The sequence below is a fragment of the Mus caroli genome, unplaced genomic scaffold (assembly GCF_978045245.1).
Source record: "Mus caroli unplaced genomic scaffold, Mus_caroli_1 scaffold_10, whole genome shotgun sequence".
NCBI lineage: Eukaryota > Metazoa > Chordata > Mammalia > Rodentia > Muridae > Mus > Mus caroli.
Window position 1 is genome coordinate 103,039,521 of NW_028227265.1, and position 70,299 is coordinate 103,109,819.

General features: G+C 47.3%; 2 protein-coding genes across 8 annotated transcripts; both read right to left on the reverse strand.

Annotated features, from left to right (window-relative positions):
* Window positions 1-446: 446 nt before the first annotated feature.
* On the reverse strand, window positions 447-36,261 carry Erlin2 (ER lipid raft associated 2). Of its 6 annotated transcripts, XM_085844048.1 has the most exons (15): window positions 35,993-36,261; window positions 29,603-29,725; window positions 28,709-28,824; window positions 15,939-16,133; window positions 14,411-14,532; window positions 12,365-12,446; window positions 10,535-10,581; window positions 10,079-10,140; window positions 9,810-9,935; window positions 7,689-7,762; window positions 7,475-7,533; window positions 7,137-7,228; window positions 5,981-6,070; window positions 3,522-3,601; window positions 447-3,177 (listed from the first exon to the last, which is right to left on the reverse strand). In XM_085844048.1, the coding sequence occupies exons 5-15, from the start codon at window positions 14,515-14,517 to the stop codon at window positions 2,974-2,976; spliced, it is 1,023 nt and encodes a 340-aa protein (XP_085700174.1). In that variant the 5' UTR covers window positions 14,518-14,532; window positions 15,939-16,133; window positions 28,709-28,824; window positions 29,603-29,725; window positions 35,993-36,261; the 3' UTR covers window positions 447-2,973. The 6 variants fall into 6 exon arrangements, with proteins under 6 accessions (XP_085700174.1, XP_029336304.1, XP_085700173.1 ...); XM_029480444.2 differs by lacking the exon at window positions 15,939-16,133; XM_085844047.1 differs by lacking the exons at window positions 15,939-16,133; window positions 28,709-28,824; window positions 29,603-29,725; window positions 35,993-36,261 and adding exons at window positions 14,662-14,755; window positions 15,665-15,740.
* Window positions 36,262-60,900: 24,639 nt separating this feature from the next.
* Window positions 60,901-65,306, reverse strand: Znf703 (zinc finger protein 703). 2 transcript variants are annotated; one of them, XM_021170193.3, is made up of 2 exons: window positions 64,772-65,234; window positions 60,901-63,806 (listed from the first exon to the last, which is right to left on the reverse strand). In XM_021170193.3, exons 1-2 carry the CDS (start codon window positions 65,021-65,023, stop codon window positions 62,268-62,270), a joined length of 1,791 nt encoding a protein of 596 aa, XP_021025852.1. In that variant the 5' UTR covers window positions 65,024-65,234; the 3' UTR covers window positions 60,901-62,267. The 2 variants fall into 2 exon arrangements, with proteins under 2 accessions (XP_021025852.1, XP_021025853.1); XM_021170194.3 differs by lacking the exon at window positions 60,901-63,806 and adding an exon at window positions 63,855-64,112 and having other exon boundaries at window positions 64,772-65,306.
* Between the last annotated feature and the right edge of the window lie 4,993 nt (window positions 65,307-70,299).

Consider the following 70,299-nt stretch of genomic DNA (forward strand, 5'->3'; position numbering starts at 1 on the left):
ATGGTCTCACTATGCAGATCAGGCTGGGCTCAAACAGATTCTTCTCCTCGGGTGCTGGAGCTAAAGGCATGTACCAGCATGCTGGTAAGAATCTATATTACCAGGAAGTTTGATTTCTATCACCTGTCCTCCAATCTACTGGTAAATTTTACTTTAATCGAAAAAGACAAAAACATTTTATTTAGCAAGACTGAAATTAAATCCAAAATGTTAAGTATATTCACATTGAGACCTTTTTTGTTGTCTGAAACAAATCCTGGAGCTATTAGCCCAAGGTAATTTATCTAGTAGTATCATTTATGGAATACTTACTATAACAAGAATCATTTCTCAGTTATAAAGGCTCATTAATGCCCTTGGGGCACACTGAAAAAACTGCTTTAACTATTCAATCACCAGTTTACACAGAAGTAGAGATAAAAAGGAATGGAAGTACAAACACATGATTGCCCATTCCAGCTTTTATAAGGAAACAAACAGTGGCTAGAAGCCCGCTAAGGACAACGAAGTAGGTGAAGTTCACAGACAGAGGAGCTATTGTCCAGGTACAGTTTATCGAGGTCCAGCTGACGACAGCCCAGGTCAGTAAGCTCGGCTATCTCACTTTCACGAGATACACAGCCCCACAGATCGTGTATGAAACACCGCCCTTTTCAGAGCACTTCATTCCTCCTCAGTACCCACACTGAGTCCTCCACACCTATTTTTAGTTATATAAAAATTATTAAACTTAGGCTTCCTTACAAACATTCTAACCATATATTGAAAAGTGATTAAAAACCTATATGGAATATAAATTGCTTCTGCAACATTTAGTGAGTGAGAAGCATTCTGTCAAGGTGGCTGGGCCTTGGGAAAGTCCTACAAAAACTGAATTTTACAAACAGTTAACGCATTTTGATAGAAGTTCTACTTAAAAATAGCAGCCATGAATTCACTGCCTACAAAACTGCAGGCTTATCACATTTTATATGTTTAGAATTCAAATGCTTTAAATCAGATTTTATAGTATTACAAAAAACAAGGTCATAAAGACAGATGGGCTAGGTATCTATCCCATGCTAAAAAGACATCTGAGTTCCATGATTTTACTGCTGTGACAGATACCAATAGCTACTGAATTTATGCTATGACATGGGGACATTTATGTTTTGTTAAAGAAGTGACATTAAAGGGGCAGGGAAGGAGCAGCTGCAGCAGGACTCTATTGTGGCTCTTTGTGAAGGAGGGATGAGCTCTCAAAATGCTAGTTACAGAGCCTCTCGGGCTAGGAGGGTGCTGGATGGCGGGATACCCTCCCTCCTGCACCGACTCCACTGAAGTAGTGTTTTCTGAGGTGCATGTGCGAGAGAGGATGCTGGGCATAGCATGTTGCTCTCAACAAGTGATTAGCAGCAACAAATGGGAAGAAGATGAGTTGGTCTTGGGGGAAAAAACCCACTTTTGCAAGAGCTTTTGAGCACATTAAAATGTCCTTTTCAGGAACATTTTGTAGTTTGTACACAGTGTGGCCAGGGTCAGTGGCCTGAGAAATCTCCGTCTGAGGAGTCTGGACCGAGAAGGGAACATCTGAAGTAAGCACAATGAACTCTGCCTCTTTTTGGGCCGGCTGAATGCTTCCCAAATACCTGACAAGTCTGGTGCCACTTAGGAGCAAACTGGCCCGACTTACAAAACCAAAACTGAGGTGGGAATTGATGCCAGAAAATATCATTTATAGTAGTCACCTAAGAGAGAACAGTAGGTGCTTTGTGTGTGTGGGGAGGATGAGGTAGGGGACCAGCTAACAAGGCCAAGTCTTAAGCTAGAGCCAGTCATGGTTGCACAGGGTACTGCCATGTCTGCCGATTAACTGCAGAGCTGCCCTCCACAGAGGCATTCTGTGTGCACTCACAGGCCATGGTGGAGTCCCGCCCCCAGCGCAATTTCAGGATAAGAAATCCCTTTCTTTCATATCTGTTCTTCCCATTCTCAGTTTCCTAGGGTGACTCACTGGAGCCGACTCTCAAGTGGCTGCCTGCTCTCTTCATCAGTGTGTCAGACAAACCCCCAGCACAGGCCACAGGCACTACTACTTGGGTGTCATCTGGCTGGGCCCTTCTCCACAGTGTTAAGAGCTCTTCAATGAAGAATCTCCATAATGATAAAGATGTTTGGTCTCAAAAGTATACGCATAATTAGCCACACAGCACTACAGTGCTAACGGGTGGGTATAAGGAGCTACGTCATCAGCTAACAGTGCTTGTTTGTTCCCATCTTAACGCTGAGTGCAACTAATGAATAGATTATTCAAGAAGAAATGAAATCACAGATCAGGTCAAAGTATGGAAAAGGAGTGTGTGGTGTGACCAAGCCCTGCTGCGGTGAGATGTAGCCAACAAACACTAGGGCAGAGTACAGTGTGTAGAAAACCTTGCAAAACCTAGCACCAAGTTCTTCCTAAAAAGGGCTCAAGACAGCTTAACTCTCGAGTAATCCACTCAGTCAAAAAGCCCAGCAGGCCAACGCTCTCTGCAGCTCATGTTCCGCAGCAGACGGCCTTGTGTCATGAGCCTCACACGCAGACACTGCCTACACTAGAGGCAAGGGAGAGAACTGTGGAGTACATTTTTCCCTGAAGGAATTCAAGCACGAGGAGGCAGCACACACTCCCTCTTCATACTGACAGTAGCCCCACTTAAACCAGCTTCAAAGTGACAATGTTGGTGTCTGCAGGTCAGAGGTCAAATCTACGGTGTATACACCTTCTCAGAAGTCATACAACTTACTTACCTGAATGAAAAATAAACCCAAAAAACAACTCTCCATCTGCTCTCCCTTCCCAGAAGGGGGTAAGTTTGTGCCCATTCTTCCTTTTTAACCACAGTAAGAAGAGTCAAGGAAGGTAGTGTGGAAAGGAGGAGCGCTCTGTCTCATCTTAAAGAACACAGCTCTCTCTAAGCTGCCCGAGCAGAGCTTGCAGACAGCGTTTCCTCAGTTCTCCTTTGTGGGTGCCTCGAGGGGCTCATCTTCTAGGCCAAAGCCCAGCTTGTCGTCGCTCAGCCCCTCAAACTGCTTGCCCAGCCCCCCTGCCGAATCCATAAACATGTTGGGGATGTCTTTGCCGAAGTAAATCTTGCTGTTGGAAGCAATGGCCTTGTACTTCATCAGCTGCAGGTATTCTGGAGTCAGCTTGAGCTGTGATGGAAAAGTGAAGAGAGCTTAGGGAGAGGACACCAGAGAGGAATTTCATCTGGGGAGGGCATCTGTCAAGCAGACATGCGTTTGCACTTCTCATGGCCTCCCTGCTACCCAGAAACCATTTTTTTTTTCTGAGAGAAAATAATCTAAGGTCTATGACAGAGTAGCAACAGTTTCCAGAGTTTTCCTGTTCAACACAAAACGAAGCTTCTCTCCAGGCTTCCCACACAAGAGAAGCCCGTCGAACCCAGCAGAGGGTCCGCAGTTCTGTTGTAAGGGCTCTGGGGAGCGAGCGGCAAAGGCAAGCACCTCCTCAGGATGGTGGGTCAGGCAGCCTTTACCTTATTTGCTTCTGCGATCTTAAGCGCTGTGTAGCACTCAGCATCAGCCTTCGCCTTCTCCCGGGCCAGGAACGCAGCATCTAAGGGGTGAAGGGTGCAGGGAACTGGATCAAGTACAAAACCATGGGAGGTACAGTCTGGGGGCTGGCAATTATAGCTCAGTGGTATAGACAGCACTTGTCCAGCACACATAAAGTCCAGGTTCCATTCCTGGCACTGCAGAAAACAAAAACCCAACAAAGACACTTTCTGGTCTCCATGGCCTTGGAGAGATTGGTGTGTGTGTGTGTGTGTGTGTATTTTGTGTTTGAAATGGTCTCACCTTATAGCTAGGCTAGCATTGGACTATGCAGACTTCCTGTTAGTACAGAGAAACCAATTCTCTAAAAGAAAGTAACATGAGATCTTCCCAACATCGCAGCAAGAGCTTTGGTTTACTGCAGAAGGACACCTCCATCTGGCTTCATCATACATGATGTACACTATGCATATCATATGGTGTCACCCTGACCCTGCCTTTCCAGTGCTGGGATTACAAACATGCACTGCCATGCCTGTCACGGGTCTACCTAAGATCAATACCACAGATGACCCTTTCCAACTCCATCTCCCCAAAGTTTCTAACAGTGATGAGGTTGGCTAACTCTAGATTCGTGCATGCTGGTCCAGAGGAGCGCTGTCTGGTTCAGACCTGCTTCAGCACTTCATGTAGCAGCAATCCTCCAGCTCAGTGGTGATGCCCAGCTCAGCTTTGAGCCCCGTGGCCCGGGGATGCGCCAGCTGCACTCCAGGCACATTCACAAGGAAATATTCAGGGGCAATAATTAATTGGGGATGCTGGTTTATGGTTGTTTTTGTTTACTTTTCACCATTTTAAAAAATTAAAACCTTTTCATTATTACAGTGTTTATTTACTGAGAGGGGTGGAGCACGGACAGCATGGCACATGTGTGGAGGTAAGAGGACAACTTAGGGAACTCAGGTCTCTTCTCTGCCATGATCAGGCTTGGCAGTGAGTGCTTCCGCTGCTGGTGTTTTTAAGACAGCTTTTCTATGTTACCCAGTAATCCCAGTAAGTAAAATGATCCATCTTATAAAAGTTTATTTTTGAGTATGTGTATCTGTGTGTGATTATGTGCTTATAAGTGCAGATGTCTACAGAACCAAGAGGGTCAAATCCTTCTGGAGTGGGATTTATAGGTGGTTGTGACCTGCACAATGTGTGTACTGGTACTGGATGCTAAACTCAGGTCCTCTGGAAGAGCAATAAAACTCTCTTAGCAGCTGTGCCTCTCTCAGCCCCATGACAACCATTTATAGGAAATGAAAGCACTGCTTTACCAAGAGATCCCTGATGAGAGCCCACGATCTGTGACATCCTAATCAGCTGCTCGGTAGGTCCCTGCAAAGCCTGCAGGCTCCACAGTGAGTGTATAATTACACAGAACACTGTGGCCTGAAGCTTCCTTGAGGATCCCTTTGTCCTGGAAATCACTGACAGAACACTACATGAAGCAAGGTGAGGGCAGTGGGGAAGTGAGGGCCCGGGAGGGGACTGTAGTGAGCGATGGCTGGAAGCGAGTGACCAACACTTCTCAGCTCCAGAGCTGCACATGCTGAAAAGGGTCGTCACCAAGGCTAATCTAATGTCTGTGTGGGCCTGGATAGCAAATAAGATTAAAGTATGCAACCAACTGCCTCCTATCCCCTAACAGGATCTTGCTATGGATGACAGTGTATATCAACATGCCTGGCTCTAGAGAGAGCAAAGGCAGGAAGAGCTGCTGCTTGGGTCCAATGTCAGAGTGCTCAGAGACACTTGTCAGACTGAGCTCAGCTCAACAGGGGCTGTGAGATCTCTTTGCTTCTCTTCCTTTTCTTGTCTCTTTTCTTTTCTGAGCCAGGCTCCTGCTCTGTAGCTCAGAATGTCCTATGACCCACCACCCTGTTCTGCCTTTACCCTAGGTGCTGAGACTATAGGACTATGCTACCACACCTGGACTGACACCCTTGCTTCCAGCACTGTTTAGTTAGTTACTTACAAACATTTATGTATGTGTATGTATGTATGGGCGCATGTGCAAGCATGCCCGGGGGAGTGCTCGGGCTCAGATGGCAGCTCTCAGGAGTTGGCTCTCTCTTCCCACCCTTAGGCTTGTTGGTATAAATTCAGGGCCTCGGGTTTGACAGCAAGCACTTCCACCCACTGGATGACTTTATCAGCCCTTCATTTCTCTTCTCACTCTCAAGAAAATGCCCCATGCACAATCTACACAAGCAACACTTGCTGAGCCGGTATTCCTGCCTCCTGTCAACGCTGGCTCCAAGTTCTGACCCTAAGTCTAAGTGGAGGAGAACTAGTGTTTCAGAGACATCACGACACCTGAAACAGAGACTAAAGAGCTCAGGAAATAACTCAGCACCCACGCTCCATCAGGAACAACATCATGAGTGCTTACCTTCAATTTCTGAGATCTTCTTCTCTGTCTCCTTCTCCATCACCTTTTGCCCATAGGTGATTTCTGCAACCTGTGCCACTTTTTCTGCCTCTAAGAGAATAAAGCGGAGAAATGATTTACTGCTGATATGTCAAAAGCTTGGCTAGGGAGGTGACATGGCTCAGTGGGTAAAGGTGCCTGCTGATGCAAGTTCCACCCCAGGCCCCAAATGGTGGAAGGAGAACTGGCTCCCACAGGTGGTCAGGCTGTCTGCTAGCTTCCACATAGCACCATGGCATGCATGTGCCCACACTTACACAAATAATGTCAAAACAAAAGACCTTGATTGACTGTACCTGTCCCCTGATCTGAGCGCCCTAATACCTGACTGGGTTTGCTCAGATAGAGCCAAGTCCACAGCGGGCAGCTGCCATGGGCACACCTGAGCAAAGACAATTGTCCCCGTGAGCACAGGAGCACAGCGTCAGCATCAAACAGTAACTGAGGGAGCTGACCCAGGAGAAAGCATGTTTAGGGGAAGTCAGCCTTTTAAAGTCACCCTGACATTTCACTTTAGGAAATAGCTCGGGTTGATCGGAGCTCCAGTACTTTCTCTTATTTGCCACATGGCCTTGGACACATGTACAGATCTCAGTGAAACAAACAAGGACCTCAAGATGCTGAGTGGGTACAAGTGCTTGCCGGGCAGTCTGCGACGTCAGTACACAGTGGGAGGAGCATCCTGGAAGCTCTCTGACCCCCACAATTGTGCCATGGCATATCAGCTCCTACATACAGGCATAGCTCCCAACTCCCACCTCACCCCACAGAATAATAAATAAAATAATATTTAAGAAATCAAATGAACAAGAAATCCAAGCAAATTACTGCACTTTCCTCTGGAGGTGATATGACAATTGAATTGTTTCACATATCAAGTTCTCAGTGAATGGCAGTCATTCCTATTAAGAAAAAGCCCTTTCACTTCAGAGACTCAACACTCACTCACTATCTGTGCCCATGATCTGATAATTTCCACTTAGCTCCTGGGGATATGAACACCACCCCAGCACACCAGAAGCATTTGAGGGAATTAACCATGCTTTAGCCTTCCTTACATCATCCTACCATCCCCAACCCTTATTCCCTGAAAGGGGATTAGAGAACCAACACAGACCAATGAGGGCCTTCTTCCTCTCTGTTTCTGCCTCCTTTTCCACCACCTTCTGCTTCTGGGCTGCAATGAGAAGCTTCGTCTTCTCGCTTTCCCTGGAAACAGAAACAAACAAGTTTAATAAAGCAGACCTGCCAGTAACCTTCCTTGTCTGTCCCTGTATCTCCACTGCTAGGACTCTCTCACCGTTTAAAAGCACCACTGCTCTCCAGGGCTCCTCTGCAGCCCTGAGTGCTGACATGCCCCCAAGCTTACAGTACAGCAGACTAACATGCTAAGGGAAGGGGGAATCAGAGCTTGTGGCTCTGGGCTGGGGTCAGCTTAGGCCAGGGCATACTCACATCAGCTCATAGTTTCTGCGGATTGCCTCAGGTATATTGGGCTTTGTCACTCGTACAGCCTGGAGAAGGGCACAAATAACAACTGATGGGAAGGAAGATGACAGTGGTCAGGGACATCAGCTCTGACGGGCTCTGGATGTCGGTGTGCTAACAGAACATCCCTCGAGAAGGCACATTGTCAAATACAGGCACTCCCCGCTCAGGCAATGCTTACTTGGATAACCAGCCCAGGGGCCATGGAAGTCAGGTCCTGCTGCAAAGCCAACTTGAGGTTTTCATCAATTTGATCTGGAATCCAAAAGACACAAATGGAGCTGTTTAACTGTCTAGGTGGGGAGAGAAGAGTGTGGAGAAAGCACCAGCAAACCCACTGTAGTCTTTCCAACACAGTGTATATACCTAAGCCAGAAACCTAAGGTGAGACCTTAGAACATTCTTCCATGGAAGTGAAATACAGAAGTAATCCGTTACTCTGGCCTCAACGTAAATCCCCTTCATTGTTTAAAGCATCAACCATACCTCTCAGGGTGCCTAAGCTTAAGAAACAAAAAACAATTATAAGCATTCCTTGACTAGCTTTTGTCACCTGCCATAACTGACCTCCTCTGAACAGCAACACTAAAGCTGCCTCTCTGGGCTGTGCCTCCTTTCCTGCCTTCTACCACTGAGATCTCACGGAGGTGCTGGAAAAAGTCAACAGAAGCAGGCTGGGATATCTGAGTAGAATCACACGACTATTGTCAGCTGCCTTATACTTTAAGCCAGCTGTGCCCCAGCCGTAGCTTGTGAGAACAGCGAGTCTCCTTCCTTTTATGGATTTCAAACTGAGGACAATGGAAGCTAGCTAGCAACCAAAACATGAGCCTTTGGTTTGGGGGTGGGGCAGGGAGTGGCACAGCGGCAGAGCACTTGCTGGACATGCAGAACTCTAGCCCTGGATGAGTCTATCTAGCAAAACACACACACACACACACACACACACACACACACACACACACAGAGAGAGAGAGAGAGAGAGAGAGAGAGAGAGAGAGAGAGAGAGAGAGAGAGAGCGAGCTGCTTAATACTATGTTTTTATTGTTACAGTGTTAAAAGTATTCTCAAGGGCCCTATGGTAGGCCAGGGTTTGTTATGTGTCTACATGTGAATATGTTCTCACAAGCCTCTTAGTATTGAGGGAGAGAAAGCATAAAACTATTTGATATGGGTTTAAGAGTACAAGAAGAAATAGATACCATGCTTGTTTATTTTTGTCAACATAACACACACCAGACACAACTGGGAAAAGGGAACGTCCACTGAAGATCTGCTTCTGCCAGATTAACCCGACGGGCATGTGATAGAGGCATCTGCTTGATTACGACAGACGTGGGAGGATGCTATGAAAATGCACGCACAGTTAAGTGTGAAAGGCCAGCAGTAGGCAGTACTCTCCACGTCTCTACTTCAGTTTCTGCCTCCAGGTTCCTGCTCTGACTTCCCTAACGATAGACCTTGATGCGGAAGTATAAAAACCTACACTTCTTTCTTTACCTCTAGAATTAAGCAGGGACCTACCATTCTCACACACACAATGTTTCCCTGCACTCAGTGGGAGGACCACTCAAGTGACGGGGAGGAGGGGTCTGGTTGCAGCTTTGGCATCTACTTGCAACAAGTCATTTTCTTGCTCTTGGCCCCATGAGGGTTTGTGCCTTGTCTTGGTGTGCCAAGCTTAGCTGATGTCCCTGGGAGGCCTACTCTTCTCTCTGGGGAGACGGGATCTAGGGGAGAGGGGAAGAAGGGATGGGGACTGGGAGGCGTGGAGGAAGTGGAAGCTATGGATGGAATGTATTGTATGAGAGAAGAAAATTTTAAAAAGAATACATTAGGCTACATGCCTTGTAAGATTCCTCTCACTGCGTTCTCATTATAGAATATTCGGGGTAGTGAGGACACTTCTGTTCCAGTCTGCTGTTCAGGCCAGCAGTGGCTGCTCTAGCCACTCTTACTGCAATGCCTATGCCCGACTACTCCAAGGAGCTTCCAATGTTCTTAACTTTTCTTTCTTTTTTTTTTTTTTTTGGTGGGTGTGGGTATTTATTTAGAAAAAGTCTTACTTTGTAGCCCACGCTGGCATTGAACTTGTTTTCTTACTGCCTCAGCCTCCTGAATGCTAGGGTTACAGGTATAGACAACTCTGCTGGCTGTTCTTGATATTATCTGGAACCCTCTTTGTGACTGGCTGCTGTGTAGTCCCCATTCTGTGGTGTGGTGGCTCAGAAGCAGACAGAGAGAGGGTTGCTGGAGCCTGCCTGGCCTCAGGGAGAAGGGTGGAGTGGCACCATGTTCTTACCAAACAGCTCGATATAGACTTCCTGAAGTGTATGAACGCTGCAGAACTGGTTAAGCTCATGATGGATCTTGTTGAAGATGAGGGCCTTGTCATAGTCTGCAGTATAGTTCTTCACTATATCATACACTGTGGGGAAGGAGAGGGCTCAGCATAAGAAAAGCCAAGACTTCAAACTTCTCAACAGGATCTCAGCACCTGTACTTCTCAGTTCTTGTGGGGTTCAGACAAACGGTGTGTGCACGAGTGTATGAACAAGCTACAAGTCATACCTGCATTTGGGACCAGGAAGTTCACCACTTCAATTCTGTCAAAGTAGATCATCACACCACCACTATTGGAGAGAGAAATGGTAATGACGTTACCAGAGAGCTCTGGAATCTGGTGAAATCTCCTAAGGAGATGACTTGAGACACATGAGTGAACAGGAGGAGGATAATGTTTGTGCAATGTGAGGCAGCTCACACCTCTCAGCAGGAGGTGTGCAGAGCTTCTGACCTGCACAAGGAAGCAGTGAGACCTCTGCAGTGTCAGGAAAGAACGGGCAGTTCCTATCTTCTGAGTCACTAGTGTCTTCTGACAGAGCAAATGACCAGGTGTGCAGTTTGCCTCTCATTCCGGCTTCACTTCGGTCGGCACTGCCTGTCCCTCACAGCATCTCTCACTGCGGCCTCCCGCCTCTCCTCGCTTACTTGCTGGGTTCACCAGCCTTATTCTGGGTTCCTTACCTGGTTCCACATGGTACGTTCTTCACTTCATCAGTTTGGAGAGTGGTCTGGAGACAGAGGAAACATCAATTAATGTAAAACGGGCAGTGACAAAGAGGCCCACCTACTATTTGGAAGGCCCAAAGCCTTTGTCTTCGTAACTGATGGCTCGATTGGATTGAGCTTTGCTCTTGCTGCTAAACATGACTGTCCCATCTAGCATAGTGTACAGGCTGTAACTTGAAACTAATCATAGGTGCCTACTCTTGTGTGACACAAGAGAACAAGAAGAACATATGGACGGGTAGGATCATTTAAAAAAAAAAAAAAAAGACAGTTTGGAGCCTGCATGGTGTATTTTCCTAGTGCTGAAGCAGCAGACTCCTTTCCAACCTGTTTCAGAATATAGTATCTGCTCAGCATCACTGTGAGACTCAGGTAAGAAAAAACTACCCAAAGCACTGTGAAGGCCACACAGCAAGGCAGAGGAAAGATGGGTGTTCTGCTGGGTTAATTTAATTTTCTCTCTTTCAATCTTTTGTGGTAGGAATTGAGTTCAGGGCCTGGTGTAAGCTAGCCTCTATCTCTGTGTGACACCCCCAGTCCCTTGCTGAGTTGGCTTTAAAAGTTATTCTCGGGAGGCAGAGGCAGGCGGATTTCTGAGTTTGAGGCCAGCCTGGGCTACAGAGTGAGTTCCAGGACAGCCACGACTACACAGAGAAACCCTGTCTCAAAAAACCGAAAAAAAAAAAAATTATTCTTGAAGTCTGAGTTTTCTTAGTTGGATATACTTTTTAAAATATATAATTTATTTTTATTTACACTGCTGTTTTGTCTGCATGAGTAAGAGATTAAGATCAGCTGGAACAGGAGTTACAGACATTTTTGAGTTGTGAGCTGCCTTGTGGGTACTGGGAATTGAACCAGGCTCCTCTGGAAGAGTAGCCAGTATTCTCTTTTTTTTTTTTTAAGGCATTTTTTTTATTAGATATTTTCTTCATTTACATTTCAAATGCTAACCCCAAAGCCCCCTATACCCTCCCCCAGCCCTGCTCCCCAACCCACCCACTCCCACTTCTTGGCCCTGGCATTCCCCTGTACTGAGGCATATAAAGTTTGCAATACCAAGGGCCTCTCCTCCCATTGATGGCCGACTAGGCCATCCTCTGCTACATATGCAGCTAGAGACACGAGCTCTGGGGGTACTGGTTAGTTCATATTGCTGTTCCTCCCCTTTAGCAGTAGCCAGTATTCTTAACCGCTCAGCTATCGCTCTGGCCCTGTCTTGGTTGGATATACTTTTAGAGATGCTTAGTCTACCTCAGTCGGGAGGAGGTCAGCTACAGTTTACCTTACTCTGATTTTACATGGCATTGGCCCTTACCCAACCAAACCTTCCTCCCCATGAAATTATATTTATAGTTTTGAATTTCAAACAAGGACAAGCAAAATTCCATGTTTTATTTCCAGCTGTCATGGTAACCTATGATTTAATATGCACACATACTTGACTTTTCTTCTAAACATTCATTAAAAAAAATTCTTCTTTAGCTCTTCCCCAAAAGTGAGGAAATAATCTCCACCTGGGGCTGATAGGCCAAAGCCAGTCAATGGCTTCATTCAGCTATTTCAGTGATCAAGTGATATTACAGAAGAGCCTCTGACTGTGTGTATGTGTGTGTGTGTGTGTGTGTGAGAGAGAGAGAGAGAGAGAGAGAGAGAGAGAGAGAGAGAATCCTTAAGTCTGTCAATGAAAAGGTGTTCATCTAATCTCTAAATATCTTCAAATTGTGTATTAGTCAACAACCCAAATTTGAAATGATCCAGCCATCCCACACGAGCCACGTATACCTGTACAGACTTATAGGATGTGATGAACGGGAGCATGAGATGGAAACCCGGGCCACTGGTGGAGGTCAGCAGGGCACCACCTCTATAGAGGAGGAGAGAGCAGATTCAGTATCCCAAGAGAGGGTTCTTAGAGCAGTGCTTCAACCCATGGGTCCCAATCCCTTTGGGGTCAAACAACTCTTTCACAAGGGTCACTTAAGACACAGACATTTACATTACAGTTCACAACAGTAGCAAGATTACAGATATAAAGAGCAATGAGCATAACTGTGTGGATGGGGTCACCACACCATGGGTGCCTCCATTAAAGGGTCACAGCATTAGGAAGGTTGTGAACCTTAGATCAAGACTTAAGGGCACCCATCTCTGTATTCCTATAGAAACTGAATGGAGAGTGACACGGCTACTCCTTCTCCCTTTCTTCTATCTCAACATTCTAGGAAGCCTGATGGAAAACGTCAGACCATTAGTCAGACCTTTTCCACCAGAGAAGTAAGGATGGAGCCTAAGGAAACCAAAGGCAGCAGAGTCCCTGGCTACACCTGGGTCCAGAGAGAAGTCTGCCAGGGCGGCTGTGCCTGTGGTCATCACCAGAGCGTTCCACCCAGTTTCAACGAGCAGCATTACTGTTGGAGTCCAGTGACATAGACAATTAAAAGAATATTCTTGGGGGCAGTGCTCAGGTTGAACCAGGGCATCACACATTCTAGTATTTACCATTATGAGCTACACTTTGCTCACTCCTTACATAACTTTAGACTCCATGATAGAAGAGGCAAGTGGAATTTAATTAAGGGAGAAAGATCTGCTTTCTCTCACCAAGTTCCAGAATCCTCTGGGGACTGGCATACGATATCTCACCGTTTCTGAGACAGATCTTGCTACATAGCCCTGGTTTGCCTAGCACCTGCTATGTAGCCCAGGCTGACCTAAAACTCATAGTAATCTTCTTGCCTTAGCCCTAACCCAAGTGGTGGAATTATTGGTGTTGAGCCACTATACTTGGTTCAAAAATAATTTTAAAGTCATTTCAATACATATAAAATATAATATATATTTGACATATAGTCCTAATCAAGTTGTACATGACTGACAAAATTCAAAGCTTTGGGGGACATGAAAGCAGAATGGTGGGGATAAATTACCAAAGACAGGAAACTCAATAAAAGTTTCCATTTCTTTTTTTAATGTATGTTCTTAAACGCCGGGTCTTGAGTATGTTAGTCAGAAGCTTTTCCACAGAGCTACAGCTCTCATTTAATGATCATTTAGAGCTTGCTACGGGCAGTCCACAAGTAAGTATTACAGGGCTCATCTACGAGGAGGGGTCAAGATGAACATATTGACACACCCATTTAATCCTAACACCTCAGAAGCAGAGGCAGGAAGATCCGAGTTCAAGTCAGTTTGGTCTACGTAGAGCATTCCAGGCAAGCCAGAGCTACATAGCGAGAGCCTGTCTCAGAGGGGGTGGGGTGGTGTCATATAGGCTTACAGCAAGGGCTGGGGGTATATTTAGTGGTAGGGCAATTACCCAGCATGCATTAGTCTGTGACTCTGATCCTCAGCACCACAAACCAAACAATTAGTCATGCAAATCCCCCTTCTAAAACCTACAATGAAAACCTTGGTCACAAAAGCCACTGGAAAGAAAGTAATTCGAGATCATTTAGGAGTCATTCCCCGAAAGCTGCCTTGATACAAATCATCCTTCGAGCCTTTACATTTTTTGAAACATTCACTTTAAAACAGTCTCTCAAGTTAGCAGAGTACACTTCTCAAGTTGCCATCAAGCACTGGGACTGTGCCAACTTTTGGAGAAGCAGCCTTGCAGGGTGGAGACAAGATTCTTCAGGGGATGCAAGAGAAAACTATGTCAAGAGATGATCTTGGAAGAGCAATGGTTCCTTCAGATTTTGCTTTTAAACCCACAAATCCATATCAGCAGCACCTTAAAATACTAAAGACAGTTTTAAGTTTATAGACTTAAATAAAGACACGCGTGCACCTCATAAGCGATGAGGGAGGCACCAGTCTCTGCCTTACCTGTAATATACTCCAATATGTCCCTCTTCTATCTTGTGCACAGCTGAGAAGAGAGATGCGCAAAAGAAACTGGAAGCCACGGCCACAACAGCTCCCAACTGAGCCATCAGTGAACCTGTATCCTAGAGAGAAGATATGGGACAATGTGTAGCCTGATGTACAGGAGAGCCACCAAGCTGAAGCTCACGTAAAGTGATTCTGGGGCAGCCTGCTGTAATACACACACACTACTAGCCAGATCTACAACTCACTGTGTCCTTGTTCTCAGCCAACATTCCGTTCCTTAACTGTGGAAGTATAATTCCCATTGAAGCAAGGGGGCATTAGCTCCAGAAACAGCTATACCTAAGAGAGATTCGGTGCCAATTGGGCAGGGTTCAAAACACAGCCTTCTCTCCCTTTCACGTTAACGTGTTGTCAACAGAGCCACTTATACTTGTAAGGAACAGAGGCAGCTGCAGGGTGCTGGCCCAAATTACAGAGGATGTCAAATGACAGGCAGCTGTGGCTATGTATTTCTGGTCAGAGCCTCCTACTTCTAATTGCCTGCCATTTCGAAGGAAACCACCAGTCATTCCCTTGAGACCCTGTGGGGGGGGGGGGGAAGCGTGAGAGCGCCAGCAACTGAGTTCCGACGTAGGATTCTCTCTCTGGCCTGTCCTCCACCTTCTCTGTTGTTCCTTTGACTTAAACGGGACAGATCTCTAAGTAAAACTGAAACACATTCTCCCATATCCTTTGCCCCCGCAAGCCCCATGGTTATAGGAAACTGGAAATGTCTCAGGCTGGAAACTCTGGACGACTCCGAGGCGAGGATGGGGTAGGGTGGGGTGGGATGTCCCCAAATGTCCAGGGACCCAGATGCCACAGAGTTACATGTAGAAACTCATTTCCTGAACCCTGAAGGAGCTGGAAAAAACTACAGTGACGGACCGGCACACCGGGCACGGAGTCCACCTCTCAGGTCTGACTTATTTACTTATTTATTTTTTTACCGTAGCGGCCTTCAGCTACCGAGCAGCAGGAGTGTCCTCTCTGCAAATGTCCTCACTACCACCCCAAAGCCACCTCTTGCCCTTTCCCCGCCCTCCTCCGCGAGGCAGACACGGCCGGGAGCTTCCGCTCGGACCCGTGGGCAGGGGACTGGACTCCCGGGTGGGCGAGCTGAGGGGGCTCAGGACGTCAGCTCCAGCCGCCCCCACCCCCCGAGCCTCAGCGATGCCGAGCGTGCACGGAGGGGCGGCGGCCGCGTACCAGGCTGTCCCTCCAGGCGCTCCGTACACGGCTGAACCCCCGTGCAACCGTAGAAACCGCCACACCCCTCAGCACGCTACTTCCTTCCGGGCCAGTCGCTTCGATGACGCCATCAGTGCGCGCGCGCAAAAAATAAATAAAATAAATAAAAAGAAGACCCCGCCCCCACCACACCCCTGGGCTCGTCCGGCCGCTCCGCCCCCTCGCGCTGCGAGCCGCAGTGTTCGGCGGTGGCGCCAGGGGACGCTCGCGAGCCGACACGCTGGCTGCGCACCTGGGCTTGCGGGTTTTAGGATGCCCAGGGCTGGCAGAGCGGGCTCGGGACACCAAGGCTCTGATATCGCCTTCCGAGGCGCTGGCTTCGGAGGTTGCTAGAGATTCTCCTTCGCTTCAAGTTGGAGCCGGGATCAATGCGGTGCAGCGTTCTTGTCCTGCTCGCTTCTTTTCCTGCTGCACTAGCTGAAGGAAACTTTCAAAGGTGCAGATTATGACGTCGCCAGTCAACAGTCCTACTCTGAATTGCCCTTTATACTTTTCTGAGAGCTTTGTTTGGCCTTGAGGTCCCCACAGCAACATAAAGTAATTAACAAGGAATTATTGTCCCGATTTTTAATGAACGGATTCTGAAGTCTGTGAGTGCTGAGGTCAACAGCAGTTGTTGAAAACTTAGCATTTCCTTAATAGTTCCGGCTTCCTATCTTGCTTAACACATGCCACGGTGAGCTTTTGTCTGTCATCTGCACCAACCCCCCACCCCCACCCCCTGGGGGTATAGCAGACCAGGAAGAAAACGTTTTTCCTAGCCTAAAGCCCTCACATGACCTCACCTTGCCATAGCGTTACATTGGGACAGTCATACTGGGTCTTTTCTCCGTTTTGTCCTGGGGATGGAACTAAGGGCTTTGTGGTTGTCCTCTATCCCCAATCTGCTTCTTTAGCAGGAAATTTCTAAACCGGCCACTGCAGTCATTTTGTTTGCAGGCCAGGAAGTGCCCACTTTAACTCCCGCTTTTAGTAAATGAAAAGGCTTTTCCGTACAGTAGATGGCCAGTGGTCAATGTCCGACGATTTTAGGACTCAGGAAAAGGAGAGTAAAGGAACCCCTTTGTCTTCTCCCAAAAGCCAAGGCACTGAAACTGAATTCAAAGTTCCGGGAAGCCAGATGTTTGGTGACAGCAGAAGAAAAGCAGCTGCCCCCAATCCCAGACACCCAGTGGCTGCAGAAGACAACAGACCAAGTAGTTTCAAAACAGCTTGTCTAAGGGACCCGGCAAACTCCCCATTCTGCCCTTAAAGAACCCCCTTCCACTTCCCGATTCTTAGCTACAAAACCTGAGGCTTGAAGCATGTGACTTACCTTCTCCTGGACTCTGGTTCCTGAGTGACTGGGTCCTGTGCCCTGGTCAGAGTGTGGTCCAAACTAGAGAATCTACCTCTCAGACAATAAATAAAGCCCCCTACAGCTGTTTGAGGTCATTTGGAGTCTCAGTGTTTGTTTCTCCTTACAAACAACTCTTACATATTCTTACATGTTGGTACCAGAGCCCTTTCTTTACCTCTCTCCTATCCCCAAACTCCAGCCTCTCAACTTTCTTTCCCTCCCAAGCACCGCTCTGTCCTTTATTGATCACTAAGGTGAAACAGCAAACAGGTCAGGTCCTTTACTGGAGACATCACCCAGTCTGGGAGCCACAGTTCCTAACAGCCTCATTGATATGTGAGGGGAACAGAGGTTTTAGTCTGGAGTCCTCATTTGCCGAACTGGTAAGCTTTCTTGCTCTTACCCTCTGATGAGACCTCCAGTACCCGAGAGGCTAGTCTTTGCTATTTCTGGAGCTACACCCAACTTCGGCCATTTCTCTGCTTGACAGGCATGTGATGTGGGTAAAGGGCCCGTTTGTTTGTAGCAGTGTCCTGGGAATTTGACTCAGCTTCAGGAGTCTTTTATTCTTCTCTCTGGAAACGCTTGGGAATTTAATTCCAGTGAAACTTGGGTCTCTGGAGGCCATTCCAGAGCAGGAAACTGGCCTTGGCCCATTTTTAGACCAACGAACATGGGCAATAGTGCCTCTGTTCCCAAAGGCAGTCTTGGCTTACTTAAAAAAAATTTTTTTTCCAGACAATTGGACCTCAAGTTAGATGTTGATCTGGTCCTAATATCCCCTTGACAACCAAAACTGCTGGCCTGAACTTGCCATGTTCCAATCAAACATCTTGCAAGATCTTGACAAAATACTTGCGATGGGATGACAAATGGCCAGAGGTTCCCCATTCCCTCTCTTTCCACCATAGGTTCAGGGGGTCAAACTCAGGTTGTCAGGTTTATATAGCAAGTCCCCCACCAAGCCCTTGCCCCTTGGTCTGAAAAAAGATTTAAAAAAAAAATTTCTTTCTCTTCTTCTTCTTCTTCTTCTTCTTCTTCTTCTTCTTCTTCTTCTTCTTCTTCTTCTTCTTCTTCTTCTCCTTCTCCTCCTCCTCCTCCTCCTCTTCTTCTTCCTCTCCTTCTAAGATTTATTTATTTATTTTATGTACACCATTGCTCTCTTCAGACACACCAGAAGAGAGCATCAGACTCCATTGCAGATGATTGTGAGCCACCATGTGGTTGCTGGGAATTGAACTCAGGACCTCTGGAAGAGCAGTCAGTGCTCTTAACCACTGAGCCATCTCTCTAACCCTGAAAAAGATTTTATGTGAGCTACATTTTATGGAAGGAAAAATGTACTTGATGTTTAGAAAGCTCACTTGGTTTGGAAAAAGATACTCTGATTGGAGAGAGAACATTTCCGATGGGATGGTGTCTGGAGAAGAAGTTAATGAACTATGGAAGGATATTTTGACAGAAAAAGTTACCTAACTCTTTCCTTTGAGGACAGGCTTGCTTTGGAAAGTTCCTAAACCTTCCTCTCACATTACTCATTTCCCCAGTAAGATATGATTTCTGAAGAAAGGTGATTTGACCGATTTAAAAACATCAACTAGCAGCACTAGCTGCTCTTACAGAGGACCCTGGTTTGATTCCCAGCACCCCCAGGGCAGGTCACCAACACCTGTAATTCCAGTTTCAGGAGCTTTGATGCCCTCTGCTGGCTATCACAGGCACTGCACACACATGGTGCACAGACATGTATAGGACTTGCTTTGTGCTTTAGTTCTTTCCATAGCCCAGCTAGCTCCTCCTCTTTCAGTTCTTCCCCCATTGCCGGTCTTCCCACAAATACTGCATATTCTGCACTTCCATTTCAGCTGTTTTTTTTTTTTTTTTTTTGAACTTCTGCTGTTCCTTGGCTCTCTTCTCTATGGACAGCTGAAAAGCTTCTGCACAGCATCTGATTTTTTTTTCTCTCTCTCTTTCTAGTGAACAAAGGTCTCCTAGAAAGGGATGATGGTGAGCCTCGAGGCAAACTTCTCTTTTCTGCAGTTTCAGTTCTCCCATTGGCCAGTGTGTCATCATCTTCTCTGGCGAGCATGCTGTTTTGGTGCAAAAGCAGGTGACTTACGGTGACGGTGACGGTGAATCGAGGAACCTTCTTTAATGGAACACTTACAACATCTTCCAAGATCTTAGTAGGGCAAGATCTGGAATGAAATTCCAAGCGTTTATCCTCTTCTTTGGCTCTGACTCCTTCATTCATTTATCAATTTCTAAATCAACACCAACAGGCTGACGAGATGGTGTCCCAGGCAGGAAGGGCACAGGTTTAAGAAGCCTGGGATCAAGTCCTGGTGCTTTGAGCTTGTTTCGTTACAGTTCCTCGGCTTTCTTCTTTGCAGCATTTCTGCACGCCACAAGCCTTGAGCCTGCTGTTTGGTTTGCAGTACGGGAGTCTGGGGATCTCATTCCTGAAACAGCTACTTAGTTCTTCTTGTCCCCGCTAATTCCATCAAATTCTCATCTATGCATGCTGAGGAAGATACTGAAAATCTTGGCGCACAGGCAGGCCAAGGGCAGACATATTGCGCCCTGTGCATCACCTGCAAGGCCGCCATTTCTGGAAAAGCAATTAGGAGCAAGAGTTGGAGCAGAGGATGAAGGCTAGTCAGGGTGGAGTGGGGGCAGGGCGGAGAATGAGCGGCTTCAGAAATGTTCTCTTCCAAGGAGTGACAACCTGGGAAGAAGTCAGTGAGCCATACCACCAGGGTAGCTGCCCTTCATCCCCCTATGGACGGACGAGTGACTGTAACAACATCCTGAGAACCAGGAGAAAGATAAGGAGAACAACTTCACGTCTGAACTGTGAACACACCCCCCATCTCCTGGCTGAGCAACTAAGGGATGGTTGTAATTAAACCTTTCAACCTGTCTGAAGCGGAGAAAAGAACACTTGAAGAACTGGCTTCTGCATGCATGCCCCTCACACAGCAGGTCAGAGCCTTCTGCAAAAGAACCACGGATAGATGCCATCTGAGCAATAAGAAGGAAGAGGTGACCCTGTTATCATCAAGATCTTCGAGGACCAAGATCTCCATCAGATCCAACAGATAAAGAGTCATTTGGACCACTCCATCCAGCGTAAAAGGAGGACAGATGCTTCAGTGGACAGATGCGTCTAGTGGTCGCTGGGCTCCTCACTGACTGGCCTGTCCAATATAACCTGCTGGCTTCAGTTATATTAAAAATGGCCTTTCTGACTTAGATGATGTTGGTAAGTTGCCATATACTGTAAAAAAGCTCACTCTGGAGATGGGGTTGACCCACACACCTCAGATAAAAACATGTCTGCCTCCAAGTTTCTTCACAGACTAAGTGGTTTTTTTTTTTGTGTGTGTGTGTTGTAGTTCCCTATAGAACTTAGACCCAGCTTTCCTTTAATAAGATGATGTCACACTTCTCTATGGTTTGTAATGTATAGTTTAAAGTTTATTTGGGTACTAATTCAAAGAATGTTATTAATTTTTCTATGCATGGGTGTTTTGTCTGTATGAATGTCTATGTGAGGCAGTCGGATGGATCCTCCAGAGATTGACTTACAGACAGTTGTGAGCCGTGTGTGCTGGTCATCGAACCTGGTTCTCTGGAAGAGCAGTGTTATTAACCACGAAGGCATCTCTCCAGCGCAAAAGAATGTTATCTGTCAGGGCTCTAAAGTTTTCAAGAGATAAATTACTTTAACTGATCAAATACCAGTTTTATGGGAGTTTAAAATAAGACAATTGAGAATAAGACAGTTTGGATTTACACTGTCTACACTCTAAGAGTGATTGTTGATATACTCACATGGCAGGACATCTCCAGACTCAGGAATTACCCTTTCTCTTGGATGGGTCACAGACCACATCAGAGTAAGTTGCATGCTAACCTCAATGCAGGAAAAGGGTGCATGGGAAATGAGACTTGCTAGAGTCTGTTCCTATTCCCAGTTGTGTGGGCGGGACCAGTGAAACTTCCTCCTTGTCTACAGGGAAGATGAATTGCCTGTTTCACATGACAGGGGGGTGGATTCTCTTGCACAGTGGAGGCTCTTGGAGTCTGTACCCACATTCTAAATGACTCAAGGGACAGATAAGCAAATGACAATTAGTCGGCACTCCCAAACTGACATATGATGATGGTGTGAACAGAGGAACCTTGTATCAAAGCCTGGCTTGGGACTGGCATGCTGGTTCAGTTGGTCGTGCCTTTATCCTCCAGTCTTGTATGTTCACAGTGTGTGTGTATGTGCGCGTGTGTGCGCCATAGTGCATGTGTGGCGGTCAGAAGACAACTTTGTGGAGTCACTTCTCCCCTTCCACCTTTACATTGGTGCCAGGGTTTGGCCTTATGTCACCAGGCTAACACAGCAAGTACCCTTACCCACTGAGCCATCCTGCCAGCCTCTTTTGCTTTTCTTTCTTTCTTTCTTTCTTTCTTTCTTTCTTTCTTTCTTTCTTCCTTCCTTCCTTCCTTCCTTCCTTCCTTCCTTCCTTCCTTCCTTCCTTCCTCCCTCCCTCTCTTTCTTCCTTCCTTCCTCCCTTCCTTCCTTCCTTTCTTCTTCCTTCCTTCCTTCCTTCCTTCCTTCCTTCCTTCCTTTCTTCTTCCTTCCTTTCTTTCTTTCTTTCTTTCTTTCTTTCTTCCTTCCTTTCTTTCTTCCTTTCCTTTCCTTTCCTTTCCTTTCCTTTCCTTTCCTTTCCTTTCCTTTCCTTTCCTTTCCTTTCCTTTCCTTCCTTCCTTCCTTCCTTCCTTCTTTCTTCCTAGTAAACTAGATGGAAAATGTTTGAGCTTATAACATTCACATACATACGTATATACACTCAGGTGCACACACTGGTTATTTCACATGCAGCCTTTCAGGAATGTAGATGGTGATCAGAAATTTGGTATGTTTATTTTGGACACTGCAAGCATTATTTTTTGAAGCCCATGAATGAGTGACATGGTGGTGTTCATCTTGTCCTTGTAGATTGCTGTTAGTGTGTCCATTCTTCCTCCCTGTAACAAAACCCCTGAGATCATCAACCTAAGGGGTTTACTCTGACTTATAGTTTCTGTTCCTGGTCACTGGCTTTGTGGCTTTGGGATTGTTCTAGGCTAGGATAGCATGGGGAAAGTGTGGTGGGTGAGTCGTCAAGGTGTTGGCCTGTCTCTTTCAAGGCCATGTCTCCAACAACCTAACTTCCTTTGACTAGGCTTCGCCAATGAAGTTTCCACCATTTTCTGATAATACCACAGGTTGAAGGCCAGGCCTTTAACCTACCATCCTTTGGAGGACACTCAAGGTCAAACAGGAACAGACAGGGTAAGAGTGTAGTGCTGTTCCCAGCAGCCTCCATCTCCCCACCTCTAGGGTGTTGTCTGGTTGGATCACTTATTGCACTGTGTACTCGTGCGCATACCCCTCCTAAGAGGGGGCCAGCCTCTTCTTGCACAACCAGAGCTCATCTTAAAAATGAGTGACCAGCTGAACCACAAAGGACAAGGCAATCCTTACAGCCTTTGCTTCCATTCTTTGACATCACAAACAGTGGAAGTTGCTAAGGAAAGCTTTTTATCTGATTTAGGTATTTCTTTCTGTAAGCTCTGAAAGAGAGAGTAGATGAACATTTGATCTCAGACCAAGAGTTGGGTGAACATTGCTGACAATCTGGATGCCTGAGGACAGGTGTTTTATGCTAAGTGTGCTGAGACCCTGGGTTCCCTCCCAGCACTGCAAAAAACGCTACTCTTAATTACAAAGGGGCTTTCTCTGACTGTGTCATTCTTCCCATATTTTGCCAGAAAACCCTTGATGGGTGTGTTCTAAGAACAAACAGATGTTCGCACGGGACTGTAACTTTTCTTGAAGTTACGTGTGGAAAAGTATCACGGTAAAAATGATAAAAGATCACTAAAGATCCAGAGATTAACTCTGTGATACATTTTTTACAGCCTTGTTGGGGTATAGCTTACACACAAGAAGCTGCCCATAAACTGTGTCATTTCAGTTGTGGCATGTGACTGTCTGTGGAACAGCACCATGATCAAGATAAGAAAACAAACATGGTGCCTGAAGTTCTTCAAGCCCTCTCTCAGTCTCCCCATCCCCCACCAGTTCCCTCTGTGGCAGCTCTGTTTTCCTCCCAGATACACACAGATTTTCTTACATCATCCTTGGTTTGTATTTTTATTTTCTAGAGTTTTATAGAAATGGATGTATACAGTGTGCACTCTTTTCTTGCATGAGTGTGTCTTCCTCTGATCTACAATAATCATTTTGAGAGACATCCATGTTCTGTCTGTGGACAGCACTGCTGGGTGGAATTTCATCTAGGGTTAGAGGCTGTTACCATGATGCCCATTTAGTCCATTGATTTTATTCAGGGAAGATCAGATGGACAAGGGAAAAATATCTAGAAAGCAGGCATATCCAGGGTCTATAATGTAGTTTGAAGATGGTCAGAAACAATATCCCTTTAGCCTGAAATGTTTTGCTAATTGGCCTGGACACTTGCAGTTTGGCTTGGCCTTTGACATTTCTGGTCATCCTGACTTCCAACTCTGAATTTATGGGGATGTTAGAAAAATGGGTGGTGGTAGGCATTAAATATAGGGCCTTACCCCAGTGAATACTGATACCCATGAGGTGTCGATTAGGATACCAACTAGGATCTTTGGATGTTGGGTAGAAATGAACAAATCCTATCTAAAACTTAAATTTGTTTTCCTCTTTCCATGAAAGACATCACTGTTCATTCAACCATTTACGGTCCATTCATCCTTCATTTTATTTTATTATGTTTTTTTTTTTCCTGTGGTGCTGGAGTTTGAACCCAGAGCTACATGGATGGCAAACACTCTGCCTGCCATTGAGCCACATCCCAAATCTATCAGCTTCTCTCCTGCTCTGCTCTGTCTAGTTAGTCACAGAGTTATAATTACGTTCTATTCTATTTAGCCCATGGCTTTGTCACTTGGATTATTGTAATCACCTGCACTAACAGAGTTCTTGGATCCACTTATCTTTCAGTCCGCACTTCCTAAATACTGCGCCTCATGCTGTTTTCTGTAGGGCCTGTAATCCAACTTGGGGCTTTGCATATGCTAGGCATATGCTTTCCCATTTAGCTACACCCCCAGACCAGACACTTAACTAAACTTTCTTGTTTGTTTTTTCTTTTTCGAGACAGGGTTTCTCTGTGTAGCCCTTGCTGTCCTGGAACTCACTCTGTAGACCAGGCTGGAGCTCAACTAATCTTTTATTTATTTATTTATTTATTTATTTATTTAAGCTTAGTGTCAAGATTAAAAAAATGATTTTATTTATTTTATGTATATGAGCACACTGTAGTTGTCCTCAGAAACACTGAAAGAGGTCATCAGACCCCATTACAGATGTTTATAAGCCACCATGTGGTTGCCGGGAATTGAACTCAGGACCTCTGGAAGAGCAGTCAGGGCTCTTAACCACTGAGCCATCTCTCCAGCCCCTTAACTAATCTTTGACTGTATGTTTTTTTTTTTTTTTTTTTTTACTTAAACATGCAGTAATAGATTCTCCATGCCAACAACTCCAAACCTCTTATCTCATCATATAGACTTTTTCATGCGATCCCTTACCTACACCCTCAGCTTTCTCAATATATTGGGTATGCGTAACGTGTGCATGTGCATGTGATACTAACTCTTATTTGTCTTCCATGGCTCTCCCTAACATTCCTCTGTGCCCAGAGCATCTTAGGTGTACTTGAGAGTTTTCAGCAGAATCATCTGATTCTAAATTCAATGCTTTCACCTGTACACTTCTAGCTTGGGAGCAAGTCCCAGTATCGGGATAGAAATCTGGTCTAATTCAAGCGACATTCATTGAAACAAGCACTAGCTTTAAGCCACAATTTGACTCTGACACCAGACCGAACCTGGAAACTATTGATGGCCTGCTGTTGTGTCAGTTATACTGCTTGCTGGAAAAAGTTAAAGCCAGTGCTAACAGCTACATATTCCCATCAATGACCTCTGAGTTATCACATACGCCAACTGCCCAGGTGAAACCAGATCACTTTCATCTGACTTAGGTGCTCTGCCAATGCTGCACACAGTCTTGTGCTCATTGCAGTTAAAACTATAGCTATACAAAACACAGCCCCTGGTATAACAGATTTGACCATGCCCAGAATTGGGGGAAAAAAGAAGTGGTTCCCTGATCCCTGGGAAACTTTCTCCATGAAAATTTCTAAGAACAACATGGGTGCTACACCCCTCACTTCCTACTCGTAGCAAAAATCCCATTCTAGACTCTGAGGGAGGTTGTGTTTAGAGTCTGAGTCCTTCTCTATCCATTGATCATTGGATAAAATTTCCAGGCTACTTCAGAACTGTCTGGTGATTCCTATACAATGGTATTGTGTAGGAAAAGAGACTGTAGGTTCTGAGACACGTCACAAAAGCACATTAAGAATGAAGGGCCCCTCGTACTTGCGTCTAGGCTTTGACTTTTTAACCCCCCCAAGTTTATGTGTCTAGAAGTGGGGGCCTTTGGGAAGTGAATGGATCCTGTAAGCTCCGATACAATCAATGGCTCAGCCAGATGTTAACAGCCACATGCTCCCAGCAGTGAGCACAAGTCACCACATACTCCAACTGGGTTCATAGATGCATGGGTTTTCGAGGAGGGACTGTGCTACAAGCACTAGTTGCTTCCAGACCACCGTGATGAGCTGAGAAGGTACTTGCTCCCCTGCCAGAAAGCTTTGTGTTCTTAGAGGCTCAGAATCCATGGAATGGAAACCTCTTGAGACCGTGAGTCCAAACAAAGAACTCAGTCTTCCTTCTGAACTGATCATCTCAGGTGTTTCTGTAATGGCAACGGAAAACTTATGAACACACCTGCAACGATGCTATGGCAGAGTTCTTCAGCCACCACACTGTTGGGTGGCTTAGGTTGGGTACTTCTTATTCTCCCCTCCCCGAATCCTGACAAGTATGGAGGAGGAAGCTATCTATCTTGTGCAGTGTAAGATGTGATCAGTAGCTCTGGTGTCTATCCCTAGGGGCCCAGTAGCACTCTGCCTCACCCAGGTGTGACAACAAACACGTCCCAGGTGTTGCCAAATGTCCATCCCTCCCTGTCTCCTCGTGTATTGTCACAAAAAAGTCCCAGTTAAGAAACAACGTGATGGGGCTTTAAAAGTGAGGCACTAAGAACTGGAAGGCAGTCTCTTGCAGGTTTCCCAAGTGTGGTGTGCTGTAACGTGCTGTACTGATGTGGCTGTGTCATAAGGGTTGAGAAGGGTTGTGATGTAGGCATGCGCTCACAGAAGGCACGTGTTAGCTTTCCACCACTGTGATAAAAACACCTTAGACACAGAACCCACAAGAGTTATGGCAGGGCAGTGGTGGCACATGCCTTTAATCCCAGCACATGGGAGGCAGAGGCAAGTGGATTTCTGAGTTTGAGGCCAGTCTGGTCTACAGAGTGAGTTCTAGGACAACAGGGGCTATACAGAGAAACCTTGTCTCAAAAACAAGCAAACAAACAAAGAATAAGGATTTTGTTGGTTCATGGTGTCAGAAGTTTCAGTCTATGGTTTCTAGGATGCATTGCTTTTGGTCTGGTAGGTACAGTATGTCCTGGCGGGATGTGTGATAGGAGGACATCATTGTACCTCATGCTGGCTGGGAAGGAGACAGAGAGGAGAGAGGAGAGGAAGAGACCAGAGCTCTAGGACCCACTCTAAGAGTACTTTTCTAGTGACCTAATTCTACAAAGCCCCATGCCCTAAAGGTTTCCCCACTTCCCATAACCCCACAAGCTGGTGACGGGCTTTTGGGGCGTGTTGAAGATCCAAATCCACAGAGTTCATGAGGAAGTCTTGAGGAAGATGGCTTATTGGGAGGGTGGCTTTGTATAGAACCCACAAGAACAGAACCCAGTCTATGGTAGTGGTTCTCAACCCATGGGTCTCGACCCCTGGCGGGGGATGTGGGTGGGTAAACCAAAAATATTTACATTACAATTCACAACAGTGGCAAAATTACAGTTATGAAGTAGAAGCAAAATAATTTTATAGTTGGGGCTCACTATAACACGAGGAACTGTATTAAAGGGTCTCAGCATCAGATTGAGAACCACTGGACGAGGGGATGGGCGAGATGGAACGTTAGTGCAAGGTAGGACTAACGTATCTCAGCCAGTCCTACTGAACAAAATTCCAAAGAGAGGAATCACTTGTTCCTGGGGGAAGATCAAGCTTGGGGAGAGGCTGGGCTGTAAATCCTGGGAGGGAAGACTTTAATGCACTTCGAAATCAGGCCTGAAATACCCATAATGTTTGTCAGTTGGCATTTCAGTGTTCTTGAGTCAGCGCACAGGGCGTGGGGAATGAAGTATGGCAGGTATTTGATTTAAAAAGCCGGCACAGATTTAATGTCCTGATAAAACGTATTAAATCTTTTAAGGTTTTAATGAATCTAGTATGTGTTTCATAAATCAAGAACTCCGGCTAAACCGTCTCCAGGTTTAATAAGAGCAAACTAGGAAATTGCTCTAAGCAGAAGCAAAATGCATTTGTATCACACTGAAAAGTAATAGATTTTTTAAGCTGAGGGGGTCTTTCTGGGCCTTTTAAACTGTTTGCTTATTACATTGCTCCAACTCCTTCAAATATTAAACCACAGGCAAGCATGTGCTTAACCATATCAAGATGTGGACCGGTACAAAGGTAAATAGTATTTGTAAGAGGGAAGAAAACAAGGCTGGCATTTTCGTTAATGTCTTAACCCTCAGTCAAGGGCCATCTTGATTTCTGAACTTAAACCTGGCTTTGTGCATCCTAGATTAAGGTGAAGGTTAAAATAGCTCTGCCCCTACCTTTTCTGTTCTTGGGGTGGCAGCCAAGGACTTGTTCATGTTACTAAACCAGTGCCCAACTACTGCTCCCGGCTTCCAGCGTCAGAAATCTTTATTAATGGTCTTAAGCCTTCTTTCTCCACTCAGATTGCTTCTACATCCTTACCCCCTCTTAACACATTGCAGACTGACATGGTGAATATGCCAAGTCAGCCTTGAGATTTCCAGCTGTCTGGGGGTGGTTGTCAAGGGTGATGGACCCAGATGCAGCTGTCTAGAGCAAGCCTTCCGACCTCCATCCCCTAGACAACGATGTTTGTTTATCTCTATTCCTCTTCCTTCTTCTGGTCTGATGGCTGAAGCTCCAGGGTGGGTGGGAACTGCCTTAGGGGACTTAGGTGTCACAGATGGGTATCTCCAGCAGGGCAAGCCAGTGCCCCACCACCCGGTTTCCTTTGTGGATGGTGAGGATCTGGGTGAGATGGTAGTTGGGGGAGTTGGGGGGAGGTGGTGTTGAAGGAATGAAGAGTGGGGGGGTAGGGCTTGAACATTCCTCTGCACAAAAGCTGGCAAGGCTTGTGAGCTCTGCAGGGGAGGGAGCAGGCTCCATAAAGCTCAGTGTGGAGAAGCCTGTCCAACCTCATTAGCTGTCACGGGCAACAATACTGATCTGGCAATAAAAGGCGATTCCAAACCTGTTGGTCATTAATCACCCGCCTGACAGTTTCAAATGGAAGTGGAAAAACTTCACCCCCCTCCTTCCCTGACCCCCCTCCCATGGCCCACTGGAGTTTAGAGTTACCTCTGAGTAGATGTGTGGGTTCCCTGTGGCACCCTGGTCTCTTCTCCTGTGGTGATTTTTCAGGTCCCTTCTCAGTGTAGAGAGGACGGTTGGAGCCTGGCAGCCTGGCAGTGAGGCTGTGTGTGGGAAAGTTGAAAAGAGCTGGCCTCCAGAGACTGCCTTGTGCCCTGTGGGACACAGGGCTTGGCCTTGGCAGCCGTGAGGTCTGGGTTTGTCTCATCTCTCTAGGCCACCTTTCCACACCCTCCCCTGGTTCCCTGGCACATCATCTCCTCCTCCCCAGTCACAGAATGCCAGCATGCGCACATTGGTGTCCCTTTCTTTGCTCCTACCCTCTGCTCCTGAATAGACAGAGTTTGTTCTCAGGAAAACATTTTGTCTCCGTCTTTCTGTTGAATCCTTCCCATTCCCAGAGGCCCTTTTGTTCCCATCCTTCCTAGTAGGGGCATATGGTGAGGAGTGATATCTGGTGTGTAAGAAGGAAAGTGGAGGTGATGGAGGTGTGTAAGAGCCCCTTAGCTCTGTCCCTCTGGGTTATATGCACAGAGGAGGAGAGCAGAGAGCCGAGAATCCCCCCAGGTCACCTAGGAGACCAGACTATTCTTAAAGTCGCTTGACAATGCTTCAGAGCACCTGGGCCAAGTTGCCACTTGAAGGGAGGACATTGGACTTCTGCTAAGTAGCATAGCAGAGGCAAGAGACCAGTGAGGATTAGCCAAGGCGTTCTAAGCAGTGGCCTCATACAACTACCAAGCTCTGGATCTGTCAGCGGGCATTGGCAAGTAAGATGACCGCTGTTGCCAGGGAGAAGAGAGGTTGCAACACAGTTTCCAGTGGCTGGAAATAGCCCTCCACTCTTTCACACCTTCCTGTGTCCCGGAGGTTCACACTGACCTGGGCCTTGGCTGTGTCAGCTCCCTTCCCAAACAGACTTCTTGCTATTCCTCAGAGCTTAGGAAGACGATAGTAACTTCTGATCGCAGTCGATCCATAGAACATCCTCTGGCAAGAATTAAACTGGAGAGGAAGGCAAGGCAGACTATAGTAGTTAGGCCCATTTCCCAGTACCTTGAACATTTTCATTTCTCTAATTGTCCCTTGTTTTCTCTAATCCTGTGGTCATTCTTAACCCCAGGTACACATCACAATCACTTTGGGGGGACTTTGAAAATATACTAATGCCTGGGCCATATTTCCAGTCGCACACGCATGCATGCATGCATACATACATACATACATACTTACTTCAATCCTCTTTTGTCCCTCACCTCTCCTGCTTTCCCTCTCTCTCATGCTAATGATCACCTCACCTGAAATATCTCTTTTTCTTTGCCTGTTAACTCACTGATGCCATCACCTACAGCTTGTTTCTCTTTACATAAGAGAAGAAACAAAATGCGTGGTTGTTACTGGGGGAGTTAACACACGTATACACCTTAGAGAGATCGACTTATTATTTTTAATAATGTCTGTGTGTGGCAGGTCTGTGAGTGGGATTGTGTGCATGAGGGCCAATGGCTGCAGAGACCTGAGGTGTCAAATCCCTTTGGAGCTGGAGATGCTGATAGCAGGGAGCTATCTCTTGGGAGTACTGGGATTAGAACTCAAGTCCCCTGAAAGAGTGATCTGGGCTCTTAATTTCTGAGCCACCTCTCCAGCCCCATATATTCCTTCTCCCCCGCCTCCATGTGTTTTTACTTTAAGGCTTGGTTTGAAATGGTGTAGGTTCTACAAAGCTGAGAGGGGAAAGAAGCTGTAAGCAAGCCAGGACTACTGCATAGAGGAAGGGGCTGAGGTTGAGCACTGTGGGTTGAGAGGTGGAGTTAGGATAAGGAGACATGTGGCCTCCCTTCCCCCAGCCTGGAGCCTGCCTGCTCTAGGGTGGAGCTATCGGCTCATTCGTCCTGCCACGCCCACTGCTGGAACCTGACTCTGCTGCCTGGAGGCACACACGTGTTCGTCCTGCTACTGGACCCTGAGTTACTCGGCGGGAAATTGGGTTCCCTCCTCCTCCCTTTATAAACTGAGTGTTTGGAAATATTAAATTGAGTCTTGATCAGAATCTGTTTGTCTTGACTCCATTGTTTCTTCCGCCCTATCTAGTTACCTCTCTTTGCAGGGAACTGCCATTCTCAGTGAACCGTTCGTGTTGTGGACCGCGGGCGGGCCGCAACAGTTGGCGCCAGAACTGGGACCTGAAGGATGGCAGAGAGATGCTAAGAGAAACGATTGCTGTGTGGAGCTCCACAAGAAAGGAAAGAATCTTCGTATCGAAGGAGGAGCATCGGAGCAACGGACAGGTACACATGCTAGCGCTAGCCCAAAAAAAAAATTTCAGTTTTGAAAGTGTTGCGGGGATGCAGTAGGATACGAAGCAAGTTTGAAGCAGTGCTAACCCAACACTGGTTCTACTTGGGTCAGCAGTTCGTAAATCGGAACTAGATACGGAGACAGGCGGTGTGCCGCAGTTTTTTTTAGAAAAAACTGCTTAGGTGGAGGAAAGAAGGGTTCAAAATCATGATTAGGCCGTTGTGTTTAGTTTTCAGGAGTTGCTTAAGGATAAAGGAAATTAATACAGGCGGATTGCCCCAGTTATAAAAACTGCATCATGAGGGAGGAAATTGTCTCAAATAGCAGGAGTACTCTGCCCCATTTTGTGTCTTGTTTATGTCTGGTGCACCAATCTGTTCTCGTGTTCAATTCATGTATGTTCGTGTCCAGTCTGTATGAATGAATGTTCTATGTTTTATGTTGGATAATAAAAATGGTATAAAAAACTTTATCTGCAAGGCCGAGAGCTGCCACGTGTTTCAGCCAAAAACCAGACACGTGGCAGGAGGGCCCCTGATGGAAAAAATGTTCATTTTAAGAAAAAGCAGCGAGTACACAGCCTCTTAGTTTCAAATCTGATAAATGGTTCATAATTAATGTGTTTGACAATGGTAAAGTGCTTTTTTATTCTATGATTGTAGCTACAAAGATTAATATTCTCTGATTGGTCTAAAATTAACTGCTTCATTTGGTTCTTTATTAAAAATGTGCTCTGCATGTTTTCGCATTCAGCTCATAAGTTGTTGGTTAAAATTAATAATTGTTACATTGCTACAGATGGTTAATGTTAAATTTGATAACTCAAGTTTAGAGTCCTTCCGACACGTGGCCTAAGGCAGCCCTAGAGGCTGAGTCTCTTAAGATATTTCTAGTTTAGATAATAATTAATGTGGTTCCTATCCTAAATAGTAAAATTTAAGATAAGATATAAAGCAATGCCTCTTTATTAAAGCGTTAAAGCTTGCTTTAATAGGTATTCATAGGTATTAATTGATATCCAAACTTCGTAATATGATAGTAATGCTTCTAATATTGATTTTAACAGTGATAAATTGTTTTAAACATAGGTTTTGCTTTCCCAAAGTTGTAGGTATTATCCTAACCTTGCACAAAAACTTAAAAATTATGGTTAAAACTGCCATTGTTCCATTGACTGCAGCTTGCAGTTTGATTGCAAATTTAAGATTAATGCTCAAATTAAAAAGTATTTTACCTTTGAGTCAATACAGGGCTCTGAGCAGTCCCAGAGCGGCTTGTGGCCTTTTCTTTTGTTTTGCAAACAATGCCTAAAAAGGTTTTTCCCTGTGTTCAAGAAAATTTCTTTTTAACAGTGTTACAGATCTATTCAAATGTTTAAAATAATGCTTAAATTCAAAGATTTTTGCTTCTAGTAAACTGGTAATCACTAGAAAATTTTGCCTCTATGTATGGCTAATATAGCTTTACATTATGTAAGAAAAATGTTTATTGTTTCTGCTTCTTTACGAGAAGCCAAAAGTTTTAATCTTTCAGTATATATTGTTTCCTAAGTGGAAAGTATTTTATTAACTAATGCTTCTCAAGGGAAGTTTACCTTAAATCCTTGCTCTCACCCAAAAGATTCAGAGACAGTATCCTTTTGTTATTTGGTGTTTTGGTTTGCTGCAAGGGGTTTTTGCAGGAAATAAAGAAAGCTTTTATAATTGTTGTTAATTGGTAATTAAAAATTAGTTGTGCCCAAGACAATTCTTTGGCCAGAAAAAACATTATTGTAAAGTCATTTTTCTCATCCTCCCAGCCAATCGTTAGCCCACGTGGGCCCAACTAGCTGCTGTGGAGCGGAGTCTTAAGACACACAGTTGCCCCTATTCCAGCACAAATAATCTAGTTGTGTGCTGTAGATGGTGTTTTAAAATGCTGAACAATCAAACCTTAATTTATATATTGATAGTCAATGCTATATCTCTGGGCTCATAATTACCTAAAATTGTTCGTCCCTCAGATACTATTAATTCTCAAATTTACAATTGCTTATACATATTTTTAGTTAATAAATAAATAAATTATGCACGTGTGACTCTTAATAACTTTTCTAGCCTTCTAGTTACAACCGTTCCTTAAGAAAAATAATTGAAAGTGCAATTAGTCACTGCCCCTTTACAGCCAAATATTTAAAATGTTTTGTCCAAAAAGTTATTAATTCAAAAGGTTAGATATTGTAAAATTTTAAACTTTAACCTCTTAAAAGACAAAAGAGAGAAATTGTATCCCCATATATACTATTTAGTGCATTTCCATGCACACTATTTAAAACATACCTTTATTTTCAAAATTTGAAATTAATATGTCAAATTTAATAAATGCCTTTTAGTATCTTAAAAGGATCTACTTATTGGCTTATAAATTGATCCTAAAACAGCTACCTTATTAGAAAAGGGAAAAACAGGTTCTCTCCACAGAACTCTACAGAAGCATATTAGTAATTCGTGTGCTGAGCTGACAGGTAAGTTAACTCAGTGTCCTGATTAAAAGGACTAAAAGATTAAATTCATGTTTTAGATCCATCCTTGCTTGTCATTTTTCCAGTTTAAACTAGCTTCTAGCCTTTTAACTTTATGGCAATAGTACATCAGAGACTGTATATTCAAACTTAGTAAAATTAGTTATTTAATAGAGTCATAATGATTTTTCACTCTTCTTCAGTGTGACCAGCCATTCTAACTCAATCTTAGACTGGTCTAATATTCAGTTCAATTATTAGAGATTCCTATATTCTAAATTACCTAGCAAAGTTAATTCAGAGCAAAGGCTCATCTTGCCTTTACCTTATTTGTCCTAAACTTTTTGCAAACTGACATTAAAGGTCAGTCTGCAGCGGAACGTCACTGGCACCCAGTTACTTCTAATTCTTATGCATTGGCAAAATGGAAGGACCCCTTGACTAATAAATGGAAGGGTCCAGATCCAGTCCTAATTTGGGGAAGAGGGTCGGTTTGTGTTTTTTCACGAGATGAAGATGAAGCACGGTGGCTACCAGAGAGATTAATTCGTCAGGTAAACACAGATTCTGTCTCTCCTCGTAAGTATTCACCTTGAGGACTAAAATTTCCTCTTGAGCTGGGAGTGGAAGCTCTCAAAAAACACTGTTTCCTCTGAGCCAATTCCCCTACAAAAGGCCGGAGACAAACTTTAGCTTTACAATTTGCATCTAAATAAAGTACCTTGACTTCTCCAAACAGAAAATTTACATTACTACACTCTAACTGTTTAGTATTCTTCCTTCTCTCAAGCAGGTCAATCTACATTCTCCGGTTCTCCGCCCCGCCCCTAAGAGCAAACAGGTGGTTCTGCTAATCTCAGCATGTGGCCTTTCAGTCTAAGATAAGATTTAGATTTACCAGGAGAGCTAGGGAAGTAGAAATTTCATATATATTTACAAAGATTAGTTCTTATTTTGATAGATATAGGCTTAGTCCCTTAACTGGCCTCTGGCTTTTCACCCTTGCTGTTACTGCAAGGTGTCCTTAGTTCCTCAGGCTACTGGGAATAACAGAGATGAAGAGAAAAGACTTTTAGCTCCTAGTTTAACCAAAATTAACGGTGTTAATAGTGACATAATTCTTGTCTAGGCCTTGCTAAATCTGAGGTTGACAAGTCTCACATAGAGGCCTCGCAATAACTCAGAATTGCGATACTAATTCATAATCATATGAATACGGTATGGGTACCGCTTGGCGCAGGAGATCACTGCGGAGGGAAGGTCCAGCTTGACCGTTTCTGAGTTCCCTGTGCGACACACCTGATTTAAAAAGAGGTTGGTATCTGACTCCAGATAAAAACTAAAAATACTTACGGCTCTGCCTCCCCTCCCCAAAAGATACCAAGAGCCACAGATGTGAGTTGTTACTCACGGGAGGAATCAGGTTAATGTCCACCCAAGTCAAGGTTAAGGCCCACTCATCTACGGATGAGAAAATCATTTGATCACCTCTGTTAAGCATTGCCTATTTAAACTTAATTAACAGGGGGGAGAGAGATTGGAGACCTTGCTGTCGTAAGAGCAGGCCCTTCACTGCCTCCCACCCAAAAAATAAAAAAGCCAATTGGCCTTGTACTAGGAGCCAGCCAGTCTTAATCGCTTCTCACTGTTTCCCCTGCCTGTCACCCAAAATTGTGGTTAATTATCAGTTCAGTGTTATTCTAAAATTGTTTAGCTAAACTCAGCCAGGGTTCCAACGCCCTACTTAAAAGGCAAACAGGTAGCTACCTATTCAGCACTAATTAGCATTATAAAGTCAGAGCCTACAGTCTCAGCCAGATACAGTTTACCATTAGAATAGTTAAGAAATCCCACGGAAATAGGTTTTTTCTTTAGCCCTAGGAACTTAGGCAGAACTATTGAACATAGATAACCTTTCTGCCACAGGCCACCCCTTTTTTATTTTTATTTTTGTTATCTAATGGGGGGAAATGTGGCCTCCCTTCCCCCAGCCTGGAGCCTGCCTGCTCTAGGGTGGAGCTATCGGCTCATTCGTCCTGCCACGCCCACTGCTGGAACCTGACTCTGCTGCCTGGAGGCACACACGTGTTCGTCCTGCTACTGGACCCTGAGTTACTCGGCGGGAAATTGGGTTCCCTCCTCCTCCCTTTATAAACTGAGTGTTTGGAAATATTAAATTGAGTCTTGATCAGAATCTGTTTGTCTTGACTCCATTGTTTCTTCCGCCCTATCTAGTTACCTCTCTTTGCAGGGAACTGCCATTCTCAGTGAACCGTTCGTGTTGTGGACCGCGGGCGGGCCGCAACAGAGACAAAACCAGGCAAGGGTGCCACAGCCATGAAACAGCAATAGTAAGTGAGCAGGCGCTGGAACATTTGGGTGTGTGCTAGAATACAGAATAATTGATGAGATAGAGGCTAGCTTATGTCCTTTTCTCCTCCTCAACCCTGAACCAGTTCCTCTTGGGTACCCACCGTGGCACTGTGCATCTCTCTAGCCAAGTGTTGTAGTCAATCCAGGAGACACCTCGGTGCTCGAAGCCAGTGGCTTGTCTCTTAATCAGCAGCGTAAAAATGGAAAAGCAGCGGTTGTACACTGTGTTACTCAATTCAACACAACGCAAGTCAATCTGATTTAATCCAATCCAGTCTGATTCGGCATAAATTTACCAAGTGCCAGTTCCAGGTGGTTGTGAGTCTACTAAGCGAAGGAAGATCCCAGCCCTTCTGAGCATAGGTTCTTACTGGGAGTCCCAGGCAATGGTAACACAGTGGCTAAGAGACAAACTATGTCGTGTCTGTGAGCACAGAGGTGAGGGCGTGGGTGAGTGCCTGTGTCCTACTTAATGGAATGCATGAAGTAAGAAGGAGCCGTTCCTGGAGGTAATAAACAGGAGGTCAGACTAGGTCTCGCTGAGAGGAAAGACTTGAAGGAAATACAGGCATTGTTAAGTGGCTACTCAAGAGACGTTTCCCCGAGTGAAGGCCTCAAGTCTGAGCATGCCTAACATGTCTAAGGAACAGCAAGGAGACCATGGGGGCTGGCAGCCAAGCCAATGAAGGAGACCACAGTGGGAGAAATTACAGGAGGGACAGGGTGTGGGGTCAGGTGTGGCCTCAGAAGCCACTTTGGTAACTTTGGCCTTCACTTGAGGTTTCTAACCAGTGAGTGGTATGATCTAACTTGTGGTATTCAACGATCTCTTTGGCTGTTAAACTGGGGATAAGTTTAGGGGAGGGGGGGTTGTAGGTATAGAAGAAGAACAGGACAAGAAGCTGATTTCTTTCTTTCTTTCTTTCTTTCTTTCTTTCTTTCTTTCTTTCTTTCTTTCTTTCTTTTTTTTCAAACATTCAGAACTTAGGCAACCCAATGAAATCTGACTTTTGGAGAAGTCCCTCCCTCCCTCCCTCCCTCCCTCCCTCCCTCCCTCCCTCCCTCCCTCCCTCCCTCCCTCCCTCCCTCTCTCTCTCTTTCTTTCTTTCTTTCTTTCTTTCTTCTTTAAGGTGTGGTTTTACTTTGTAACTCAGGCTTACCTGGAGCTCATTGGGTAGCACAGGCTTGCCTGGAACTCTTGGGAATGCTCCTGCCTCAGCCTCCTCAGTACCGATGTTACAGATGTGAAGTCCATGTTCGTCAGTGCTTCACTCTAAGATACCTATCACTTATATTTTTAAAGGTTTATGATATGGGCATATGTGTGTGTGGACACCTCTGTGACCGTATCTGCACTGTGTATATGCAGGTAACCAGTAGAGTCTGGGAGAGGGTGTTGAATCCCATGTACCTGGAGTGACAGGCAGTTGTAAGCTGCCTGACACACAGTGCCTGTAACCACCAAGCCCCGCTCTCGGGCCCTTCATTTAGATTTTTTGGGCCTGACTAGATAAATCTCCATGTCCAGGGTTGGTTTCAGCAGGTCCTCTCCTTTGCTACACTTTGGGCCTGACATGTTCCCTTAAGGTCCACATGTTGAGGGCTTGGGGTGGGGCTACTCGGGGTGGTGGTAGTGGTGGCTGAAACATTATGAGGTGGAACCTAGTAGGAAGAACTTAGGTCACTGATGGTATGCCCGCTGAGGGGAGGCCGAGAAGCTAACCACTCTCTGTTTTCCAGCTGCCCTGAGGTAAACAGGCTGCCTCTGTCATGCGTTCCTGCCATGATACACTATGCACCTACAGGCCCAAGCAACAGGCCCAAGGGGCCATGGACTAAACCCTCTGAAACTAGGAGCCAAAGTGAAACTTTCTTCTTCATAAGCTAACTGATGTCAGGTATTTTATCACAGTGATTGAAAACCGACTAACTTCCTGCCCACACCAGTGCATAAAGCGTTCATTGTCAGTACAGAAAGCCACAGGCTTTTTAAGGTGGCTTGGACCGAAAAGAACACAACCTTCAAAGTGGCCATTTTGAATGGGCAGTGTTTATTTTGATATCTAAGTCCTGCTGTGCACACAAGTGACGGGAGCCCTTGGGAGGCAGAAGAAGGGAGATAGAGAGTTCAAGGCCTGCCTCAGCTAGGTGAATACATTGGAGTCCAGACTGGACTCTAGAGTGAGGCCTTGTCTGAAACAAACTGCCACGTGACATCATTGCTTCTGTATGTCCCTGATGGCTGAGCCAGCACTTGGCCCATGGCACACTTAGTAAGAGCCTGGGGAGTGGAGTTAAACTGTGGGCATGCTAGTGTGGTGTTAATTGGCAAGGCACTATTAGAAATTCCATTTGGATGTCTTAATAAAGCTTTAAAATCGTTTCTGTGTGCCAAAATATTTCTAATCTCTTTTATTTATTACCTTGCAATCTTGTACTTGTATAAAACATATTTTGGTTATATTCAACCCCTAACTTTTCTCTCCCAACTCCCCTTCAGGAACCTCCTAACACATCCCTCTCCCGTGTGCTCCCCTGTTTTCTTTGTAACTCTCTTGAGTCCAGCTGATTCTCAATGTTGACTGATTGTTGGCTTGACCCTGTGCAGATAACTATACCGCAGTGAGTTCATAAGGTCACATCATGTCTAGAAGACAGCATTTCATAGCAGCCCTTCATTCACCTATGATGTTCTCCGAGCCTTTCAGGGGTTGGTAGATACCCTCTTTAGTGGGGAGGACTCAATGGCCACTGATTCTCAGCAACTGTAGAAAGACACTTCTCTGGCCAAGGGCGAGAATAGTAACAATCTATGGGTTCGAAAGATAATTAAAAAAAAAAAAACGGTTTCTAATGTATTGAATGTGTGTGTGTATTGTGTATGTGTGAGTGTGTGATGTGTGTGTGTTGTATCTATATGTGTGTGGTGTGTGTGTGTAGTGTATGTGTGTGAGTTGTGTATGTGTGGTGTGTGTGTGTGGGGTGTATGTGTGTGTGATGTGTATGTGTGTGAGTGGTGTGTACATGTATGTGGTGTATGTGTATATTGTGTGTGGTGTGTGTGATGTGTGTGAGTGGTGTGTACATGTGTGTGGTGTATGTGTATATTGGGTGTGGTGTGTGTGATGTGTGTGAGTGTATGTAGTGTGTATTTGTGTGTGTGTGGTGTGGTGTATGTATGTGTGTGTGGTGTGTATATGTGTGAGGTGTATATGTGTGTGGTGTATGTGTGTGTGTGTGTGCTGTATAGGTCAGAGGACAGCTTGGTGGAGTTCGTTTCTTCCTTTCACCTTTCTAGGTGGGAATCAAACATACCATGCCAGTTCATGGCAGGCAAGCACCTTTAGCTCCTGAGCCACTCATTGTGTAGTCCTTTTTAAAGGACAAGATCTCATTACGTACTCCTGCTGGTTTTGCGCTTGTACTTGCCCAGCACCAGTCCCAAAGTGCTCTGATCACCAGCATGCACACACACCAGCTTGTTACACACATTAGCTTGGCACACACAGGCCAGCTGAACTAATTTAGTCACCTCTCGTACATACATGCATATGTGCATACATAAATACATACGTACATGTATACACACATGTATACATGCATATATGCATACATACATACATACATATGAGTGTTTTCACTTTGCTCTTTTTTTCCCCACCTCTCTTTTTAGTGTTTTTTGAGACAGGGTTTCTCTGTGTAACCCTGGCTGTCCCAGAACTCACTCTACATGCCTGGCTGGCCTTGTACTCACTGACTAACTATTTTCCTTTCTTAAGAAGCAGAGATGACCACTTGTCTGCTAAGCATCTAACAATTCTACATAAGCTAACAAGCATCTGGGCGAGCAATCAGTCTGCCTCCTGCAAACAATGTCCGTGAGTGGCCACTGTGGGTGTCAGTCCCCGAGAGGGGCATAAGGTCGTAGAAACTTCCATCTCTGCCCTTATGTCCCTTCCCATATGGTGAGGAACATGGAAAATATAAAGAATAGGTTTCTTGCAGCCACATGCTGGAGGGGACTCCAGTGAGGGAGACAGTGAGTCTCCTCAGGTCCAGTGCTAATATTCTTTAAAGATGCGTTCGTGGGGGTCGGCCGGAGAGATGGTTCAGCAGTTAAGAGTACCCAGAAGATCTGAGTGTGATTCCCAGCACCCACACGGTAACTCACAACTGTTGTAACTCCAGTTCCGGGGGATCTCTCTCTCTCTCTCTCTCACACACACACACACACACATACACACGGGCAAAACACGAGTGCGCATTAAAAAAATAAGTAAAAAGATGCTTTAGTGAATTTTTTTTTTTTTTTCGAGACAGGGTTTCTCTGTGTAGCCCTGGCTGTCCTGGCACTCACTTTGTAGACCAGGCTGGCCTTGAACTCAGAAATCCGCCTGCCTCTGCCTCCCGAGTGCTGGGATTAAGGGCGTGCGCCACCACGCCCGGCTGCTTTAGTGAATTTTAACATCCCTCATTTCAGTATGCCTCAAACCCATTCTTTAATAAAATCAGAGTGCTGATTTTATAGTTGAAGGCTACTGCAAACCAACCATCCCCGTTCGATCCCTACAGTGCATCCACGAAATCAGAACTGGTTGCTTTTGTATAGCTGTCACCCAAACACCTGATGGAGATGACCTAAGGAAATCAAATCTTATTCTGGTTTAAGATTTCAGTCCATATTGGCAGGAATTGTGGCAGGAGCGTATTGCCAAACTGTTCACATGATATCTGACCAGGAAACAGAGCTGGTGGCCCGGGCTATAACTTTCAGAGGCCTGCTTCTCGTGATCTCCTAAAGTCCACTTCATAAAGGGTCTGGTAGTCTTCCCAAATCCTGTCACCAGGACCATGAGTCTGTGGGGATACATTTTAATCAAATCGTAACATTCTACAAGGAGGACGATAAAGGCAGTAATGGGGGTATGAACACTTGGAATGCAGAACTAGAACTAGAACCAAGGCTCTGGATTTCAGTCTGCTTTCCAGAAAGGGGCGTGGCAGTAGAATGGGAGTCACAGGAGCATCGCGCATCAGTGGGAGACAAGCGGTGCCAAGTGGGTAGAGTCCCTAACTGCACATGTGCAGTGGTTTCCGAACAAGGAGAGGCTGAATCACAACAGGAGCGCACCCAGGCAAGTCACAGTTGGAAAATGCTAACTGTTAATTCTTGTTTTCTGAGGCCCACTGGCCCCACCACAGGAGGGGCTGGAGCAGGGCAATCAGGGAGGCTAGGAATGCCTAAAGGGCTGAACATTAGCTGGCGGTAATTACACCAGGCCTCAGTAATGAGCTGAATCCCCCAGCATGGGGTCCTTAGGTTCCCACCACTGGACTGGAACAAAGGCCAGAGCTGGGACACCCACAGGAGAAAGTCTCCTGCCCCTGCCCCTGATCTGAGCCCTTCAGCGCTAAGGGTAACTGTCTCACAGAGCCACTTAGTGGACTCTCATTGTAGCCTGAGAACAGGACTAAGTTTTCTCTTCAACACTTGGGCTCACTGTCCCTTCCCTCTGCTCCGTTTTCTTCTTCATCCCCCTTTCCTTTCTCATTCCTTCCCTTTCCCTTAGCATATGCTGCCCTTGAACTGGTATTCTGTTTGCCTCAGCCTCCCAAGGCTGGGATTACAGGCAAGCACCAGCACATCTGGTCTACAGAGCTGTGCGATATATATATATATATATATATATATATATATATATATATATACACACACATATACATATATACACACATATACATACACACACACACATACATATATACACACATGGGCCCCTATTGCATCACGTCTTGGACCTCGCTTGCTTTTCCATATAGCTTCTTGGCTAGCGCTCTGAGAAGTTCTCCTCTCACCTACGATCGACAGTGTACACACCATTACTCAGGGGGCTGACGTGAAATTACAGGCATGGAATTGCCGATCTAGTGTAGTATTCTAGAGTCCGCATTACAACAGGCTCCCTGGCCAAATGGATACTGCAGCTTTTCTATAGCTGGGGGCACAAGCCTTTAAGGTAGCTAGCAGGGATTAACTAATGGGGATTAATGAATGGGGACTAATGGTCCTACATCATCACTAGGATGACAGCCTTCTCAGAGCTCCCTAGTGCCTCCACCTCTCCGGTCCCGGTATGCCTGTTTTTTATTTTCCCCGGCCCTAGCTGCTGGCCTCTCTAAGCATCCTTATGGCACTTACCATCTTTCCCGACATGTTCTCCTTAGCACTCATTGTCTGGGCTGTCCCACATGTCCATCTGCTATCCCCCCACAGCTAGATGGCTAGCTCCCTGCATGCCATTCCCTTCCATCTGTCCTTGTAAGACACGAGACTGGAGGGAGAGCTGGTACTCTGTAGGCGTTGGTTCCTGGAATTGATCTGCCCTTCAGAGCCAACGTCTTCTCTCTGAAGCCCCATGTCACCTTGCTCAATTGGCCCAAAGAATCTCTGCCAGGCCCATCTCTCAGCCCTGATTGCCTGGGATGTTGTTGTTTCTAGAACAATCATATGGATTCAGTCCATCTCCCGAGAAAGCCCCTGAGTTCCGGAATGGGGGTGTGTGACAGAGTTTTCGTTTGGCAAAGGAGGAGCCGCCCAGTGAGGCAGGCCAAGGCGCCATTGATCTGTGTCCAGTGAAAAGTAGCTACTCGGGAGCCCTGGATCCTGGCCCACTTCAAGACAACTTCTTCTTTCAACCTCCTTTCATGTCTTTTAACTTCACAAACATGCCAGCTCCCAGCTGCCCCCTCAGAGACACTGGCAGGGAGAGCGGTGGGGAGGAGCCCACAGCCGGTCACTGATGCTGTTGGGTAGGCAGGTTTCATCACATGAGGGGCAGAGGTTAGAGTGTGTAGGTGGGCAGATTCAATGCTGTGGCCCTCATACCAACCCTCACAGTGATAACCCAGCCCTGCACACTGAAATAGAGATCCACGCTGCCCACTGAAGGCAAATTCACCCTTGGACAGCTTGCATACCCTGCATGTACACGAATACAGATACACACACACACACACACACACACACACAAATACTTAACCAATTAAGTCCGTCGAGCACTATTTGCAGATGACGGTGTGGAATTGTGCTGGAGTTGTGTCCGGCCTCATTAAATGTCAGGCTTAACAATACGGCACTTGGCAATCAAGGCTGCTCCATGGCTGTTAGTCATTAATCACCGCCTGACAGTCCTGAATTGGAAACGAGGCGCTCTGCTCACACGTGCTCCCAGTACCTAGTTCCCTTCTTGGTAATCAGCCTCAGGGAAGGGTTTTTTTTTTTTTTTTGTTTTTTGTTTTTTTGTTTTTTTGGACCTCCTGCCTATGAGGGACTTTGGTCTGGCAAGGGTCAGAGGGCAAGGGCCAAATTAGGCTTGACTTGCCTCCCCCTCTCCCCCCACACAGGCAAAAGAAGCCGAGGTCCTGGGTTGGTGGTGGTGGTGGTGGTGGAAGCATACAGGAGAAGTGAACATACTGTTTTTGGCCTACTCTTTCTCTCATAGGCATGTGTTATATAGTCTTGTTTTTCTATTCTGGCCTCAAGGTGAGGAAAATTACTATTTTTTTCCCCCGAAGAGATTCTGAAAGACAGGAGGGTGCTTGGTTCTGTTCTAGCGACCGTTGGAGAACATCTGTGAAGTGTAGCCTTCTCAAGCTGCGGGCATGGACCTGGTTTGCTGGAAGATGGGTGCTACTTGTCCCGGTATTGTTCAGTGGTCAGTCTGCACTTCGTGTGCCTTCCAGGTCCCTCTGCAGAATCCAAAGGGCAAGGACTAGTTTTGTTTTGTTTTTAAGCACATTTTCAGTCTCATTCGTTCACTTACAGATTTAGGGAAAAAAAACAATTTGTACTCAAGAAATATCTACAGGCCAGTGAGAGGGCTCAGTGGTAAAAGGGGCCACCAAGCCTGAGGACCTGAGTTTGGTACACTGGACTCATGTGGTAGAAGGAGAGAACCAAACCCCTCATATTGTCTACAGACCTCTTCATGGGCATTGTGCTTGTGCGCGTGCACGTTTGTGTGCTTGTGTGCACATGCATGCACACCCCACACGCACACATTAAATAAAATTAAGAAAACTGAAAAGGAAGTATCTGTCCCCTACCCCCAGGGCACTGATTGTGGAACTGCTTTTCTTGGGGACGTGTTTGTGACCTGGCACTGCCTCACCCTTCAGTGGTCTCATGTCCCCTTTGACCTCAGACCCCAATTCTGTTTACCTAGGTGTGATGTTTGTCCTGTTTAGTGGACACAGTACATCGGCAGGACTTCTTCACACCCTCTACGCTTTAGGTACATTTCTATTATCTGTTTATTTTGCAGAAACAGAATTTCACTATGTAAGCCGGGTGGGCACTGAACTTTGTATGTATCCCAGGCTGGCCTGGAAGCTCTGGATTACCTTCCTCAGCCTGCTGAGGGCTGGGATTACAGACAGGTATCATCCTGTTTGGCCTCTGTGGTGCTTTTCTTATGATCTCCTTCTTTCTCCAAGCAGGGACTCGAAGAGAACATTTTAGCCGTTAGTGCATGTTGGTAGAGGAAGGGAGTCTCTTGCTCTTCTGTTTAGCTCGTTTCCCCTGCATTCTGCTGAAGCTGTGGCCCTCAGAGCGACCACCTGCTTGGTCCAGACAAGGGAGACTGACTAGAGAAAGGAGTCCTTCTGGAATAACCAATCACTGGGTCCTGGTGGCACCCTGCACTAGTTCTCTCCTCTCTCATCGGTGCTGCTCCTGCATCTCCTTTGCGTTTCATCCCGGGGCTCCTCCCATGTCCACTTAATGACTCAGTTCAAAGACACCGACAAATGTTTATCCCTGTGGTGATAAACTAATGGGACTCAGAAAGTACTTATCGATTACCTACCAGGTGCTGGGCACTGTCCTAGGCGGAGGGGACATGAAGATGAATAGAATACCTTTAAGCAGTTTCTGGTCCAGTTCAGGAAGACAGGAGGGACATACATGCAAATTACAGGGGAGATAAAGAGATGAGAACGTTTTCAGCCTCCATTCCCCCCGCACCCCAAAAGTCATAAGGGCTCTGGGAAGAACTGACAGGGGAATGGGGGTCTTAGAAGAAGGCCCAAGTCTCTGAAGAACTTGGTGTACAGGAAGCATCTAGTTGTCCCATTGGTTCTGATGAAGGATGCTGATAGGGATGTAGCTCACTGGAGATGTGAGGACATCCATGCTAAAGTTAAGGTTTGGCTTTATTAGACAAAAGTCCTGCTCAGTAGTTTGGCTGTGAAACTTCTCTCAAAGGTATTAAAGGTTTGCTCTCCATCTTGGTAATACTGGGAGCTGGTGTAACCTTAAGGGGTGGGCCCAGCGGCTGGTTTAAGGTCACTGCAAACATAGCTCCTTTTGTCTCCTGATCATGAATTGAATGCTTTTCTTTACTCCATGTCCCCTCTATGATATGCCGCTTCACCACAGGCCCCGAAGGGAGAGGGCACATGGTAGGCACTGAAACTGTGAGCCAAAGTGAGCCTTTCGTCTTAGGTTGGTCATTTCTCTTTTGAGATAAAGTCTCACTCTGTAGCCAGGGATGTCCAGGACTTACTGTGTTTGACATCCTCAACTGGCAGGAGCCTTTTGGCCTCAGCTTCGTGAGTGCTTCAACTATAGATCCAAGCCACCAAAACCCACTTAACATTTCTTTTTTGAATGCCTTTAAAATTTTACTTATCGTATTTTGTGTGCCTTTTGCCTGCCCTGTGTGTACCTGGTGCCTGTGGAGGTCAGAAGGAGGTGTCGGATGCCCTGGAACTGGAGTCCCAGATGGTTGTGAGTCACTGTGTGGGTGCTGGGAACTGAACCTGGGTCCTCTGCAATTGCTGCAAATTCCCTTAATTCCAGCGACATCTCTTTAGCCCTGAAACCTACATTAAAAATCAAAAAATCGACAATCCCAGGTATGCGAGAAAACCAACTTACCATTAGATCCTAGGAGTTTTCCAAAAGTAAGAAACGCAATCTTCTATAATTCCTTTAAAAAATATCTTCTGGAAGAGAGAAGACTAACTCCTCCTCAAGCCACACCCTTCTGTTTTGATGTGCACAGGGTTTCTGGTTGATTGTTGTCGTCCTCGGTAGCTTTCGATGTACAGTTAGCTCCAGGATCAAGAAGGCTGCCTAGCGCCTCCACGTGGGTCCTGTGACACGCCCAGAGGCAGCGTCTTTACCGTCTTATTTACCCATCTAAGTGCAGAGGTCCCACCTTGCTCGGGCTGTTGTGGTCAGCAACTCCCTCTGAATTCTGGACTTCCTTTCTCTCCCAAGCTCACCCATTGCTCCAGTGGTTCTGCCAAGGCTTGGATGGGTTCCTAAGTTTCTGCCTTCCATAAAGTCCTGGCTGAAGAGGACAGCACCCTGGTGACAAAAGGAAGTTAGCTGACAGCCACTCATGCCTTTCTCCAGCCCAACACATTTTGTACCTGGATAAGCCCACTTAGCCACTGGATCTTAAGTTTCAGGATCATGTTCCAGTGAGGCCTTCTCGGACCTTGGATCTAAAGGATTCCTCATCAAGCCCCCTGTATGCCCTACCCAACACAACACTCCACCTCTTGCTTACCACTACCCAACAATTCACACCTGTACGTTGACTCCTGTGGATGTCTCCTTACCTGTCAGCTGCATGAAGGGGATCTACAGGCTTATTTAGCTGCATGCTTTGACTGACATCTCCTCAGAGCCAATCCACTGCTTGGCAGTGAAAAGGGGCTTTGTAAATAGTAGATGGTGCTGATGGTCTCAGATTCGAGTTTGGACCGGGGGGGGGGGTAATCTCAAAGTTGGCTAGGCAGTTACCCCATGGCCTGGGGGTATTCTGGAGATCCTTTATCTCTTCTCAGAGAAAGGGAAGTGGAGGTAAGGGGGGACCCTCTGGTTATAGACATGGTTTCTTCCCTGGACCTCAAACCTAGTTTGAAAGGGAAATCTATGAGTGCTTTAAAAAAAAGAGAGAGAAAGAGAGACAGAATGAATTTTATTGGTTAACTCAGTCATGAGGCTGGCCTCTGAACAACACAGCTAGGGTCTGTCTCAGAGGGACAAGAAGTCATGTGTGAGTGGTGACACAGACCTGTATTCCTGGCACTTGGGAAACGGGGGTGGGGTGGGGGTGGGATTGCAAGTTTGAAGTAACCATGCCTTATATAGGGGGATCATGTAAAAAACAAAAGAAAAACAAACAAACAAGCAAACAAACAAAGAAAACCTAAACCCAAACCCAAACCCAACCAACCAACCAACCAAAACAGGAGGTTAGCAAGAAAGGGCAAGACAAATTTCTAATCCCAACTACCTGTAGCCTGTTTGTTCCTGAAGGGTTCTGAGTTTGAAAGTCCCTAAAGAACATCTAGCAGGATTGGGTTGGAGGGACTGGCAAAGGAAGAAGGAAGGGAAGGAGGGAGGAGAGAGAGAGAGAGAGAGAGAGAGAGAGAGAGAGAGAGAGAGAGAGAGAGAGAGAGAGAGAGAGAGAGAGAGAGAGAGAACCTTGCAGTTGCCAGGGATGGGTGGGGAGGGCAGGGTTTGAAGGATTCATGTGTTCATGGAAGCTCACACTGAGCCTGGCTCTTTAGGTACTTGGGCCAGAAGAGCTTTCTGCTGTGTGGTGGTCCCTGGCCCCTGGCTTAGCTGGCGGTGCCCCTGGGGGCATTAGAAGTCGTGAGAAGCACTTTTAATAATCCCCCTGGACTTGTGGATAGAGGAGCCTTGAGACCAAGATACTAAACCTTCTACCCTCCACAGGGGCCTTCCTGACTTGCATGGCAGTAGTAGTCCCATCTGAGAAGCACCCACAGGTGACAAAAATAAAGAACTTGACGTTTTATCTTTTGGGACCTTTTGTCCCCTGAGATCCTTGAGGAGAAAGCAGAAAGGCTCACGGTACCCATGTGGGGCACAGAATACACACAAGGAGTCCATGGGTCACAAGTCCTCCACAGTCCCAGCCCAGCTGACCCTCAGCCACCCCCACTCCTCCAGGAGGCCCCTGCTCCCTCCAGTTGGCCCCTCAGCTGGGAGGCTAACTTCTTCCATGTGTGGGGGCGGCTCCGGGTAGAACGTGAGGAGCGCGGCAGAGACCGTGGCTGGTGGAAGGATTGAGAGTTGGAGGAAGCGTTCTAAGGGCTGATGGGAAGGGACTTTTGGGGGTAAATGTCTGTGGGGAAAATACTGGGGGAGTCCGAGGCAACATGTTCTGGCCTGTTGGGAGGACGGCTGTTGGCACCAGGAGAAATCCGTCCAGTGAAGCCAACGCTCATTAATCATCCGGGCGGCGGAACTGCCAGCTCCTTTCAAGACCTTTCAAGAAGGGTTTTCACCCAAAATAGAGTTGAAAATGTGCTGGGCCCTACTCAGAATCTCATCAGTCTGGGCATTATGGGAAGTGTCAGGCAGGCTGTGACAGACAAGGCCCACTCTGTTCAAGGGGTCCTGACTCCCACAGCCTGTCATATCAAGCGCCTGATCAAATTTGACAGCTTCATTTGTACCTACAGAATAGATAAAAGGGGCTGTTCATTGAAACAAATGGAGGGGAAGGGTTGGGGGGGGGGGAGGCGAGGGTGCGAGGGAGCATGCATGTGAGTATGTCTCCGGGGAGGAATGGCTCAGGGGGAGGGGCACAAGGGGGACAGTTACAGCGAGGTCCAAGGGTACAAAGGAATATGCTAAGGACTCCCCAATATTAGGGAAGGGAGGAACTGAGTCTGAGGTGGGAAGCAGGTGACTATGGGGGGGTTATGTGGGGAGAAGTCTCATCTTGTGGGTGTGGCCCTGGAAAGGCTTCTGAGAACCCACTGTGCGGTCATCCCTGATGCTCTAACATAGCCAGGGAGGTGGTCCCTATGAGGATGAGAGTCCAGAGTGGGCAGCTGGGATTTTGAAAATTGGCTGAGCAAGTGCAGTCCTCATTTCAAATCCAAACCCCAAAGCAAGGAGCTCCCTTCCCTTCTGCTGAAGCAAGCTGGCCAGACTACTTCCCTGCTCTGAGCCTCTGGCCCTCTCTTGTCCACCTGCGGGGTGGCTGCACCTCTTCAGGTGGCCCAGAAACAAAACCAACTGGCTGGCTTTAGGTGGCTTTCTGCTCTTCATACAAGCTAGCCCATCAGAGCATCTAGGCCGGGCATCCCCAGTATCCCTGCACAGTCCTGTTTGGGTCTTGCTCAGGCTGTCTTGTTAGCAAGCTCTCTTCTTTCTCTTCTGGGGATATCTAGGGGTGTTCTGAAGGTCTTGTACTTTTGGGGGGGAATCTTCTTTGTTTGCCATTATCATTTGCACTATTTGTGTGAGTTTATGTTGTTTTTTCCCCACTGGATCATAGACACTTTGGTGCATGGAACATGTCCAGTAGTATTTAACACACACTGTAGGTTCTCCAGGAATGAGACAAAAAACAAACAAAAAAATTTTTCTTTTGAGTTTTATACTAAGGTGTCCAGGCAGGCCTTAAACTTGGAATCCTCAAGCCTCCACTTCCTGAAGACTGGGCTTTGGTGTGTTGGGCACTGGGCTCCAGAAGTCTTTTGTAGCTGGTGATCAGCATAACACAAGTCTACATTTGGTGTCAGACTTCAGGAGGGGAACCTGTGACCAGGGGCCTAAGGGCTCCTTTTCAACCTTGGTTTTCAGAGGGCAGGGTCAGAGGTAATCATAGCTCCCCTTGCTGCTTCCCCATGGGACATCTTTGTGGATGAAGCCCTGCTGGCTCTCATATGTAGCTATGAGGCCCCACTTGCTCACTCGCTCACTACCTTGGCTGATGTAGGCTCCACCTGCATAACAGCACGCCGCAGTCCTGGTGGTGGATACACAGGCATTGTAATCATAGTACATGATAGGAATCTCATTGTGACTTTAGGCAAAGTGTGTCAAGACTTACTGAAGGCAACCGTAGGCATCCGTTGATGAAAATGCCTGTGCCCAGTGCCAGCCCAGTGTCTGATACACACACAGTAAGCATCCAGTTAATGTTATAGGAGAGAAGGGCTCAAGTCTGGTCCCAGCGACCCACTCGATTTCATTTGAACTTCGAGCCCATTCTATTGACAGTACCCATTGGTGACCACTGATGGCAGTGACCACCAATCATTATCACTTTGGGTCAACCTTTAGCTTCCTAGAAATTGCACTGTGAGGCCATCATTGTCACCAAATACGTCAGAGGTCCCTAGCCCTTTCATTAGGGAGGCTCACTTATAGGCCACTGAAAGTGCTCACATCTGAGGCTCTTTGTAAGGTGGAGGCCTCAGCTCTGTGGAGGGTGCGGGTCTTGATCTCTGTGAGGCTCTGAGCCTTCTGCTTTGCCCTTAGTGTTGGCCTTTGGCAGCCAGAGTATTCCATCCCTGGGAGGGTGGGGTGTGTGTTTCTTTCCTTTCCTTCCCTTTCTTTTCCCTTCCCTCCCCTTCTATTTTTGAGACAGTATCTCACTCTGGGATGTCATGGAACTTCTTATGCAGCCCAGGCTAGCCTCAAACTCACAGCCATTCTGGTTCTAACTTCTTGGTGCTGGTATCACACACCCACACTATCAAATTCTCGCCTCCCGTATGACATCAGCATCAACTTTGTCCAGGGAAACAGGGCTCAGAGGATGTGGGGAGCCTCTGTGTGGTGAGATCTGCGGGAGCGGGTGGAGGTGAGCTGAGATGAACTTCTCCTTTATCCCTGGTATAACCTTTACCCTCATCCTCTTCGCTGACCTAGTTTTCTCTATGAACAATCAATGGGCTTGAGGACAGCCGGATGGATGGCGCCTGTTCATCACCTGACTGACTCCCCTCTAGACATCCACTCTGTGCACTGGATGTCTTCAAGGATCATGTCTTCATATTATCCTTGCTGTTAGAGGCAAGTGCCCTATGAGAAGAGGCAGCAGGGTCATTTTTGGTGTGAAGCATGTGACAATTCACTCAAGATCCTCTGTTGTTGTCCCTGTTAGTCAATGGGTCTGATTAACTGGATAGCATAGTGTGCTGTGTTCTGATATGTTAGCTTGATGAGATTGAGCCATAGTCCCGTTCGTGCCTCTGTGAAACACTTTTGCAAATGTTCCTGACAAATGGACTTCAGGTTGACCAAAAGGGAGATGATCTGGGGAGGGTCAGGGAGAGCACTTTGAGAGAGGTTTTAGGCCTTCCCTGAAGTCATGACTCGTGCCAGCAGATTTTCAGAGGGTTTGTGAAGCCTCCCTTCCTGCTCGCTGCCCCTGGTACTACAGGTGGGTCTTTCTATAACCAGCTTTCCACAGCCCTGGTCTACTTAGCTAGTCACTACAGTTGCATAAGCTGATGAAGTGTCTTCCCACTGCTGTCAGGTTGAATTGGGATTAATGGAGTTCTTGTCCGTCCATATTGGATTCACAACTCGAGTGAGGAAGGAAGACCTTCCTTGTGTCAAGGCACTAGGATTTGGGTGTTAATTTGTTGCTACCACAGATTCTAGTCAACACTGGCTATCGGAACAGCATTGATGGATCCCTTAGTACATCATGTGTTAATTAGGATGTGTTTTTACACCATATTCAGCCATAAATTTCTTGAAATCAGATCAGTTCTTACATATCATTGAATCCTAGGCCAGATTATAGGACTGGCACCTGTTGGTGTCAAGGTAGATTGGCTCCAGGGCCTGTCTCAGGTACCCAAATCCGTGGATGCTCAAGACTCATAAAAAATGGCATAGGATTGGCCTATTTCCTAGGTCCTCTCCCAGTCAAACCACTTGTAGGTTACTCATAATACTCAGTAGAATGTAGTGCTGTATGAGTAGTTGATACATTGTATTGTTTAAGGGATGAAGTCCAGATGCAAATCTTCTCATTATCTATGTTCAACATCTATACAGCTCTTTTAAAAAATATTTTGGAGCTGGGTGTGGTGGCTCACGCCTTTACTCCCAGCATTCGGGAGGCAGAGGCAGGTAGATTTCTGAGTTTGAGGCCAGCTTGGTCTACAGAGTGAGTTCCAGGACAGCCAGGGCTACACAGAGAAACCCTGTCTCAAAAAATAAAATTGAGAGAGGAGTGTGCCTCAGAGGTAGAAAACTTGCTTAACATTTCTTAGCATGTGTGGCACCCTGGGTTTGATCCCAGCTGGTTTTACTTGGTACGTGGTGATCACTTTGAATGTTTGCTGTCTGAGTCGAACCTGCGATCATGACCAGCATTGTGGTCTAAGATGCTTCTAACACACACACAACTCCCAAACAGGAAATGTTTTTGTTTGTTATTGGGTTTGTTTCTCCTCTTCCTCCTCCTCCTCCTCCTCCTCCTCCTCCCTCTCCTCCTTCTCCTTCTTCTTCTTCTTCTTCTTCTTCTTTTTTTTTTTGATGGCCAAGTAGCCTACAGATCATCAAATTTGGAAATCTCCAAGACAGAAAGTCTAGAGTTAAGTACACGTTGTCTTAAAGTCAGGAGAACGGCGAGATCCTGGTGATACAGCTTTTTTTAAAATTTGATTTTACTGGAGGTGGGATCTCCGAGGCTGGAAGAACATTGCTGAATCTGGCACAGTCTTTCTGTTTCAGTACCCTAAGTACTTGGTACTATAGGTGGGTCTTTCTATATCCAGTTTTTCACAGCCCTTTACCTATGAAATCTTGGGCAACTAACCTCTTTAAATCTCAGTTCTATCATCAAGGGGAAACAGTCATTTGTCATAAGAATTAAGTAGCTGGGACTGGGGATATAGCTGGGATGCAGAGCTCTTGCTTAGTATGTGTCAGGCCCTGGGTTCCAGCCTGAGCATGCAAACCCAGGAGGAACCAAGTGCTTTGCACATCTCATTATGTGGAACTGTTATGATGGACTTGTGATGCTTCTGGATCTCTGATGGACACAGAGTGATGCTGGCTTCTTGATCTCCCCAGACACGTCTGACCTAGAGCTCCACATGCGCGAAGTCACTGGAAAAAGCAGAGCCATGCATGCATTTCCTGGAGGGACTGAGTACAAACTTGTATGTAGCACACATGCACACACATATGCTCACAGATCTATACACCCAGGAGAGCAAACAGGATGTGGAGGGACGTGCAGTAATACTTTCTAACTGCTGTTTCTATTCTTAAATCTGGCTCTGATTTAAACTTCAGGATGACTTCACGTTATGTTCTGAACTCTGCAGAAATACCCACTGTCCACTCGGAGCAAAGACCCACCGTACGGTTTGATGCTTATCTGCTTTTTGTTTCTCCTCTAGCTAGCCCGACTCTCTGAAAAACAACTGGCCGTAGGCTATGAAAAATTGAATTCTGTTTGAAGCCCTTGGTTTAACCTCAGTATTTTTCAAATTACTTAAAATAATTTCTACCTCCACCTGAACCGTCTGGGCAGTTGCTGACATACTTGCATCAGCCTATACTGAGCATTTCATTAAAAATAAAACACAGTAGCAATCACTTTGGAGGACTCAGTTTTGTTGGGTGAAGAATTCAGTACTACAGGAGTTTTCCACATGTATTCCTTCACTCTGCCTGCTGGTGAATCGAGGCCATGGAGCCTCTCTTACTGGACCATCCACATTGACTGCTCTGGTAGGGAATTTGTTCTGATGGAGCCCTGGGCTTCCTGCATGCTGGGCACCTTCTATTACTGTCTGATAGGAACTTTCGAATTACACTTCATAGGGGCCAGTGACAGCATTCCTATGCAGGTATTACCCATCACGACGCTTTATTCTTTAGAGAGTTCATAAATCCATAGGAGATATGTTTGATGATATGTGTTTGTAGTCTCGGCTACTCCAAGGGCTGAGGCAGGGGCATGTCTAGGCTAGCCTGGACACCATAGCAAGACCCTGTCTTAAAGATATAAAATATTTCAGTTAAGAAGAGATAATTATATAGTTTAACAATTTTATCTCAGAGATTAAAAAAATAGACCCACCAGAGGTCAGCAGCAATTGGGTTTCATTTAATATAATTAATAGTTTTGAAGGAAGCTGCTCTAGAGCTTGTTGTAGACTTCAGGGCGACCTTAAACCCAAGACTCTCTTGGTCTGTCTCCAAAGTGCTGGGATTATCTATTTATTTTATGTGTATTGGTTCTTTGTCTGCATGGAGCCCTGTGCACCACCTACACGCCTGGTGCTCATGGAGGCCAGAAGGACGTGTTGGATCCCATGGAACTGGAGTTAACAGATCACTGTGAACCGACATATTCCTTAGGCCTCTCAAAGAGCAATGAAGCCATCTCTGAAGCCTTCCCCCTGTCACCTCTAATTTTTTTTTTTGTTTTAAATTTAGTGTGCAAAGTGATAGACTTTGTTATGTGGTTGGGCTTAGAAGCAGAGCAACAGCCAAGTTCCCAGACACCTAGCTCTGTGTCTGCTCTGCTGGCTGCCTCACGACTTGATAGACTGGACATCCCGTAATAGTCTCCAAGTTTACCCAAGCATCCTGACCCCAACGGTCTCCATTCCAAGGTTTAGAAAGTGCAGTCATTCTCTTTCCTTCTGTCAATTTATTTTGTCTTAAGAAAATTGTACTTAGTTTATCAGCAATTCAAAATCTGGTGACAGCTCTTCCTGTTATAGAAGTGTTGTTATTTTTTATTTTTTGGTAGAACATGATCTTAATAATTTCAACTGTTAATATTCAACAAACAGAATAATTATCTTAAGATATATTTCATTGTTATGTTTCCCTTTTCATTTCTGATTTTATTAATTTGGATACTGCCTCTGTGCCCGCTGCTTAGTCTGGCTAAGGGTTTACCTATCTTGTTGATTTTCTCAAAGAACCAGCTCCTAGTTTTGTTGATTCTTTGTATAGTTCTTTTTGTTTCTATTTGGTTGATTTCAGCCCTGAGTTTGATTATTTCCTGCTGTCCACTTCTCTTGGGTATATTTGCTTCTTTTTGTTCTAGAGTTTTCAGGGGTGCTGTCAAGCTGCTAGTGTAAGCTCTCTCCAGTTTCTTTATGGAGGCACTCAGAGCTATGAGTTTCCCTCTTAGGAATGCTTTCATTGTGTCCCATAAGTTTGAGTATGTTGTGCCTTCGTTTTCATTACATTCTAAAAAGTCTTTAATTTCTTTCTTTATTTCTTCCTTGACTAAGTTATCATTGAGGAGAGCTTTGTTCAGCTTCCATGTGTATGTGGGCTTTCTGCTGTCTTTGTTGTTATTGAAGACCAGCCTTAGTCCATGGTGATCTGATAGGATGCATGGGATTATTTAAGTCTTCTTGTAGCTGTTGAGGCCTGTTTTGTGAAAAAGTGTTGTGATTAATGCTTGTGATGTGCCCCGACCCTGGGAAAACTTGGGAAGGCTCTTTACTCAAGAAGAAGTCCATACTCTTCCTCCTCTGGACTGCATGGAATGTGCAAACTGATCAGGAAAGAGTGGGTAGGTGCTTGGGTAGTAATTCAGATATATTTCCCCCTTGAGATAGGGCTGTCTTAGGGTTTCTATTGCTGAGAAGAGGCACCATGACCATGACAAGTCTTTTCTTCTTCTTCTTCTTCTCCTCGTTCTGCCCCCACTCTCTCTGGCCCAGCTCTCTCTGACCCCCACTTGCTCCAGCCCAAGGATTTATTTATTTATTATATTATATGTAAGAACACTGTAGCTGTCTTCAGGCACACCAGAAGAGGGCATCAGATCTCATTACACATGGTTGTGAGCCACCATGTGGTTGCTGGGATTTGAACTTAGGACCTCTGGAAGAGCAGTCAGTGCTCTTAACCGCTGAGCCATCTCTCTAGCCCGACCATAAAAAGTCTTAAAAAAGGAAAATATTTAATTGGAACTGACTTACAGTTCAGAGGTTTAGTCCATTGTCACCAGGGCAGGAAGTATGGTAGTGTGCAGATAGACACGGTGCTGGAGAGGGAGCTGAGAGCTCTTATATCTGAGTCAGCCAGCAGGCAGCAAGAATAAAGTGCCACACTGGGCCTGGCTTGAGCCACACCCACTCCAGCAAGGCCACTCCTCCTAATAATGCCCCTCCCTATGGGCCTATGGGGGCTCATTTATTCAGACTACCTTAAGGAACTTACTCTGTAGCTAGCCCAGGATATCCTTCTGCATCAGCCTTTAAAATGCTGGGCTTACCATGAAACACCATCAGCCCCATGGCTTACACCATAGGCAAAACTTGTTTCTTAAAAAAAAAAAAAGGGGCTTTTATTTTTACTTGAATGTATATGTATGTGTTTGTGTGAGTGAATGCCACAGTATGTAAGTGCCCGCAGAGGCCAGAAGAGGGAGCCAGATCCCTTGGAAGCAGAGTTACAGGTGGTTGCGAACCAAACCCTGGTCTTCTGGAGAAGTAGCAAATCCCTTAACCACTGAACCGTCTCTCCAGCCCTGAACCGTCTCTCCAGCCCTGAACCGTCTCTCCAGCCCTGAACCGTCTCTCCAGCCCTGAACCGTCTCTCCAGCCCTGAACCGTCTCTCCAGCCCTGAACCGTCTCTCCAGCCCTGAACCGTCTCTCCAGCCCTGAACCGTCTCTCCAGCCCTGCAACCTGCTTCTTCATTCGCTCTGGCAGTGGAAAGTATCCACCTAGGGCAGTGGTTCTCAACATTCCTAGTGCTGTGACCCTTTAACTCAGTTCTGCACGCTGTGCCAACCCTCAACCATAACATGAATTCATTGCTACTTCATAACTGTAATTTTCTACCGTTAATGAATCATAATGTAAATACCTGATACACAGGACATCTGATGTGTGACCCTTATGAAAGGGTTGTTCCACAGGTTGAGAAGCCCTTCTCTAGGGTCTCGACCCTATCCCTCTCACCACTACAGAAAGCTTCAACCAACCTACAGCCTTCAGAAGGGGGTGGGCTAACAGGAACTGGGAGCCCCAGATTCTACCACCACTCCTCCTATGGCTCCATCCTCTCCTGCAGTGTTGACTATTAGCACAGAGTCACCTTACTGTGTCTCTCCAAATCCTTCTGTCTGCAGGGCAGAACTCAGTACTGGGTTAGATGGGCAGAGCTACAGTGGAAAGCACCTTCCTATAATGTCCTGTCTCGTGGGCAAGAGGTTTCTAGAATTGCCTTTGGTGTCTCATGGTATCCTGCATTGGGCAGGGCACAGTTATAATCTGTTCACCATTTGCTGGGGTATTAATCCCCACCTGCAAGTGTAGCCTCCAAATCGTGAGACTTTTCAAGCTGTCATCTTTGGTCATCACAGACCCTATTTATCAAAACAGGAAAGGCAGGGCTATAGAGATGGAAGTATAGCTTTGGTGGTCCCCCATCTCTCTTTAAAAGTTGACCCCAGCTGTTGGCATCTATCTGTGCACTGCATACCCACCTCTTGCTGGACTCCAGGGGTTTGGCGACTTCTGTTTTTTTTTTTTTTTTTAAACTTGTTCCTGGCCTCCCCAGTTCCCTCCTTTGGTTCTTTCTCTGCTAGAGCCCTTTTCTGTCCTCTGACCCAGTGACTGACAGCTGGATTCTGGCCACTGGAAAAGCAATGTGGGCAGGCTGAGGGTTACTATAGGGCAAGCTTTGTCCAGGGGGCCTGGTGCGTTTCCACTGACCTTGGAGCAGAATGACTGGGAACACCAAGGGGAGACCATTTCCTTCCCTCTTTGGTTTGCAGGTTTTAATATCTTCTTTGTTGGTCTGCGTCCCTGGAGGCTGCCCTGAAGAGAGAGGCTTTAGGCTGTCTCCTCCCTCCTGGACAAAAATGGTGCATGCTTTTCCTGTTTAAACAGGGCACGGTTGTGAAGTGCCCTGACTTTGCACACACCAAGGCCCGGCAACGGCTGCAATAAATCAATAGGAAAATACAAGCTGCCAGTTAGACTAAACAAGTGCATTTGCAAAGACGGCTAGCCCTCATTAATCACTCTGACAGTCCTAAAAACACATTTCCCCTTTAATGACTGTATTTGGATAATCAGTGCTTTTTCCTCCTCACTCAGAGTTTGAGTAACAGACAGCTGGTGTTATTACAGCCATCGGAGCCCGAGTGCTGGGATTAGGGTCGACCAAAGAGCCATCCGCTGGAGGTCTCAGCAAGAACGCAAGCTGGTTGACTGCAAAGCTGTTGCTGGGCCATAATGAGGGGGTGCTTTGTAGTGCTGTGGACAGCTCAGCGCAGCCATGTGCAAGTTGACTCCCCCCCCCCCCGCACAAAACCTACACACCCACCTGCATTGTGTGAATGGAAACCCTCATGTTGGTTTTTCTGTGCTCTGGCCATGTGACCCTGTGGAGGAGGCAGGGGTTACTCAGGGAGGAGGGAGGAGATGAGGAGATGTGATCTGAGCTTTGTTTCCTTCAGGTGACTTTGGCTTTGAGGAGAAAGTTTGAAATCTAGCACATTCCTCTTTATAAATGATGTAACACATTAATGCACAGCACATTATGAAAATGGTAATTCAAGCCCACAGTGCTCCAAATTAAACCATACATTATCGGATGCACTCGACCATCTATTCTGTAAAAAGACAGGATGAATGAAATCGAATCAAACAGAAAACTGGAGTGCAGCTTCCCCTACGGAATGATTAATAAAGTGCAGACCTCGGGATTATTGCAAGACGAATTCTACCCAACCCCGACATGCATCAGAAGGGAGTTAGCTCTGATACAAATACACTGTAGTAGGACAGACTGGGCAAGGCGATCAGAACTGTCTACGAATGGTGAATGGTGGAATTCAAAGAAGATAGCGTATAGTTGTGGTGGATAAAACACACCTAACTCTGTTTGAGTCAAGCCTATATCTGGGGGCAAGCCTTCCCCCCTCTTTCTCCTTCTCTTCTCTCTGCTGTCTGCAGGACCACAAAAATAACCCAGCAATGTGTGAAAATAGAACCCAGAGCCAAGAACAGCCCGTGTCAGTGTCTCAGGTCCTGGCTTTGTGGTTTCTACCCTGCTGTCCTGGGAACACAGGTCCCATTCTGGAGCCTGGGGGGAGATTTAGGGGAAAGAGGAGGAGGAGATATTTGGAGAAAAGGAGGTAGAGAAATACAAGGTTTGTAGTTGCCAGATAATATTAACTATACAAGCAGGCAGCTGTTGGAGGTGAGGAGAATCCCTCTCTATGAAAATGGCAACTAGTGGCATCAAGCAACGGAATTGAAACAAAGTAAACTCTCCCCCAGTTACAATGGGCGACTTCTTAGGCGTAGGGGAAGGTGTCTGGTTACCATGGGGTTTTGGGGCAGGTTAGTTCAACCAGGCTCAGCTAACCCTTCCTAGTTCCAAGTGCGATCATTTTCCAATTTTTTTTTTTTTAAACCACGCCAAAGGTGAAGACCAAGCAGCTGTTAGCAATGCTTCCTTTCAGTATAGAGGACTTATCACCTTGGGAGAGGGGCTTTTTTCATCTCCCTTCCTAACCAAAGAAGTCTCTGTGCTCCCAGGGAGGAAGACCACAAAACCCAAAGACTTTTTAGTTTAGGAGCCCTTTCGGTTCATTTTAACAGGAGTTGGGGAAAGAAACATACAGGTGTCTACAGAAAAAAAAAAGTAAGGAATTGGGAGGAAAGGAAGCTGAGAAAGAAAAAAAAATAAATAGCAAAGAAAACAACAGAGGGGGTGGGGGGAGGGAGGGAGAGAGAGAGAGTTCTGCATTTTAGGTGTGTAGAGTGGATCACTGCTAACTCCCCATGCCCACCTGGGGCTGGTCTCAGGGTGACTCTCACTGCTGCTTGTCACAGTCTGCCCTGGACTCATGTCCTCCCCGAGTCCAGGGATGCCAGCAGCCCAGGTTACTTTCCCTGGGACATGCAGTCATTAAGTGGCCAGCACCGATATGGAGTAAAAACAAGAAGAACAAACAACGTGATCGTCTCTTAACTGACGAAGAATTTTGCCTAGATACAAAGATCTGGGGACACATAAACGTGTGCGCGTTGTACTGAAGAGTCCAGAGTGGCGCGGCCTTCCATGGAGCCTCAACCAAGGGTCCAGTTTGTGAACACTTGATACATCTAGATAGAGAATGTACCCCATACCCCATCTTGTGCTGTGAACTCTTACCTATCAAGCTTCCGAAGCCGGAAGACTGTCCGGTACAGACTACCTGTTAAGTAGTTTACCCTCCCAAAGAGGGCAAAGCGTCGCAGCACCAACAGATCCAAAGCTCGGTGGCACCCACCCGGTGGCACCCAGGCAGTGTGTGCGCGCAGTCTGAAGGAACTGGTGGCCCAGGGTCTGCTGCACCGCTGCTATGGCTGCCCCCCAGTGGAAAGGAGTCTGTCCACACTAGCACTAGGCAGTTGGTGACTGGGGACCTGGGAATTCCACGCAGTAGGCAAGTACTGGGCCAACACCCTACTAAACAGCATCTGTTTTCCACTGCGAGAGGACAAGAAATCGGGTAGGAAACCAGGTCTTAAAATCTGGTGTTCCCGATGTCAGAACGGCTTCAGGGTCATGTATTATCGCTGAGAATTCTGAGCAAAAACAAACAGGTTCCGAGTCGCAGAGGACCTAGGTTGATAACACAGAGTTGGAAGAAGAGCCTCCAAGCCTCATGAAACTGCTACTCAGGAGCACCAAGAACAAATCCTCAATCTTGGGGACTGCAAAAGGTCAGACTAGAACAAGTTGAGGTCCTTGAGCCTGTAGCCCTCCATCTTGCCACTAGATGGCGCCAGAGGCACGTCTCTGCTCACTCTCCAGCCGGGCTTAGGAGAAGGAAGGCTTCAGGAGAAGTTAGCTTTAGCCCTCCTTCCTGGTTCCCTGTCTCATCCTGTAGCCCTTGAATTTCCGCCCAGAGAAAGATCCACTTTCACACGTGCCCTCGCTCCACTTTGCCCCCAGGAAATGCCAAGGCCTTTGAAGTATCCCTGGGAGCCAAACAATTAAACTGGGGGGGGGATGGGGTGGGGTGTAAAGATGGTTTTATGTAATTTGTAATACACTGGTCTAAGTCCCCTCCTAGAAGAAAGGTTAACCGCAGTCTCAGAAGAAAATCCTTAAGCTTTTAAGGGGAAAAAAAGCCCTCAACAAAACAAGGGTATCCACTTAGGTGTCTGGAAGTGGGACCATGGGTGAAGCAAGAGAGAAACACACCACGGTGTGAATATAGCCAAGTATTCCATTTATTAACAAAATAGTCTTAGCAAGGGAGAGCTCTGTTCACCCCACAAGAGGCCCCGCAGCCGAGGCCGGCCCCGAAGCCCCAGCGCTGCTGCGTAAGACCGGGAGGGAGGGAAGGTGTTGGGGAGAAGACTTGTATTAAGTCTTTAATCCTAGCCACCGCAGGAACCCACGGAAACCTAATGCCAGCTTTGGCGATTGCTGGCTCAGGTCTGGGACATGGCGAAGGGAGTGCTCTGATCCTAGGGCTCCCTGAGTCCCCAGCCTGCCCCCAACAGAGCTCCTAATGTTGTCTGGTCTGCTGACTTGAGGACTGGTAAGCTTTGGAGGGATCCATTTAGGATCCCTGACCCCACCCCTATCGCCAGGGGAGGGGGCGGGTCACAGTCCCAACTAGGGAGAGAAAAAATAAAATAGTAACGATAAAGTACTTCACAAAATATAAAGAGCAATTTCGTGCCAGCGGGGGCCTTCTAAGACATTTAATTGGATGTGTCAGGTCCCTGTCAGCCGGCAATTTGACTGCACCGCAAGGTGTGGGTCCCTGAGGGGCCAGGAAGGTAGAAGACGTGGCAGGCTCAGTTGGAGGCCATTGGGCCACTGCTGGTGGCACAGGGACTTCCCGAACTGAGCACCATGGAGGGTCAAGGCTGTGATTTGATTTGAGGGCTCAGGGCCTAGAACCAAGTGCTCATGTGGGAAGTGGGGGGTGAGGGGTGGGAGGTTTGTTGTGTAGTACCACACAGCCCAACAGAATTCTGGTTCATCAGAGCTCAAGACCTCCAGCCACCAAGTTGTTCCCCCTGACCCCCCCAAATTGTTTTTTTTTTTTTTGTACAAAGAAAAAAAAAGAATTAAAACTTCACATGGAATGAAACAAGATGGGGTGGGCAGGAAAAGGGAAGATATGCAGTTTTAACAGTTAAGACTCATGCAAGAGACTTCCCAAGATGGGGGAAACTGAAAGTGTAGAACCCCAAATCTTCCTTCATTCCTTAACACCAAATCAGTCAAAATCAAACACCCCCAAACCTTAAAACATATACCCAAGAAGAATAAACAAAAGAAGGGAGAGGGGTGGGGGAATCATGGAGTTACCTGGGTGGTTAATATTATTATTTGGGGGAGACAGACTTTTTGCATACCACTGACTCATGTGGTCATTAATGCACTTATGTTCCCAGCTTGTAAGCTAACATTATAGTAAATAAATACACAGTCCGGTGGGGGAGGGGCTGGGCTGGATCCTGGTAGGGGTAAGCGGTAGTGGAGCTTGCAGCGTTGAAGGCAGTAGGACGTGAGAGGAAGGGGTGGGTGGGGAAGGGCTGGGAGGGGCCAGAGCTGTGGTTACTGGTATCCAAGCGCGGAGGCGGAGGCTAGTCTCTGTCCATACAGTGCGTATGGCGAGTAGTAGGGTCCGGCTGTGGGAAGGGACGGCACTGCCAGGCCCCCAGCTGTAGATAAGTGGCTCTTGCCATAGGGGTGGTATCGGCTTAGCCCCAAAGTGTGTGGACTCCGCAAGGACAGCGACCCGGGGCTGCCTGGGGCAGCGGGCGGGGGGAGATGCAGGTGACAAGAAGCCGCGGCTGCAGCGGCTGCAGCGGCACTGCCCAAGCTCGACGCCCCGGGGTAGGCGGCCAGAAGTTTCTCTGCGCCCGGCAGGGCTGTGTGAGTCCGTAGATGGCTGAGCAGCTCCTCGGAGGTGGCAAAGCGCTTGTCGCAGGGCCCGCTGGCCGCCACCCAATTGCAGCTGTGTGGCAGCGGTTCGTTCTGCAGCATGAAGCCATAGGTGTAGAGAGGATGGCCCGGGAGAGCGGCCTGGGCGGCGCTGGAGGAGAGCGCCGCAGGTTGCAAGGGGTGCCCGGGGTACACCAGAGGGTAGCCACTGGCCTTAAGGCTGGGCCCGGCCGGATCATGCGCGCTGCAAGTGGAACAGCTTGAGCCGCCGAGGTGCGAGGCGCTGTGGTAGCCTCCTAGACAGTAGGGGTCACGGCATAATCCCTGCAGGAAGGAGGGTGGGGAGGCCCCCGTGAGTGGGCTGGAGCTGGGGGGCTTGCCTGGTGGCAGGCCCAGGCCCCCGGACAGCTGACCTCCCACTAAACCAGACTTGCTAGGATCCAGGCCAGGAACGAACTGAGACGGATAGCCGGCGTAGGCGCCCACGATGGAGCCGTGGTAACCAATGCTGGAGGGCGGTAGTGGGAACACCGAGTGGCCTGGTTTGTAGGGTGACACTGGAGCCACGTGGCCCGCCCCTACCAGGGCGGAGGGCGGCTCTGACTTGCGCCCCGATGCGGTGGCTTCCGGGCCACCGTGAGCCGAGTCCCCACCGCTGCCTCGGCTCCCAGCGGCTGGCTCAGGACTGGGTTTGGCTTCCTGGTCTTTCTTGTCCAGTTCGCTGGCGCCGCCGGCCCCGCCGCCGCCGTTCTTGCAGTCTGAGTGGTGTGGTGAACCTCCGCGGGAGCCGCCGGGAGAAGACGAGTTTGATGAGGTGGAGACCGATGCCCCGTGCGGGGGAAAGGGAGGGCAGGCGGCGCTGGGGACCCTGAAGCCCGCCTTGTCTCCGGGGGACGAGGAGGACGAAGAGGTGGTGGAGGACACCGACGAGGAGCCGCTGTCTTTGCGGGAGTCGCCGCCGCCGGAGCCCTTAGAGTAGGGCTTGAAGCTCGACTTGTCCTCCGCGGGGGAGTCCCCCAGCTGCTTGAGCGCCGCGGCCGCGGAGGCGGCGCCGGGGGCGGAGCGGCTCGGGTCTTTCTCGGATCCCAGCCCGTTGGCCGCCGCCGCCGCCGCTACGGAGTTGAGCTTGGACGAGGGCGGCGGGTCGGGCTTGCCGATCTGCGAGCAGGTCTGGGCTAGCAGAGCCAAAGGACTCTTCTTGGCGTCCAGCTGCGGGAGACAGTGGCAAAGGGGAGGGAGAAGGGGGTGAGACTGGGAGACCCACTAAGCGCGCGCGGAGAAGCAGAGCCGAGCACTGCGGTCGAGTGAAGGGAGCCGAGCGAGGAGGGACACCGAAAGAGGGCCTGGCTCTGGCCAAGTAGCTGGGCGGAATGGCACTTGCCTTGTGGGTTAGTCCCCGAGTGTGACATGGGCGCTGGTGCGCACGAGAAATGGCTCAACCACAGCCCTCCCGGTTAAAGGTGACTTCTCTGTAATCCGGATGGTGATTCGCCCCTTTCCAGATAATTTCCCCATCTTTTTGGGCCAGGGAAAAACTTAAGCCTTTAGTTTGGGAGAACTTCGTTTGGGACGGGTTTCTGGTGATGGCGCTCGGGGTAAGAGCAGGGAGAGGCGCCTTCTAAAGGCAGAGCCGCAGTTGGCCCTGTGAGTAGCCCCTCCCTCTCTCCTTCCCTCCCTTTCTCCCTCCCTCCCGGGGAGGACACCCAGACAAGTAAGATGAAGAAAGACCCAGGATAGTGAGTGCCTGGTTGTCTGCACTGTGCCCCTAACAGACCGGGGAAGATGCAGAGGGACACCGGGGTGGAGGCGAGGGAGGCCCAGAAGCCGTCTTTGGACAGGACTCTAAGGGGCCAGAGGAAAAGTAAAGGACTCTGAGCACCATAAGAGCAAATCCAGTCAGATAGAAAACTCGCAGCTCCAAAGGGCGACTGGGCAAAACCCATGAGTCTAGGGAGAACCTGGGTGGTGTGTGTGTGTGTGGGGGGGTGTCTGGTTCCTGCCTTCCGTCCCTCCTCAGGAGGTCCGCCTGCGTGGCCAGCTTCGGGCCTCGCGTCGCTACGGGAGGTGGGGTGGGGTGGGGTGGGGTGGAGGGTGGTGGAGGGAGCAGAGCCATGGGCCCAGCATGGGTGGAGGAGTGGGGTTCAGTTCTGGGTGGGCAGCGCCCGGAGACTGACCTCAATTGGGCTGACGGGAGTGGAGGACAGCGGTTGCAGGTACTCCGGGTGCAGGAGGTGACCGGTGTGAGCGCTCAGCATCTTCAGGACCCTGATAGGGAGCCGGTTTGCCTGGCGCAGGGGGTCCGCCGGGGGCAGGAGGGACACCACTGCCGGCACCGCCGGCCTCTTCCCGCCGCCGCCGCCGCTGCTGCTGCCGCCGCCGCTGCTTTCGGGTGTCCTTGGGTTAGATCCAGCGGGCGAATCGCTCATTTGGAGGAGGCAGCGCCACTGGGGGGGCGGGGAGGGAGGGGAAGCTCCGGGAGGCGAGCTCCCGGGGCGGGTGGGCTCGCTCCGCTGCGTCGAACGCCGTGCAGCAGCCGCTGCGCCTCCGTGCCGCCTCCCCTCCTCCACCGCCGCCGCCGCCGCCGCCGCCGCCGCAGCTAGCCCAGGCGAGCAACACAAAAACCTTCGCCTTCCGCGAGCTGCACGTCAAATAGCCGCGATCTGCAGCCACACTTCAAAGGGATCGCCGCGCCCGCCCAATCGCAGCTCTCTCCCGGACCCCGGGGCGGGGAGAGCGGAGGGCGGAGGCGGGCGCCGCCGGTGGGCGGGGAGAGTCTTAAAGCGCCCTAGCCGTCGCCGCCTCCCGGCCTTCGCCCAGTGCTGGATCTGCTCCCCTTTGCGGGTTGTGCCCGGCTGCCCTAGCCCACGGGTCACCCAAGGGACGGGACTTCTGGACACGGACTCTGCGCCCTCTCCTGTTGCCTGCTGCTTCCTACTAGTGTCTAGGGTGGAGACCGGGGTGGGAACGCACGGCGCCTGCTCCGGTCCTAGGATCCAAGCCTCTCCCCGGGGCCGCCGGGGGGCGGGCTACGCCTCGGGAGCTCGGCCGCTTCTCCGAGCTGCTTAGGCCGGTTCTCTTTCCCCTAATTGGCCTCTCCCGGATGTGTTCACTTGGAAGCGCCGAAGCCTTGAGGGCATCCACTATTCCCTGGGCGCTGCCTGAGCCCTTCCAACTACTTTGAGCCTGTCCAGTCAGACTGGAAATGGAAGGACTTCCCGGTGAGACGGTCTAGGTGAAGCGTGGTAGAAGGTTTGGCTCCCTGGCCAGGGAGCGTCACCTCAAAGCTCCTGGAACGCCCCCAGGGGCGCTCTGAATTATAGATCGCGTTTAGGTGTGTTTCAGGGTTCTTGTCCCGTTTAAAGTCATAAAGCTACCTCACTGTGCTGTGACGAGCTGAGCTGCCGTTTGGCGGCGACGTGGTTGGAGGTAGCATCAAAGTAGAGGCCGATGTCCTAGAGGAGGGGGGTCTCAGCACTGCAGGGCGACACAAACTCTAGAGACTGCCCCATTGGTTTCCCCTCCGGCGAAATTTCGAAATAAACCCTTTTTATTAATAATAACAGTACCGTCTCGGATTCCCCCAAGCCTTTCGGAAAAGGTACGTATTTACACTTGGCAGAGATTTTTACATAGTCATGGTCCTGACCATAAAGTTCTAGATCATTGGCTCAATCGACTGAGCTTGGTCCTTTGTGCCCCAGCTCTGGAGTGACCACTTTTGCGTGTCCTCAGTGGCCAGTGGAGGCGCGCTGGTGTCGCTGTTCCTTTTGAATACCCTTTTCCAGTCGTGATTTGTCAGTCACTCTGACCATCAAGTTCTGTCTTTGTAGGAGTGTTACCCAGGACTATCTGGTTCTGACCGCGTGGTGCTGACCCACAGTTGTTTTATTATTATTTTTCCCTGACTCTGATATCAATGACTCAACACAACGTGAGAGCAAGAGATTCCAAAGGGGTCGGCAAAGTGAGTGGAAGGAGCGAATCATAGAACAATCATGAACTTCATGATGCGCAGGAGAGAGGGCAGCAGGCAGCTTCCAAGGCCACATCCTTCATACACAGAACTCAAACTCTCCCTGGATCCACAAGGTTTGATAAATAAATGTGCATAGGTTTCTCAGAAATTACCCGACTGTCCCTTCCCTCATCTTTAGATCTTATAAATTTATCGAATAGCCAGAGATGCCCTGACTCTGATGATATGGTCCGTGTTGCAGCAGGAGGGGCATGGGAATGAATGGAAGGGAGGAGGATTTTCTCATTTATTTTATGGTACAAAGTTTTACTCTCTTCTTGCAACTCCCATAAGCTCAGCTCATGCCAGCCTATGCCTTCTGACCTCATGGTTATTGCGAACAGTTATCTGTAAAATTCTACTCTAAGCTGGGTCTGCAGCCTCGTTCTTGTAAATGCAGCACCCAGGAAGCTGAGGCAGGAGAGTCACACCATGAATTTGAGACCAGCTTGGTATACCTAGTGAGTTCCAGTCTCGCTTGTGCTACAGAGTGAGACCCTATCTCCCAACAAACACAGTCCACCGCTATTGAAGGGTTACTTCAACTTAATCCAGTCCTTTGGCCTTTGGGAGAGAAAAGAGTGGAAGAAGTCCTTTGGCCTTTGTGGATATGTTGGAGGAAGAACTGGGAAGAAGGGAGAGTTTGGAGACAGAGACAAAAGTCTTCTGGGTTATTGTAACCAGTCCAGCTGGTGGGGGGGGGGAGGGAGGGAGGGAGAGAGGAGAGGAGAGAGAGAGAGAGAGAGAGAGAGAGAGGGAGAGAGAGAGAAGAGAGAGAGAGAAGAGAGAGAGAGGAGAGAGAGAAGAGAGAAAGAGAGAAGAGAGAGAGAAGAGAGAAGAGAGAAGAGAGAGAGAAGAGAGAGAGGAGAGAGAGAGGAGAGAGAGAGAAGAGAGAGAGAAGAGAGAGAGAGAGAGAAAGAGAGAGAAGAGAGAGAGAGAAGAGAGAGAGAAGAGAAGAGAGAGAAGAGAGAGAGAGAAGAGAGAGAGGAGAGAGAGAGAGAAGAGAGAAAGAGAGAAGAGAGAGAGAGAGAGAGAGAGAGAGAGAGAGAGAGAGAGAGAGAGAGTAGAAACCATTCTAGGAGCAGAGCAGATGTGTGTTAGAAATGATTAATGGGAAATAAGTTGGAGGGAAAGAGAGTAGACACTAAGGAATGTGGGTGGGAAAGAGAGGGCAGGAGGCCACAGAAAGGACGGTGGAGTATTTTTATTTGGAGAGTAGAAAGATGTCAAATGAACAAAAGGAAGAAGGGGAGCAGACAGGATGTCCCAGCCTGCCGGGCAGGGTAGGGGGCAGGCGATTTCCCCACGGAATGATACATTGTCCTTTTAAGAAACTTAGTTCTCTAAGCTCAGAGCAGTTAGCATGGACAGGGCTAATGGTGCCAGGTGTCAGGCCTGTTTCCTGCTCCTGTACAGTATGTAGGACACACACACTCCATAGCACACACAGAGGGTAGGGACAACTCCTGGGGTGCTGGTAAGGACAAGAGAGCTTCCTTGATTGGATCAATCCAGTTTCCTTGTGAGAGAAAAATTAAAAAAAAAACAAACCATACTGAGCCTAATTAAAACACTTGCAGATGAGTATTGAGTTTACTATTTGACATTTACTTAGCAAAATTGTTACCCCATACAGAGCACTACACTGGGCCTCAGCCTGAAAGGAAGTTCAGTTTTCAAAGGAATGGCTTGCCACCTAGGCGAGAACGTGACTCATTAATCAACCAGGACCAGTGTTTACTGAGGGCCAGCTGTGGGCAGAGCCTTAGGAATGTGGTTTAAAAAAAAAAAAGACCCTGTAAAAGTTGCAGTGCAGGGGCATACAGCCCATGTCCTTCCCTCAGAGAAGTGTGGCAGATGCAGAGGACCTCATTTGTCAGCCCTTCGCTGGTTACCCTGGAAATGACGAGCAGTGGTTTACCTAGGACAGGGCTAGAGCTACTTGAAGCTGTTTCTAGGACACTGTAGTGAAGAATGGCCTGCCTGTTAGTCAGTCCTTTTTCTGTCTAGCATGCAGGGTCTCGCTCTGTAGCTCAGCCTGGATTAGGACTCAAGATTTCCCTAGCAGGAACTACAAGCAAGCTTGATTTTAGGCAGTGCTTTAAATAATATTGGATGTAAACAGCCCAGCTAGAGCTATGAGTGAGGAATGGGAACCTGAAGTTCCTGGAGTCAGGTCACTGGCAGCCAGGCCTTTAAGGTACATTGCTGCTGAGGTGACCCTGGGTACATTGTCTCCCCCTCCCCCAACATGCTTCAGTTTTCTCATGCATAAAATCTAAGAGTGGCCATCTCAATCCCGGGAGGCCAGAGACAGACAGCACAGGTCACATGTGGAGTGTTGAGACAAAGAGAATCCCAGGTAAAGGAGGCCTGGGATGCAGTGTACTTTCTGCCTCTAGGGAACGTGGCTAAGTCGAGTTAGGTGGTAACTGTGTCACCCATCAATGTCTGGATCCGGACGATCTCAGCCTAGACTGGGAATTCCATGGAACTGGTAACAGACCTTCCTCCGGGCTCCACTCCAATGTATCTTAAAAAAAAAAAAAAAAAAAGTCCCTCAAAAGCTATTGTAAAAAAAAAAGCCTTTAGAAAATTGTGGATATTTATAGATTTTTTTTCACAGACTTCAATTTACATAAAATTTGCCACCCAGGAAAAAAAGGCCTGAGTCAGGTGGAGAGCGAGAGGTGGTAGATTTGTTGTGAGGGGGTAATGGGCACTTTTCACTCCTTGCTGGGGCGGAATTGCCTGAATGATCACCGCATGCATAATACTCCAACCCTAGTGGCAACATCATGAAATAATATCTCACCGGGTAACTATTTACATTTTTTTTTTTTAACAAGCTGTAAGAACTTCGTAAAGTCTGTCTTGTAGAGAACTTGGTTTCCCTTCCCTGGTTTAATATCTTTCAGCAGCTGACAATTACTGCCTTGGCCACAAGCCCTGAGTTAGCACAGTGCACTGGGCTCTGGAGGCATTTCCTCAGCTGCCCCACCCCAGGCTTCAGACACCGCCTGGGGCATGACAGGGTCACTGAGGACTGGTGGCAGGGAACTGGCAAGAGTCAGGCCAGCCAGTCTAACAGGAAGACTTCTCTTGTGATGAAAGGGACTCAGGGGTCAGTCACAGCAGGTGTCTCAGGGCATTTTGTCTTACCTCCCAAGGGACTGTGGATACACTGTTTTTCTTCCCTCTGTGTTAACTTTCCAGCAGTGCTTGACTATCAGGGCAGTAGCTGACACAGTTCTAAACATTTTGTATCCACTATCTCAGAACCCTTGCACGTGGGTTAGCCCTAATCACAGAGGAAGACAGAGGAGCCCAGAAAGCGTAAGCAGTTACCTAAGACCCAGTGCAGGAAGTGCCCGGTCATTTCTCTCCTCTCTAGATGGGCTTCTTTTTTGGCTGATCCACCTCCTCTTCCTTCTCTTTTACCTCTTTCTTTGAGCTTTTCCTTCTGGTGTTAGGAATCAAACCTAGGGCATCGCTCATGCATGGCAAGGACCCTGAGCTGTAACCCCAGCCCTAAATCTGTTTTTACATATGCAGGGCTACTTATTTATATCTCATTTCAACATAGTCATGAAAAATTTAAGGTAGACAACTGGAGTTTACAAAGTGTCGACCATATACATATACATATACATATACATATAGTCACATGAAAAGATCTCCCCCCCC

What these genes read in the sequence shown, in the direction of transcription:
- Erlin2 (XM_085844047.1), bottom strand. Translation starts at nt 14,718, where the DNA reads ATGGGAATTATACTTCCACAGTTAAGGAACGGAATGTTGGCTGAGAAC. An exon ending in GAGGAAGAAGGCCCTCATTG is followed by an intron (nt 6,071 to 7,136) that starts GTCTGTGTTGGT and finishes TTATTCTCTTAG; the next exon opens with AGGCAGAAAAAGTGGCACAG. An exon ending in GAAGATCTCAGAAATTGAAG is followed by an intron (nt 3,602 to 5,980) that starts GTAAGCACTCAT and finishes TTCACCCCTTAG; the next exon opens with ATGCTGCGTTCCTGGCCCGG.
- Znf703 (XM_021170193.3), bottom strand. Translation starts at nt 65,023, where the DNA reads ATGAGCGATTCGCCCGCTGGATCTAACCCAAGGACACCCGAAAGCAGC. An exon ending in CTCCCGTCAGCCCAATTGAG is followed by an intron (nt 63,807 to 64,771) that starts GTCAGTCTCCGG and finishes TGTCTCCCGCAG; the next exon opens with CTGGACGCCAAGAAGAGTCC.